At 41.4% G+C, this 72,089-nt stretch overlaps 1 long non-coding RNA gene across 1 annotated transcript; it reads right to left on the reverse strand.

Annotated features, from left to right (window-relative positions):
* Positions 1-6,243: 6,243 nt before the first annotated feature.
* On the reverse strand, positions 6,244-40,380 carry LOC122455855. The gene is made up of 5 exons (XR_006274358.1): positions 40,324-40,380; positions 25,119-25,249; positions 24,043-24,309; positions 11,907-11,995; positions 6,244-6,804 (listed from the first exon to the last, which is right to left on the reverse strand). It is a non-coding gene; the product is annotated as an uncharacterized LOC122455855 (long non-coding RNA).
* Positions 40,381-72,089: the final 31,709 nt, after the last annotated feature.

Here is a 72,089-nt window from a genome sequence, read left to right on the forward strand (position 1 = left end):
GTTCAAAGGTGATTTCTTTGGAGATTTAGCAGATGCAGGAAAGCAGCTGAACACAAAGTGTGGCAAACTAATAGAGAATCAAGAGGTAAAGGGATAACAGAGGATTATTTTGTCTTGGAAAAGATCATTGCGAAAGCATATTAAAATGCACAAAAACAGTAGAGAACAGCCATAAAATACCTAAAGACAAAGCTGTTCATATTCAGTGTCAAGCTGAACATACACTTAACGAGAAGCAAGGGTGAAGGTCATATTTCCTATGAAGCTTGGTTTGGAGGAAAAATGATTGTTTTAATGTAAATGCTGACATTAACACAGAGTTGTACTAAACTGCTTAGAGCCGAGAATGATGTTTTTGGCCTGTGTTTCAAAAGTTAGATCTTCTTTGTTTTGAAAAAGGAATCTTCCATCAAAAAATGAAACAGATGAACCAAATGCAATATCTGAATTAAACATGTCATCAGTTTCTCATTTTCCTGAGAGAAGAGCACACTGGCAGAGAATGGTAAATATGATAGTATGAGCTTTTAGGTTACTGTTTGTTTGGGGTCTCCTCAAATGAGAAGACTCCCCTACCTTAAAACAGGAGGAACATTCCGAAGCATTTTAAGTGTATTTCCTCCATGAAGACTTGTGCAAAATTCTACCCAAGTTACCTGAAGCAAATAAGTGTGCAACAGATGCCAAAATACATACTGAACTGGGGAACAAAGGGTTTACCTGCAACTCGAATTGCAAACAGAAAACAAAGCATGTCGTACTGATTCAGCTGTCACTTCCATCAGTGTAAATCAGTGGTGTTTCCAGTGAAGTGAATGTAGTTACAACATTATGAAGCCAGCTTATATGAGGAAACCATCAGACCCTGTGATTCACTCAACTTTTAGGCCTTCTTCCCATTTCAGTTTTGCTTGAGTAAGGATAGCAGAATCTGGCCTTGTAATTCTTTCCTCATAGCTCAGGTTCTCTCCTGAAGGACAACTAGTGGTCAGAAAGCCGTGGCACACATTATTTTCTTTTATTTAATATTTCCTTTGTTTTTCATGCTAATACAGGGTATAAAATGAGGATGGCTGCAGCTACAGAATATTAACAGGTAGCAGATGATGTTAGGTACACAATTACACTCTGGAGACACTAGGCAAAGGCAATGTGTGATGTGATATGAATTAAAACTCCTTACACTTGCTCAAAGCTGTACACTCCCACTTAGCAATGTGTAGTGTAAGGAAGTCTAAATTAGTGTAACGTATATGCCAAAGAGCTGGAAGAAGACAAGAAATTGCCTAGTTTAATTTTCACATTCTCACAGGCTCCTGTTAGTTTATTTTGTTGTATTCCTCCCTTCCGGCCCCTTGGCTTGCAAGATGTTATTGACACCTCATATTTCACTTTATTAACAAAGGGCTAGATTTCACACCACTTAGCGCCGGTCTACACTAGGCGTTCAGGTCGAATTAAGCAGCATTAAATCGATGTAACCCTGCACCCGTCCACATGATGAAGCCCTTTTTTTAGACTTAATGGGCTCTTAAAATTGATTCCCTTACTCCACTCCCGACAAGGGGATTAGAGCTGAAATCGGTTTTGCTGGGTCGAATTTGGGCTACTGTGGACACAATTAGATGATATTGGCCTCCGGGAGCTATCCCAGAGTACTCCATTGTGATCGCTCTGGACAGCACTCTCAACTCAGATGCACTGACCAGGTAGACAGAAAATGCCAGCGAACTTTTGAATTTCAATTTCCTGTTTGGCCAGTGTGGCAAGCTGCAGGTGACCATGCAGAGCTCATCAGCAGAGGTGACCATGCAGAGCTCATCAGCAGAGGTGACCATGATGGAATCCCAGAATCGCAAAAGAGCTCCAGCATGGACCGAACAGGAGGTACGGGATCTGATCGCTGTATGGGGAGAGGAATCCGTGCTATCAGAAACTACTGTTTTCGAAATGCCAAAACATTTGTGAAAATCTCCCAGGGCATGAAGGACAGAGGCCATAACAGGGACCTGAAGCAGTGCCGAGTGAAACTTAAGGAGCTGAGGCAAGCCTACCAGAAAACCAGAGAGGCCAACAGTCGCTTTGGGTCAGAGCCCCAAACATGCTGCTTCTATGATGAGCTGCATGCCATTTTAGGGGGTTCAGCCATCACTACCCCAGCTGTGTTGTTTGACTCCTTCAATGGAGATGGAGGCAACATGGAAGCAGGTTTTGAGGACGAGGAAGACAATGATGAGGAGGCTATAGATAGCTCACAGCAAACAAGCGGAGAAACCGGTTTTCCCGACAGCCAGGAACTGTTTCTCACCCTAGACTTGGAGCCAGTACCCCCCAAACCCACCCAAGGCTGCCCCCCGGACCCACCAGGTGGAGAAGGGACTTCTGGTAAGTGTACCTTTTAAAATACTATACAAGGTTTAAAAGCCAGCATGTTTAATGATTAATTTGCCCTGGCATTCGTGGCTCTCCTGAATATACTCCCAAAGCCTTTGCAAAAGGTTTCTGGGGAGGGCAGCCTTATTCCATCCACCATGGTATGACACTTTACTACTCCAGGCCAGTAGCACGTACTCGGGAATCATTGTAGAACAAAGCATTGCAGTGTATGTTAGCTGGCATTCAAACAACATCCGTTCTTTATCTCTCTGTATTATCCTCAGGAGAGTGGTCATTCATGGTCACCTGATAGAAATAGGGTGCTTTTCTTAAGGGGACATTCAGAGGTGCCCGTTCCTGCTGGGCTGTTTTCCTATGGCTGAACAGAAATGTTCCCTGCTGTTAGCCATTGTGGGGGGGAGGCAAAATGCGATCTTGTAACGAAAGCACATGTGCTATGTATGTAATGTTAACAGCAAGGTTTACCGTGAAAGAGTGTACCCGTTGTTCTATAAAATGTGTCTTTTCAAATACAACTGTCCCTTTTTTTTTCCTCCACCAGCTGCATGTGTTTCAAGGATCACAGGATCTTCTCCTTCCCAGAGGCTAGCGAAGATTAGAAGGCGAAAAAAAGTTCTCTGAGCTCATGCTGTCCTCCCACACTGACAGAGCACAGATGAATGCATGGAGGCAGACAATGTCAGAGTGCAGGAAAGCACAAAATGACCGGGAGGAGAGGTGGCGGGCTGAAGAGAGGGCTGAAGCTGAAAGGTGATGGCAGCGTGATGAGAAGAGGCAGGATTCAATGCTGAGGCTGCTGGAGGATCAAACTAATATGCTCCAGCGTACGGTTGAGCTGCAGGAAAGACAGCAGGAGCACAGACCGCGGCTACAGCCTCTGTGTAACCAACCGCCCTGCTCCCCAAGTTCCACAGCCTCCTCACCCAGACACCCAAGAACGCGATGGGGCGGCCTCCGGCCACCCAGCCACTCCACCCCAGAGGATTGCCCAAGTAACAGAAGGCTGGCATTCAATAAGTTTTAAACTTTTAAAGTGCTGTGTGGCCTTGTCCTTCCCTCCTCCACCACCCCTCCTGGGCTACCTTGGTAATTATCCCCCTATTTGTGTGATGAATTAATAAAGAATGCATGAATGTGAAGCAACAATGACTTTATTGCCTCTGCAAGCGGTGATCGAAGGGAGGTGGGGAGGATGGTTAGCTTACAGGGAAGTAGGGGCGGGGGATTTCATCAAGAAGAAACAAACAGAACTTTCACACCGTAGCCCGGCCAGTCATGAAACTGGTTTTCAAAGCTTCTCTGATGCGCACCGCACCCTCCTGTGCTCTTCTAACCGCCCTGGTGTCTGGCTGTGCGTAACCAGCAGCCAGGCGATTTGCCTCAACCTCCCACCCCACCATAAACGTCTCCCCCTTACTCTCACAGATATTGTGGAGCACACAGCAAGTAGTAATAATAGTGGGAATATTGGTTTTGCTGAGATCTAACCGAGTCAGTAAACTGCGCCAGTGCGCTTTTAAACGTCCAAATGCACATTCTACCACCATTCTGCACTTGCTCAGCCTGTAGTTGAACAGCTCCTGACTATTCTCCAGGCTGCCTATGTATGGCTTCATGAGCCCTGGCATTAAGGGGTAGGCTGGGTCCCCAAGGATAATTATAGGCATTTCAACCATTCCCCAATGGTTATTTTCTGGTTTGGGAAGAAAGTCCCTTCCTGCAGCTTTTGAAACAGACCAGAGTTCCTGAAGATGTGAGCGTCATGTACCTTTCCCGGCCGTCCCACGTTGATGTTGGTGAAACCTCCCTTGTGATCCACCAGTGCTTGCAGCACTATTGAAAAGTACCCCTTGTGGTTTATGTACTCGCTGGCTTGGTGCTCCGGTGCCAAGATAGGGATATGGGTTCCGTCTATGGCCCCACTACAGTTAGGGAATCCCATTGCAGCAAAGCCATCTACTATGACCTGCACATTTCCCAGGGTCACTACCCTTGATATCAGCAGATCTTTGATTGTGTTGGCTACTTGCATCACAGCAGCCCCCACAATAGATTTGCCCACTCCAAATTGATTCCCGACTGACCGGTAGCTGTCTGGCGTTGCAAGCTTCCACAGGGCTATTGCCACTCGCTTCTCAACTGTGAGGGCTGCTCTCATCTTGGTATTCTTGCGCCTCAGGGCAGGGGAAAGCAAGTCACAAAGTTCCATGAAAGTGCCCTTATGCATGCGAAAGTTTCGCAGCCACTGGGAATTGTCCCAGACCTGCAACATTATGCGGTCCCACCAGTCTGTGCTTGTTTCCCGAGCCCAGAATCGGCGTTCCACCGCATGAACCTGCCCATTAGCACCATGATGGCCACATTGGCAGGGCAGGGCTTTGAGAGAAGTCTGTGTCCATGTCCTCATCACTCTCGTCACCGTGCTGATGTCGCCTACTCACCCGGTTTTGCTTTGCCAGGTTCTGGTGCTGTATATACTGCTGGATAATGCGTGTGGTGTTTAATGTGCTCCTAATTGCCAAACTGATCTGAGCGCGCTCCATGCTTGCCGTGGTATGGCGTCTGCACAGAAAAAAGGCGCGGAACGATTGTCTGCTGTTGCCCTGACGGAGGGAGGGGCGACTGACAACATGGCTTACAGGGTTGGCTTACAGGGAATTAAAATCAACAAAGGGGGTGGGCTTTGCAAGAAACTGAATGGCCGCCTCAAGGAAAGAACTCAAAACCTCAAGGATAGAACTCAAAACTGGGTTTAGCAGGCCGTCGATTTCACAGAAGGAGGGAGGGAGGGAGGAGAAAATGAATACAAAACAAATCTGGTCTATTTCTTGTTTTGAGCCACTTCATCTATCTTTATACATCATGCTGGCAGCAGACCGTGCAGTACGACCGCTAGCCATTGTCACCTCCTGGGTGCTGGGCAGAAGACGGTGCAGTATGACTGCTGGCCATCATCTTCTGCTGGCTGCAAATTAAAAGACAGTGCACTGCCGGTAGGACTCAATCGCCATGAGACGAAACAAAGGAAATGACCTGGCTGAGTCACTCCCATGTTTGCCCAGGCGCCCAGTTAAAAGAGCACCCAGGACTACGTCGACGATGGCTACCAGTCATACTGCACTGTCTGCTGCCAAAAGGCAATAAACTGCTGCTGTGTAGCAATGCAGTACCATGTCCGCCAGAACCCAGGAGACATACGGTGACGGTTAGCTGAGTGGGCTCCATGCTTGCCGTGGTATGGCGTCTGCACAGGTAACTCAAGAAAAAAGGTGCAAAACAATTGTCTGCCTTGCTTTTAAGGAGGGAAGGAGGGAGGGAACGAGGGCCTGACGATATGTACCCAGAACCACCCGCAACAATGTTTAGCCCCATCAGGCACTGGGATTTCTACCCAGAATTCAAATGGGCGGTGGAGACTGCGGGAACTATGGGATAGCTACCCACAGTGCAAAGCTCCGGAAGTCGACTGTTGCCTCGGTACTGTGGACACAGTCCGCTGACTACATCCACTTAGAGCATTTGTGTGGGACACACACACTCGACTGTATAAAAATGCTTTCTACAAAACCGACTTCTATAAATTCGACCTAATTTCGTAGTGTAGACATACCCTTATACTGAGTACCATTCTGAGAATTCACATTAAAGTCTATTCAGTGCAAGCATAGGCTCCAGAACAAGGCCCAGAATAATACAGTATGCAGCTGCTATGGGTAATGGTGGCAATGGTGCATTATAATGCTGGCTTTTATTACTACAGTAGCAAGCTGAAGAAACTTGTACAATATTTTCAGTTCTGTTATTTCGTTTTGATCATCAGAGATTTTGCACCAGAGTTACTCTGCTGTGGCATTAATACTTTACAATAGCTGTTTTCATCCTTTCAAACAGTGACAGTAACCCCGACTACATAATTAGCCATTACTCAGAATGTTGTGACGAGAGGGCATTTAGATTTATATACATACCAGCAGAAAATTTTACACAGAGGTTGGCAATATGTGTGTTTTGAAGCCAAATCTATTTAAACATAGTTTTTAACAATACTGTATTTCACAACCATTTTGTATAAAGTTTCAGCATATTATATAGGGTTAAATGTTCACAGGAACTATGGAAGAAAACCCAAAACATTTTATGGAGCAAACAACCCACCTTCATGAACACAAACTGCGTAATTACACAGACACACAAAAGGACCAAGGTACAATAGCATGTTTTCCTTGTGTAAATGCTCATTTTTGCAGGTTACTGTGGATGAATTAGTGGAGTGCTAAACACTTGACCCACAGTGTCCCATGGATAAGGGTTCTGTGAGCCAGTGGGCCAACTCACCAGCCAGGCCATGAAATGAATCTCGCATCAGCAGCAGAAATTCAGTTTCTTTCTTCAGGGATAGGTTGATTTCTGACAATCAAAACAGTCCAACATTAGTCAAACAAATAAACCAGCTCCTGCTACCTGGCAATTTTCCAGGTCCTTTCTCCTAACCCAGCTTTCTTTAAAAAACACTCTCTCCCACCCCCCACCTCAGCCCTCCACACACAGCTGCTTGCTGGTATATTATCTGAGGATCAAGTGACCTGAAGATTATCACCCAATTCCTGGCCCCAAACCCATCACTTGGGAGGCAGCTAATCAGTTACAGGTGGGGTTAAGACTACATCCCTTAGAGGGCCATCACATCTTGTGCACATCAGTGCAGGTGTAGCACTGGTAGCAGCCGTGCAGATTCTAAATTATCTGACATGGTCATCTCAGCATTTCAGGAAGATTTGGGAAGTTTTATCTTTGTGTTTGAAGTTTAGTCTGTAAATTTCTGACCTGGGTTCCTCTCACTCCCGTCTAGCTGTACAAAACCTTGATTATAGTCTCTCTGCTCTTGTTATGTAATAGTCATGTGGGTAGCAATAAAAGATTAAACCTAGGTGGTAGCTAAGCCTAACCTAAAAGGCCATCCAAGCTGGGACAGGTTCAAATCCCCAGCTGGTATAAGTCAATGTCGCCCCACTGACTCCTATGGAGCTATGCTGATTTACAGCAGTTGATGATGTAGCCAAGAAGATCTTTTGACTAGAGTTAGCCAAGAAACAGATTTTCAGGTCCAGGAAAATATTTCAAGCTTTTAGAATCTTTTTGCCCCAAATTGAGACAAAAATCCAATATTTCAGAATGTTCAGAGACATGGAAATCCACAGTATTTAATTTTGGAAACGGGCAAACATTCCCACCATAAGAATGTGTATCCAAAACAAAATAAAGCTCATGAGTCCCCAAGCTTCTGGACTCCATGGAAGCCCACCCGGCAGGCTGCTGGGGAGCCGAGGCTTCTCAGTTCTGTAGGCTGACAATGAGCCAGGTAGGCAGGGACATGAACTGACAGGAAACCTGGCAGGTTTCTGATGGGAACCTTCATGGTTTCCATTGAAAGATTCATCAAAATCATCACATTCCCACTGAACATTTCTGTTTTGATGAATTGGCATTTTCCAGTGAAAAGCCGTTCAGCTTGAAAATTTCCAACCAGTTCTACTTTTGACATGCTAGAATGTTCAGTGAAAAGGTCAGTCTAGCGCTGGTTTTCAGCAATACTTTGTTAAGGACTACACAACATAGCTGCTTTCCAGGGTGCAAGAGAGATGAGTTTTTCATATTTACTATTTTTGTGCATAATCCCAGCACAGTGCTTCAGAAACTCAATTTCTATTGACAAGAGAGTACATTTTATTTTGATATATGCGGCTACATGGTATCAGCTTTGATTTAAGTGCAGGCACTTGTACAGGAAATCAACTTGTCTCAGCCTTAGAACAGTTGATTAATTGACATTTCCTTTGCTGAATTTTTAGCCCCTCAATTCTGTGGGATTTTTCTTTCCTTGCATAATGGCTTTAATGTTTCAGTTTGGAGCAGTTGGAAGGGTGGACCATTAACATGTATCCTTCTCATGAGCTTTTAAAACATTACTTTTATAGGTGTCCATTCAAATAATGATCCACACGCTTCATTAAGAACAGAACTTAACAGTAAAATTGTGCATCCCAAGCAGCTAACCCTTTGCCCGTGTAATTATCAGCTACATTTTTCAAATTTCTCTAAAAAAAATGGAGATCCAGAAGTTAACAGCTGTTTCAGCTACAAAAGTATTACACATATTGAGAATCTGTTTACACAAAGCTATTATGATGTTTGTATATACAAAAATCTGGTTGCTTAATTAGCTCTGAGAGGCATGTACAGCAGACTAGATGTTGCCTGGCTAGTATTCAGAAGATTGCAGGTTTCCAATGTTTTTTTCCTAAGGAAATGCTCTTTAAGAAATGAATCCCCATATATTAGAATAACTACTTTACATGTGGCTCATCAAAGCATCTCAACAGTGAAATGTTCCATTTACCATTCTGCTTAATTAAAATCCAGCTTTGAAATATCTAATTCCACAAGACTTGCATTTGGTGTTAATTAGCTAACAGACAAACTAAAAAATATTTATAGAAACCAACGCAAGCAAGTGAAGAATCACTAATCTCTTGGGATTTAGTAAAAAAAGACCCACTGAAAACTTTAATTATGGATTAACACCAAGTATAGCTACGGATTTTTCTACTGACATAAATTCAGGTGCTAATATCTCATGAAAATAAATAAGGTTGGGACAATCCAAATAGATCATTGTTTTCCAGAAATATTTGGGTGCTCCCATTCTCTGAAAACAGGGTATGGAGATAGACTGACACTGACAGTGGCCAGAGTTTGTGGGTACCAATAACATACCATCAACTAATACAGGAAACACAGGATTTGCTATACCAGATCAGAACATTGATCTATCTAGGCTAGTATCCTTCCTTCAGCAGTGTCCAGTCTCTGACAGAGGCATATTAAACCCCCACTCAACTCAAATGCGTGGGAAAATTCCTTCCAGACCCAAAACTCTTTGCTCACCCAAAGATTGCAGGTTGGATGGTCAGTATCTCAGGTAAGTGCCTAAAAATGAGTCTTTGGTTTCATTAAGTCTCCTTCTCATTGGCATTCAGCACCATTGTTGTAGCATAATGGAGAGGATCAGAAACACAGATATCAGAAGAAGGAAAGATGAATGTAGACCAAAGACAGAAAGACATCTTTCTCAACTGTGCTGTGGAGACAGAGGCAGGCGCTAATGGCATTGGTTTTTGTTTATAGGAACATCTATCCAGCCATGTGTAGTAGCTGTAACTGGAGGAAATATGAAATCATTGGTAGTTTCTGTGTTATGGTAATACATAAGCAAGTCACTAATGAGCAGGTTTAAGCCATACAAAAGCTCAGTATTGTCTACATAGTGCCACTAGCCTCTAATGCATATACTATAATTATTGTACTGTGCTGGAAATATTGTCTGCTACAGTGTTTGTAGAGATGTGGACTTATAATGAATTCTCTACTGAAGTCTTAGTCCTACCTAATTAAGCAAGCTCATATGTAGTATAGATTACAGATGTATCAGCATCAGGCACATGGAGTAGGTAAAAACAACTGCAGGTCTAGCACACAAAGATTTCATTTTATCTAGCCAACAACAGTTATATTTTTTTGTGGAGAAGGGGGAGAATTTCCTGTGTTCTTGAACTGAGAAAGAATTGTCCAGATTGAGTGCTGTTAGGTTTTGATGAAATACCATCTCATATGGTGTTTCCATACACAGGTACTTTCAATCTATATGAGTTTTTCTTTAAAGAAAATGAATCTCTAGGAAAGAGCGAAAGTAGAATATTATTGTGTTTATTAAGGTAGTCCCTAGGGACCAACTGAGAATGGGCCCTCGTTGTACTAGACCAGTGGTTCTCAACCTGCGGCCCACTTGCAGCCCAATCATCACACAGCTGTAGCCCATGAGACATTTTCAGGATCATACAGGTAGTATATATATTGTTATATATTGTGTGGATGTGGACCACATAACACAGAGAGCTGCATATGTAGCCCACAATGGTAAATAGGTTAAAAACCACTGTGCTAGACACTGTAAAACAATGGTCTCCAATCTTTTTACGCACAAGATCACTTTTTGAATTCAAGTGCAACCCAGGATCTACCCCGGCCCTCCCCACTCACTCCATCCCCCATCCCTCCATCGCTCGCTTTCCCCCACCCTCATTCACTTTCACCAGGCCAGGGCAGAGAGTTGGGATGCAGGAGCGGGTGAGAGGTGCAAGCTGTGGGAGGGAGTTTGGGTGCAGGAGGGGGCTCTGGGCTGGGGCAGAGTGTTGGGGTGCAGAGTGCTGGCTCTAGGAGGAGGCTCGGTGTGAGGTAGGGGTGCGGGGTGCAGGAGGGGTGCAGGGTGCTGGCTCTGGGAGGAGGCTCAGGGCTGGGGCAGGGACTTGGGGGGCAGAGGGGATGTGGGGTGCTGGCTCCGGGAGGGGACTCAGAGCTGGGCATTGGAGTGCAGCCTGCCACTAGGTGGCACTTACTTTGGACGGCTCCCAGTCAGTGCTGCAGCGAGGCTAAGGCAGGCTCCCTGCCTGCCCCAGCCCCACGCCGCTACCGGAACATACTTATATACAGCCAGCACGCCCCTGCAGCCCTTGGCGGGGGCACATGGCTCTGCACGCTGCCCCTCCCTGCAGGCACACACAAACCCCCACAACTCCCATTGGCCGCAGTTCCCCATTCCTGGCCAATGGGAGCTGTGGGGGCAGTTCTTGCAGGCAGGAGCAGGGCACAGAGACCTCTACCACCGCCCTCCACCCCCATCCCCCGGGGCTACAGTACAGGGGTGTGCTGCCCACTTCTGGGAGCGGCATGGGGCTAAGGCAGGCAGGAAGCCTGCCTTAGCTCCGCTGCCCCATTGGACTTTTAGCGACTGGAGATTGCGATCGACTAGCAGAGCTCTAGGATCGACCATTCGATCACAATCTATCGGTTGGTGACCATTGTTGTAAAACAATAGATTAAGAGAGAGTCCCTCCTTCTAAAGAGTTTACATCTAAATAATCAAGACAGACACAGAGAAGAGGAAAGGGATAGAACACAAAAGCAGAGTGAACAATGTGAGGGTGGTCTATATCATGTTAGTTCTACAGTTTTTTGATACATTTTTGTTGTTATTTATATCCTTTCAGTGGTTTATGTAGGAGGGGATTAGCTAGATGGAAAGATGGAGGGAGGGGTTAGAGACAGTGAAGAAGGGGGGGGAAGGGTTGAAGCACACGGCCAGTTAGCACAGGGCAGAACATGTTCAGAGCAAAATGGCAGAAAACAGTCTAATGACATCAGCAGCATCCCCTGGTCCCGGCTTGAACTGCTGTCTGCAGCTGCTCTATCAATTTCAGTCTCTGGCTTGCTTCTCTCTGAAGCTTCTTTTCCAGAGGCTGAAGGGTGGGTATCATGCCAGGGGGTCCTAGAGTTTTGGGAAGGGGAAATCTCTCCTGCACTGTTCTGTATTTGGAAGGTGCTGACTGAGAGCAGTGACCCCAACTGGGCTCCATTTTACTTTTTCCATCCCATCAGTGTGCAGCGGTACCTACTTGAATATGTCCTCCTCAGTCACAATCATCTTGAAAGTAATCACAGTTCAGTCCCCTAGCAGGCAGGCAAACTCTTGTGTTTAAAGATGCTGTAAACATAAAACAGAATCATAGTGATATACACCTCAAACGCCAGTAATTATAATCATCTTACACCATAAAAGGCTCAGTGTTACTTTCTGTAAATTCATTCCCTATGCCTATCAGATCCTGGGAAAACAATTGAAGGTACAGAGGATCTCTTTGCATAGTTGTAAGTGAGACCATAATTCAGCAAAGCATTTAATCATGGTAGAAGTACCTAAAGAAAATAGAGCGGAAGTTAAGATATTGATAAGGGTGGCCAAATCACATAATGCTTCAAGGGATACACTGATTACCTATGAGGATCAGATGACTGCCTAGATGAGCTACAAAGGCTTTTCGCCTTTTACTGAAGAATCAAGTATAGGCCAATGCCAGAGGTCCCACTTTAAGAAAACACTTAAGCACATACTTCATATTAAGTGTCTTAGTTGAAGTCAACAGAAACACTCACATGTTTATAGTTAAGCATATACTTACATATTTTGCTGTATCACAGCCTAGCTCAAGGGGATATTTTGTGAACCGGGACATGAGATATACTAGGTGGGCGAGTGGTCCTATTAAGAACAGTCAGACATGTTTATTAAAATAACTATTAATCTTTTATTAGCCCTTTATAAAATATTTATAAATGAAACTTTATATTAAAGTGAAGCTGAGAATACTAAAGAAAATCAGATGTGTCTAAACTTTTCCAAACAGGTTTGATACATCTCTCATAACTATTACTTTAAAATTAATTTTCTCAGTCTATTTTTACAAAATACATCACTATGATATAGTTATAGTCATTTGTATTGATAAATTAGTCATCATTTTGCATATGAATTGATATCATCATCTGAATGCTTTCCTATCAATAACTTAAGTCCCAAATGCTACACAAACACCTGAGATCTCTAGAGGAAAATATATAAAAATTCCTTTATCTTTGCTCTCTCTCAGTTAAAAAATTTAAAATGTGAAATGAAGAGTTAGAAGCTAAAATGTAATACATGTATCAATGTTGAGGGAAAAGCAGAGTAAACTGATGCAAAATACTTACACTGATACTAAAGAAAAGGCTTACATTTACAAACTTGTATAAATTTATTTACTTTGGCCCCAGCCCTGCAAACACTTATGATGTGCCAAACTTCAAGCACATGAATAATCCCATGAACTAAAGTTAAGCATGTGTAAATGCAGGATTGGGGCCGATAGCACCAGTGCTCGATTGGATCTCTGAAGATGAATCCTTAGGCCTTTACAGAATCTCTGGGTGAAATCAGCATTGCTGAGTTTTCATCTGCTCTCAGTCATCTGCTCCCTGCCCTCTCTTCACTTTCTTCCATTAGTATGGTTGTTGATTCTTGTCTCCATTTCCATGCTTCTTCTGCAGCCTTGACTGTGTGTCCCTCTCTCCAATTGTTAGGTCGTTTGCCCTGCCACCCCCCAGCCCAGTTCACCTCCCACAATCTGCTTCCTCTGCTCGTGTTCTTCTGATGCGAAGCATCTCTGGTGGAAATCTTTTGACCCTTAGGCTGATTTCCCTCCACTAAAAATATTTCTCGTTGTCCTTATATTCTGCCTCTTCCTAGCTACACAACTCTATTCCAATTTAATTGTATCCCACCTGCCTTTTCACTACCTTTGATTCTCTCCTCAAACCCGCCCCTCCTCCGCGTCTCTCTCTGCACAGGATCTCACTGATCTCTTCCAAGAGAAAACTCACAAAATATGACAATCTTTCCCTTGCCCCAACTTGCCTTCCCTTCCCCTCCTACAACTCTCTCCCACTTCCCCATGGTCACAGACACAGAAGTTTCTCATCTGTTCTCCTCTAATCACTCTACTTGCCCAGTAACCCAATTACAACCCATCTCTGATCTCCCTCATATCCACTCTCATTCATTTCCTTACTCTTCTTAACCTCTTGCTCTCCTCTGGGTCTTTCGCCACACAATACAAGAATGCTTTAGCCTTTCCCATTTCAAAACCGCACTTGCCTGTCTACCTACCATCCCATTCTACCTTCTCTATTTCACCTCTTAGCTCATTAAATGCACAGTCTACAATCGCTGTCTGGAGTTCCTCTCCTCCAATTCTATTCTAGACCCTCTTCAATCCAGCTTCTGCTTCTTGCACTCCACTAAAACTGTGTCACCAAAGTCTCTAATGACCACGTCTAATGCTCCATCCTCATTATCCTTGATCTATCAGCCACCTATGACACAGCTGACTGTGCCCCTTTTCTTGAAATCTTGTCCTCCCTTGGCTTTGTGAGGCTATCCTCTCCTAGTTCCCTTCCTACTTTGCTAATTGCTCATGCAGTGTATTGTTGGGAGGATATTCCCCATTCCCCCCCCCCCATCAAATTATTATGGAGGTTCCACAGAGTTCTGTCCTTGGTTCCCTTCTCCTCTCCCTCTACACCTGATCTCTGGGTAATCTCGTCTCCAAACATAAATTCAGCTACCATCTCTTGCTGCAACTGACAGACCTACCTCTCCACTCCAGACCTTTCTCCTCTTCAAACTGAAATCTCAGACTGTCTTTCTGACATCTCCTTGTGCATGTCTAGCCAGCAGCTCAAGCTCAACGTAACTAAAATAGAGCTCTTAATATTCATCCCAAGCCATCCCTACTACTTCCTTTCTAGTTCATTATGGACAACACTACCATCGTACCTGTCACTCACACCTATAACCTGGGTGTCATCTTCGACATGAAAATCTGTACAGATCCTCACATCCAAGTTATAGCTAAATCTTTGCTATCCATCCACACTCTCATCCAGGCTCTCCTTACTTTGTGTCTTGATTACCACATCTTCCTTTTCTCTGGGTTTAGCAAAGGTAATCTTCCACTATCCATATCCGTTCAGAAGTCTGCTGCAAAGATCATTTTCCAACCTCATTACATTGACCATGTCACCCCACTGTTTGCATTCCTCCACTGGCTCCCCCTTCTCTATCACATCAACCAATCTACTTGTCTTCACTTTCAGTGCCCTTCACAGCCTATCATCTCTCATTCACTATCGACATATTAACTCCTACCTTCAGGTGGCCCATGGTGCCAACCTCCAACACTTACTTGTTACATTTTCAAACAAGTTCCTGTGCCTGTCAGGCTTGGGAAAAAGCTCCCTGAAAACATCCACAAAGCTACCTCGTTGTCCTCCTTTACAATCCTCCCTTTTCTGCAATGCCTACAAAAAATACGGCTATGGTGCTGATGCTCTGAGGCTATTGCCTGTCATCCTGACCCATATTATCTCCCTATTTCCTTGTACTCTCCCATCTGTCTGTGTCCATGTGTTGTATCTTGTCTTATATTATAAACTCTCTGGGACCTGACCCATCTTTGTTGTTCTTTGTTTCTACAGCACTTAGGACAATGGGGTCCTGATCCATATGTAGGTCTCCTAGCCACTCTAGTAATAAAAATAAATAAATTAAATAAATCCTGGCTTCCTTGAAATCTTTGGGATTCAACAGGGCCATAATTTTATCCCCAGTCTTTACCCTCTGCTCCCACTCTACTCATTTGCCATGCATGGATCCCCAGATCTAGAGAGAGCTCTCTGTAGGTTCAGCTACAGGTGCTGCAGAGGCCGGTGACCCTCTTAGCCCAACTTCCAAGCAGGATCTGATGCACATGGAAGAGACTCCACAAGGACTTCCCAGTGGCCAGAGTATTACCTTAGGACTTTGGCAGCTTGAATTCAAGTCCCTGTTCTGACAAGTCTACCTGTGTGACCTTATGCAAGCCACTTAGTCTCTCTGTGCCTCTGTCCCCCATCTACAAAATGGGGATAATAGCATTCAGGAGTTTTGTGAGGAATACATTAAAGTTCATGAGAAACTCAGATACTATGGTAATGGGAACCATATAAGTATCTAAGATGCAGACCCTGGAAGTGCAATGTCCCCACGTATACTGCTAGTAAAAATCACATATGCTGGTCAAACTGGATAGAAGGAATATTGGAGCCCAAGCAACAGTCTGATGGAGGACAAGTCAAAACATTTGTGGCTTTCCAAGTCCAGTCTGAGTTTAAGCATGGAGAATTCTGTCACTATTCACAACAAACTTTGTATCCAGGCATAGATAGCTCTAATCCTCAACCCTAAAAAACATTTATGACTGCAAGGAAGGTTTAATACCTGTCAGGCATCTACATTAGTTCTTGAAACATGAATTGTGTCACTCAAAGGAGCATATATATACTCTATGAGAAATGGACTTTGATCAGAGTTGAGGAATGGGTTCATAATCTCTGATGGACTGGGTTAAAGAAAGAAGTTTATTGGCAGTCAAAGGATGCAAATGAATGTAGTTCAAGCTATTAAATAAATTAGAGTGGGCAGTCCTTAATGCTGACATTCAACACAGTGTGCTGAGCTAAGGTATCACCATACACTGGATGAATTAAGTACAAAATTAAAGGCAGAGTGCCACAACTACCCAAGAAATGGAGATGCATCCCTGTCCAATTTACACACTTGAACACCTTGCAGTGGTGATGTCCATCCCTGGTCACAGGACCAGTACAGGATGCACGTGCCACTGAAATACCACTTCAAAAGAAGTCGTAAATGGAATCGGAGTCATAGGCATAGGCCTTGCACTGCTCCTTTTCAAAGGAGTGAATTTCACCATTTATGAATATTATATTTTTAAATATAATATGCAACTATATTCAATAATTAGCACTTTTTTAAAATATGTCACACAAAATCCTTTTCCTTAGACACATATTCAGGGCGAAACGGTGGGCGACAGTTTTAAAATGATAAATTCTAAGTGGTACTGCATTACATCTGAGCAGAATTCCCCTGAGGACTCAGCTCCTCCTACCCCTTCGATTTGTTCTAAGTCTAGATGAATCAAGAAAACTACACACATTCCACTTTCATTTTTGTATGCATAGTGCTCCCTCCCTGTGAAAGAATGGAGATGGCAGTACAGTCTGTGACTCAATAAAGTGGAGGCCTTGGAGAGGCTAGCCAGAACAGAATCAGGCAAGACAGCAAGACAAAGTTCTTTAAACAATGTTAATGTTATTTTGAATATTTTTAATTAATCCCTTTTTCTTTTGCTGTGGCCAGAATTTTCAGAAATGGCCACTGCAGTTGGGTACCTCCATGTTTGAGCATCTCTCTTGAGATCCCTCAGATGTTAAAGTTGGCTGGATATCCAGAAAATGAGGCACACAAAACTAGATGCCATTTTTCAAATGTGGGCCCAAATTTTCCACTGGTTGGTTTGCTTCTCTTTTGCAGAAACAAAAATGTGTGCCTATTTTATTTGTATCCACATTTCCTGGTCATTCCTGTGTTAAGGGGCCGGGTTTTCCATTACCCACCTTCCACCAAAGTAGGTAGGGGCTGTATCTCTTTCACCTACCAGAAACAAATTGCTGGAGGAAAAGGACCCATAGCCTCCCTGCTGCCTCACAGTCCCATAGGCCTCATCAAAGAACCCACCAATCTCCCTCAAGTGAGGATTTCCACATCATGCATATTGGGCACTCATCAGACTAGGCACACAGAGTTCACTGCAGGCACAATGTGGGCCAAATTTTGTGGGTACCAGTTAAACCAACTCTCATGGGAACTCCCTCCTACAATATATATATGTATATATATTTTTGGCCAGCATTTTGCAGGCCAAAAAGAAAGCAAGGCCTGGGTGTGGCTGAAAAGTACCCTTCAGTGTGTGTGTGCATTATACTTGCATGCATACATACATAACAAAGAGGAGAAACAGTGGAGTATGGGCTGTGGCTGAGTTTTACTGGCATGAGTTCTAGGGATGAAATCCTGGGCTTACCAAAATCAATGGCACAACTCCCATTGACTTCAGTAGGAACAGGATTTCAACCTAGGAGACCATATTACTCACAAATGGCAAAACCACCAATCAGTTATTCAAGTCACCCCAAATAACTGCAAACAACACCTTTATATTTCACCATGCCATCATGTATTTTTATTGCTGTATGCCACATATCGTAGATAAATTGGATTAGAAACACTTTTTAAAAGGTTTTCGTCCACGTTTTTGTTGCCCTCCAACTATAAAACCTACTGTCTTGGTTACTGATGACCAACTGTACAGAACTCAGAGGAAAACATAATGAATGCATTTTAGAATATATTAAAAACTAACTAAAATATTTTTCCTACACAGAACAATATCACAATTGTAAGGATATCTTCACATCTTCCATGGCTAGAAGTGAATGAGATGGTGGGGGGAAAGTGCATGAGCATAAGCAAATCTTGGATTTGATTAGTCAAAATGAGAACGTGACAGACTGTACTCCCATGTCCACACCCTATTCACCCTAATAATCTGTGTACAATGTATGCCTTTTGAGATATTGTCTGAAAAATCATAATTTGTGGATCAATATTGTCTTGATAAAATATGTGTGGGAACATTGTATGTGAAGTTATCATATTTCCATGTATAATGGTATTAACACATGTTCGAAACCACAGAAACAGATCTGTCTCAAACAAAGGAATTCATGCTCTGCTTCATTTGCAGTTAAACAGTAAAGGTAGATAATGAAACCTCTAACAGGTGAGGAAAAGCAGTAGAGACCATCCTTCTCTATAGACTTTTTGTCTCCAGAATCTCAGCTGGAAATATTTTCCAAGAGGAGGACTGACACTATAAAAAGGAGGGACAAAGACTCTGAAGCACCTCTCCTCTTTCTCTGTCCTTTGATTCACTGCACCAGAAGGGACAACGGAAGCAGCCATTGAACTGTAGAAGGGGTCTTGGCCTAAGAAGTTTTGTCAATAAGACTGCTGAGAGCGTGTGGTAAGACAACCTTGCTTTAAATTTAACATGGTTTGTTAAGTTAGGCATTAGTTGTATTTTATCTTTATTTTTCTTGTAACCATTTCTGACTTTTATGCCTCATTACTTGTACTCACTTAAAATCTCTCTCTTCGTAGTTAATAAATTTGTTTTATTGTGTTATCTAATCCAATGTGTTTAAATGGAAGTGTCTGTGAAACTCCATTTGGGGTAACAAGGTGTGTGCATACTATTTCTATTAAAGAAATACTGATTTTATATGAATTTGTATTGTCCGGAGAGGTCTGTGCAATACAAGACAGATATATTTCTGGGGGGAAATCTGAGACTAGGAGTGTGTTGGGGTCACCCTGTAGTATAAGCAAGGTTGGTAAGAGTCAAGATGTGGCTGGCTGCCTGCAACACATACAGAGACATAGCTCGGAGTGACTTGCATGCTGAAGCTGTTTGTGAGCAGTTCCGACTGGAGGCTACAGCAGCAAAGCATTGTAAAGGGCACTCCAGGTTAGCAGACAGGGGCAACACATCTACTCAGTCTGAATTGCACCTGGGATATGTCACAGAGTGCACCTAGATTTTGTTTGTGAGGTGGCTCAGTAAAGTAAGTGCAGTTTCATCCCATACTTATTAATCAGTCAGAATACTGGGCTTTCTAATATCATTTCATTACTTAAAATACTTTAGGACTGTGACTTATGAATTCCACTTGCTGGAACAAATGTCCAACCTTCAAGATCTTTTTATACAGTTACTAAATGGATTAACATAAGTGACATTGCAGTGCTAACAGAATCACATCATATAAGCAAAGAGATGGCAAAGCCTTGAGAAGTGAAATGAATTAACAAGATGGCAGAATCAGCTGCATATGAAGAAACCAGATATATAAACTACAAAATATAAGGTAATAGAGGAGATTTCCTTTAAAAAAAAATCTTCAAGTTTCTGTTTGAAAAAACTCCACCATCAGACATCCAAATTATCAGCTAACCTATGAATACTTTATGCACCATGAGGAACCGAAAGTGACTACCTTTTACTACAAAAACACAGGACCCTACCCCTCGAACAAAAAGAGACTCTCCACAAGCAATGACAGTATTGAGACTTTTATGGGCCTGCTCCTGAAAGCAAAGCTCACTCAGGCAAGAAGTCCAAGGTCAGCAGGACTAGTCATGTGAGCAAAGCTACTCATGCAAATAAGACTCTGCAAGACTGGATCCTACGTCCCTCTATTGCCAAGTCACTAGAGAGCAACATAATCACACACGCTTCAGCAGACCTTGTACAGAGAAAGGTAATTCAATGGACACACTTAAAAAATTCTATCATTTTGGGAAAATTCCACCAATTTGAGAACTATTCATTATACCTGAAATAGTGAATACAACTGGGACTGGGAGCATCAGGCAGATGAAATGTTGTTTTGTGACCACTGTGACTAACCAGTCTATTACACGATGTTAATCCTAAAACACCCCAGACTATACAGCCTTGTTTTCACTGGAAATGGGTGTCAGCAACAGGTGCAGTGTTGAACGCAGCTGGACTGCAAGGATAACCAAGGACAAATTGTGTTCAGCACCATTTCAGTTACCGTAACCACAGACAAGGCTTATGACACAGCAGGATTCCAAGGTCTATAACTACTTCCATGAAACTGAAAGCTGGTAATGAAATTGCTGTCTCTGCCAACGAAAACTTTGCAAGGCCAAGTTTGTCTCTGCCTGCTGTGTTTGAAAGTGTCACAACTTTAGCCAAACTGGGCATTTTAAAACAAACTAATGTTTGAAGGAGGGGAAAGAACATGCGGTTTCTCCCTCAAGTTCAGCCTTTGACTTTGAAAGGGTAAAAGATGCTTTATTTTGAATAATGGCTTGATAAAAGCCCATTTCTGACTAAGTTGTGTCAGTTTCACATGCAATAGACTGAGCTTCCCAGTGTGTCAGTTACAAAGGCTCTGCAGGCAGAGTAAGAGAAAGCTGATGCTTCTTTCTTAAAAGCATCTACAGAAAATGCTAGACCACATGGCACAATGCTGAAGCAGAGCATACAATTATGCAGCGTCCAATGGGAGAAAGAAAGCGTAAAGAACTGCAGTATAGCATCGTTCTCACATGTGCTATCTTCCTTACATTTCATTACATCCAATTTTCTTTTCAAGGCTTTATAACTTGACTTTCTAAATTACATCAGGCTCAAAGCTGGCATGTGGCTTGTCAGACTGGATGCACTTTGGTTTTCCTTTAAAAAATGATTTAACTCTCAAAGACACAGATTAAATTTTAAATACTGAATTATCACTGTTCTTTAGGGATCTATACACATTTTGTTTTTATTTGTATTTCCAGGGGTGGATTTTTGGTTTGGTTTGGGGTTTGCTTGGGGTTTTTTGTTTGTTTGTCCAAGAGGGAAGGAGGAGGATGGGATTTGGCTTCTTATAAAATGGATGAGTTTCAACTGTGAAAAGTGGCTACTGCATATGGATATACGCTATTTCCTCTTGAGGTTTTTGAGAATGACAGAATTAACATATGATGGTTGCATAAGTATTTGAATGGTATCATACCAGGCTTAGAGTAAATGTAGACAGCAAAAGATTTCAGTGGAAGTGCCCAATGCTTACTACCATTATCATCATATCTTGATGGCAGGACCCAGAGAAGACTGGAAGTGTGTTTCACTCTGGGTAATAACATATAAATCACTAAGAGCTCTATTGGATCCAAAGGAGCTGAGCATCTATTGTGATGTCAGTAGAAGAGGTTTATATCACAGGGAGAATCTCATCTTTCACAATGACACTGTAATGACAATAAATGCAAGTGTCTCTACCATGTCAATGGAAAATATTTTTCCCCAAATAGGATTTTTAAAGTTGCTGCTGGAATCTGTTTAATTATATTTTAATTTTAGCAGAAATTTACAAATGAATGGAAAAAACGTTAAAAATATAAGATATAACTTAAAACTCCACAGAAAAGGATACTTAAAGCTCCAAGACTAATTCTCGAGGACATGCTCCTATGCTTGGATATATCTAACACCATTTAGCACCTCAACTGCTAGAAGAGGGCCTCATCCTCCCTGATTGAACTAACCTCATTATCCGATTCTTGCTTGCATATTTATACCTGCCTCTGGAAATTTCCACTACATGCATCTGAAGAAGTGGGTATTCACCCACGAAAGCTTATGCTCCAATACATCTGTTAGTCTATAAAGGTGCTACAGGACTCTTTGCCACTTTTACAGATCCAGACTAACACGGCTACCCCTCTGATACTTAACACTTAGCATGCCAACAGCACTTCTCATTAGGAGAAATTCCAAGTGTTTTACAAATGTTAACCAATCAGATCCTATATGAAGAAGTTCCATAACAAGTATTATTTCACTCCCAGAATGACGGGAGTAGTATAGCATCAATGAATCAAGATGTAAAGACAATGAGAATTGAAACAGGCCCTTACAAAAGAGCAAGAGACACCATCTGGACATATAGTGGAACAGGAAGGAAGATATTCCATGCTGATAAGGCCTCAACTGGAGTATTGTGTCCAGCTTTGCTTGCCACATTCCAGGAAAGATGTGGACAAATAGAAGAAAGTCCAGAGGAGAGGAAAAAAATGATCAGAGGTCTAGAAAATATGACCTATGAAGAAAGATTGAAAAAAAATTGGGTTTGTTTAGTCTGGAGTAGAAACGACTAATTGGGTGCATGATAACAGTTTTCAAGTACATAAAAGGTTGTTACAAAGAGGAGGGTGAAAGTTGTTCTCTTTTACCTCTGAGGATAGGACAAGAAACAATGGGCTTAAATTGCAGTAAGGGAGCTTCAGGTTGGACGTTAGGAAAAACTTCCATACTGTCAGGGTAGTTAAGTGCCGGAACAAATTGCCTAGAGAGGTTATGGAATCTCCATCACTGGAGGTTTTTAAGAACAGGTTAGATAAACACTTCTCAGGAATGGTCTAGTTAGATATTTAGTCCTGCCTAGAGTGCAGGGGACTGGACTAGATGACCTATTGAGGTCCCTTCCACTCCTACACTTCTATGATTCTATGTTTCTGTACCAACACAGTCCAGTGTTTGGTGTGTACCTTTATGTTTGATCTTCACAAATGCACCTGCACCATGTCTTTCAGCATTCATATATCCATGCATCTACTGATTGGAAATAGCCACTATTCACTATTAATTCGCTATTAATACATTTTGGGGGATAGTACAACCTATTCTATGGTTTTAAACTTAAATGCCAAAATACTTAAATACTTAGCTCAAAGATATCTGATTTACCCAAACCTTTAACATGCTCACAGAAGTTTTCCTGAGGGCCATTTCAGCAACAGTTTTTCAACAGTTCATCTGTGGTATTAAATCTTTCCAAAGATTAATTTTGCAGTGCATTTCATTAAGATGTTGAGGGAACTATTAATCATAAGACTAAGAGACTCTTAACCAATTGATGGTTTTATGGTTATAGTTATTATTAATCAAGTTTTATTTTGCTTTATTCTTTATAATAAAACACTTCATTTTTTTCTGCAAATCCTTCACACCTAGTCCATCATATTCCCAATTCTACTGCTTCCCTATTTAATACAAAACATTTTTAAAAGAGATTCATAAGCAGGTAATTAACAACTTTCTGAATTCGAGTGCTAATTTTACAAGGAAAAATGTGAACATGGGCAATAGATGGGGATTTAACAGCATGCGAGCTGAGGTTCAAAATAAATTTCAGCATCAAGAAAAAGCCCCTTCTATGAAGGCTTACTTGCTCAGTAAGAATTTCTGTGGCTGCTCTGATTATGCTATATTCCCACAGAATACCAAATTGGTAGCATCAAAGAGATGTTAGATCTCTCTCGGAGCCAATTGGCTTTATATCCTGGATCGGGCTGTTAGGTGCATAAACTCCACTACCTCAGGAGTAGCCCAAGTTCCAGGTGGCAAGTAGGCACAGGGCCGCAAGCCCCTGTACCAACTGCAGAACAGATGCTGATCTTGGTACCGATAGCAATCTGAGGGCAATTTCTGGTGCTATCCAATGAGGAGGGGGAAAATAACTCCAACCTGGATCTTGAGGAATCCTGAAGGTTCTGTAACAACAACAACGGGGGAGCCAATCAACCAATCAGACTCATTTGAAGCCTAATAAGAGGTAGCATCGATGCCAAAGACGAATGGGGAATTGGCACTGAATGAAACACACGCGTACCTGGAACTTGGAGAGGCACTGGCAGATGCCAGTACTGAACATGAAGATAGGCTCTGCTGCCAAGACAAAATAGCGCCACAGAATGCCCCAGCTCTGAGGGGGGCTTCAGTTCCAGGCCTGGCCTCTACTCCACAGTTTGTGGGCCAGATGGTACAAGCAGTGGTGCTGATGGACTCAGTAGCTTTGTGACACAGCCGGAACGTCCCAGGACGAAGGACAAGTTGGTAGTATTCATAGCACCGGAGAACTCCTGAACCAGCAGAGTGTCTGGGATTGAATATGACATTTTCAATAAATCACTAGAGATTTCTTTAAATATGCTGTGCTAACTACTTATATTAAAATATCTGTTTCCTCTTATATTTAGCTGACACCCTAAGTACCTTTCCCAGACCTAAGGAAGAACTCTGTGTAGCTCACTTCATCGGATCACGAAAGCTTATGCTCTAATAAATTTGTTAGTCTCTAAGGTGCCACAAGTACTCCTTTTCTTTTTGCAAATACAGACTAACACGGCTGCTACTCTGAAATCTGTGTAGCTCAAAAGCTTGTCTCTCTCAACAACAGGAGATTTGTCCAATAGAAGATATTACCTCACCCACTTTGTTTGACAAAAGTTACAGTTTTCACCCTTCCACCTCACAGGATCCCAGAACCTGAGTTCCAACCTGAACCCAAACATCTACACAGCAATTTTATAGCCCTGCAGCCCAAGCCCTGGGAGCAGCTGACCCAAGCCAGTTGCAGGTGTTTAATTGCTGTGTAGACATACCCTAAGAAACCAAACTGTGTTCATACATCAGTGCAAGTCCAGAGTAACTCATTTGTCTTCAGCAATATTATTCAGCACTTACTTCGGTATGAGAGCAGAACTGACCCTTAGTGTTTTCAGTTCTCTCACCCTACTCCATTCTACTAAAATCCTGGTAATATTGCTCCAGTGAACTGGAGCCATTAATTGTGACTCAAACATCAGTAAATTGTGTGCAGGCTATTTAAAAATGTTATTTTCAAAGGTTTATTTGCTGTGATGAAGCAATTTATTGCAATGCTGAAACCAGGCTATTTCCACTAACCTGTGTTCATCATCGGCTCATGGCCTCAGACTGCAACTGCAGATGATCTGTGTCTGAATGGTGGCACTACACTGCACCAGCCCGTCTGCTGAACCATCATCATTGATAGTTCCATACCTTTCAGGAGAGGCCTACATGGAAAAAAAAACATCAAGGCAATTTTTATTTTCTTTAGCTGCACTCTGTGAGAATTAAGCCCTATATGTTTTCCTGCCATTTTACAAAAAGTGGCTTAGCTTCCAGATCAGCACTTTTAATATAGCTCAAATTAGTTTAGCTATAGCCCAAAAACACTTCATTGTTTCAGGTTGTTAACCACAATGTCTTATAAAATGAAGCATGTTTACTGTCATTTTGAAAAAGTCATTTCTTCCTTTATCAATTTGGCAATGAAGAATTTAAAAGATACCAGTATGGGATTGTTATCATGCACAAGCCAAAGCTGTCAGGCCTCATTACTTCCAAGACAAAAATTACAGAATAATGTATTAAATGCTCGAATAAAAACACACAGTGCACCATCTCAATACTGTGGTAATGGGATGACACCACCAGCCTGTACTCTGAACTGCATCTGCCTCGCCTCCCCCTTTACACTGCAGCAAACAGAACTCTGGAGATTATAAACATTGAAGTCAAAATCGAACAGCTGTATTTATTACAGCAGCACCCAACAGAGTTGCTATTGGTACAAGCTTATTTCAGCCATTATAACAACTCTTCTTTGTGAAGGTGGAAGGGGGAGGTTATAACTTGGCAGTTTTACTTCTCACCTGGCTAAAATAATAGCAGATGGTTCTCAGGCCAAAATAATTTCTCCTTATTCCCTTTTCTTCTTTAATAAATAAATGTCTTTGTTTTAATAGCATATACAAATTTGCTTTCAAGCTGCAGCTTGATTTTTAGAAACAATATTTGACAGTCTTCTCATCCTGGTTAGAATTTGGTGCCTGCCTCTTTATTTTAAGTTGGTTTGTTTTTTCCCTCCTTAAACAGGGGAGTTCTTGGACTTCCATGAGCAGCTGGTGAATGTGTGAAGCAGCTGCATTCCATAAACAATTCATCTCAGGACAGCCCTACTCCTCCTCATCACAGCCAGAGTTAGGAAGTTAAATGGCTGCAGTCCAGACCTGCCTATGCTGGTGCACTAAAACACCAGAGGAAAGTGTGCAGACAGTATGCACAGAAACTACATAACATCCCAAAGTGAGTGCCTCATTATAAACTCCCCAAACCCATCAGCCTTCCTTGTTGGTTCCACTGATTTTTTCCCACTCCCCAAATTTTCCCCATCAATTCTAACCCACCCCACATTCCATTAATTATCTGTCCCTACACTTAGTTATTCCCATCCCAGCCTAACACCACCCGTTCTCTCCAGGCCAACCTCTTCTCCCTCATCCCCCACACATCGGCTCAGCTCTCCCACTCAGCTGCTGCTGCTTCTCTCTCCTTCTCTCTTTCATAGATTCATAGACACTATGGTCAGAAGGGACCATTCTGATCATCTAGTCCGACCTCCTGCACAGCGCAGGCCACAGAACGTCACCCACCCACTCCTATGAAAAACCTCACCCATGTCTGAGCTATTGAAGTCCTTAAATCATGGTTCAAAACTTCAAGGAGAAGAGAAGCCTCCCTCCAGTCAACCATGCCCCATGCTACAGAGGAAGGCAAAAAAACCTCCAGGGCCTCTCCAATCTGCCCTGGAGGAAAATTCCTTCCCGACCCCAAATATGGCAATCAGCTAAACCCTGAGCACATGGGCAAGATTCACCAGCCAGATACCCAGGAAAGAATTTTCTATAGTAAATCAGATCCCATCCATCTAATATCCCATCTCAGGGGATTTGGCCTATTTACCCTGAATATTTAAAGATCAATTACTTACCAAAATCCCATTATCCCATCATACCATCTCCTCCATAAACTTATCGAGTAGAATCTTAAAACCAGATAGATCTTTTGCCCCCACTGCTTCCCTTGGAAGGTTATTCCAAAACTTCACTCCTCTGATGGTTAAAAACCTTCGTCTGATTTCAAGTCTAAACTTCCTGGTGGCCAGTTTATACCCATTTGTTCTTGTGTCCACATTGGTGCTGAGCTTAAATAATTCCTCTCCCTCTCCTATATTTATCCCTCTGATATATTTATAGAGAGCAATCATATCTCCCCTCAACCTTCTTTTAGTTAGGCTAAACAAGCCAAGCTCCTTAAGTCTCCTTTCATAAGACAAGTTTTCCATTCCTCGGATCATCCTAGTAGCCCTTCTCTGTACCTGCTCCAGTTTGAATTCATCCTTTTTAAACATGGGAGACCAGAACTGCACACAGTATTATAGGTGAGGTCTCACCAGTGCCTTGTATAACGGTACTAAAACCTCCTTATCCCTACTGGAAATGCCTCTCCTGATGCATCCCAAAACCACATTAGCTTTTTTCACAGCCATATCACATTGGCAGCTCATAGTCATCCTATGATCAACCAATACTCCAAGGTCCTTCTCCTCTTCCGTTACTTCTAATTGATGCGTCCCCAACTTATAACTAAAATTCTTGTTATTAATCCCTAAATGCATAATCTTACACTTCTCACTATTAAATTTCATCTTATTACTATTACTCCAGTTTACAAGGTCATCCAGATCCTCCTGTATAATATCCCGATCCTTCTCCGAATTGGCAATACCTCCCAGCTTTGTATCATCTGCAAACTTTATTAGCACACTCCCACTTCTTGTGCCAAGGTCAGTAATAAAAAGATTAAATAAGATTGGTCCCAAAACCGATCCCTGAGGAACTCCACTGGTAACCTCCCTCCAACCTGACAGTTCGCCTTTCAGTAGGACCCGTTGCAGTCTCCCCTTTAACCAATTCCTTATCCACCTTTTGATGTTCATATTGATCCCCATCTTCTCCAATTTAACTAATAATTCCCCATGTGGCACGGTATCAAACGCCTTACTGAAATCTAGGTAAATTAGATCCACTGCATTTCCTTTATCTAAAAAATCTGTTACTTTTTCAAAAAAAGAGATTAGGTTGGTTTGGCACGATCTACCTTTTGTAAAATCATGTTGTATTTTGTCCCATTTACCATTGACTTCAATGTCCTTAACTAATTTCTCCTTCAAAATTTTTTCCAGGACCTTGCATACTACAGATGTCAAACTGGCCTGTAGTTACCCGGATCACTTTTTTTTCCTTTCTTAAAAATAGGAACTATATTAGCAATTCTCCAATCATTCGGTACTATTCCTGAGTTTACAGATGCATTAAAAATTCTTGCTAATGGGCTTGCAATTTCAGGTGCCAATTCCTTTAATATTCTTGGATGAAGATTATCTGGGCCCCCCGATTTAGTCCCATTAAGCTGTTTCAGTTTCGCTTCTACCTCTGATATGGTAATATCTACCTCTATATCCTCCTTCCCATTTGTCATGCTACCATTATCCCCAAGATCCTCTTTAGCCTTATTAAAGACTGAGGCAAAGTATTTGTTTAGATATTGGGCCATGCCTAGATTATCTTTAACCTCCGCTCCATCCTCAGTGTTAAGCGGCCCCACTTCTTCCTTCTTAGTTTTCTTCTTATTTATATGGCTATAGAACCTTTTACTATTGGTTTTAATTCCCTTTGCAAGGTCCAACTCTACTCGACTTTTAGCCTCTCTCACTTTATCCCTACATCTTCTGACCTCAATTAGGTAGCTTTCCTTGCTGATTCCTCCCATCTTCCACTCCCTGTATGCTTTCTGCTTCTTCATAATAACCTCTCTAAGATGCTTGCTCATCCAGCTTGGTCTACAACTCCTTCCTATGAATTTTTTCCCCTTTCTTGGGATACAGGCTTCCGATAGCTTCTGCAGTTTTGATTTAAAGTAATCCCAGGCCTCCTCTACCTTTAGATCCATAAGTTCTTCAGTCCAATCCACTTCCCTAACTAATTTCCTTAATTTTTGAAAGTCAGCCCTTTTGAAATCAAAAACCCTAGTTGCAGATTTATTTTTGTTAATCCTTCCATTTAGTTTGAACTGAATTAGCTCATGATCACTTGAGCCAAGATTGTCCCCTACAATCATTTCTTCTATGAGGTCCTCGCTACTCACCAAAATTAAATCTAAAATGGCATCCCCTCTAGTCGGTTCAGCAACTACTTGATGAAGGAATCTATCAGCTATCGCATCTAGGAAAATCTGAGCCCTATTATTATTACTAGCACTGGTCCTCCAGTCTATATCTGGGAAGTTAAAGTCTCCCATGATCACGCAGTTTCCATTAGTATTTACTTTATTAAAGACATTAAAAAGGGCTCTATCCATATCCAAATTAGATCCCGGAGGCCTATAACACACCCCAAGCACTATCGTAGGAGAGGCTTTACTAGTTTTCTTCCCCAATGTAATTTTTGCCCAGACGGACTCTGTCTTATCCATTGCATCGCTTCTTATTTCTTTACATTCTACCTCATCATTGATATACAATGCTACTCCACCACCTTTACCTTTGTTTCTGTCTTTCCTAAACAGCACATACCCTTCAATACCTGTAGTCCAGTCATGACTACTATTCCACCATGTTTCTGTTACCCCTATAATATCTGGTTTCACTTCCTGCACCAGTAGCTCTAGTTCCTCCATTTTGTTACCTAGACTCCTCGCATTGGTGTACAAACATCTTAATTTTTGCTGTTTGGACTCGCTCACATTTTGTACCCTATTAGGCACAGTCATTCTACAGCCAGTATAACCTATTAGACTAGTATCCACACCGCCCTCGCTCCTTATATACATTCTCCTACCCATGGCTGTATCCTTTCTTACTTCATCTTCTTCCCTCTCAATGCTAAAATCTGGCGTGGAGATTTTCTGGACATCTCCCATCCATCTCCCCCCAATTCCTAGTTTAAAGCTCTCTTTATCAGTTGTGCCAGCCTCCATCCTAGAAGTCTATTTCCTTCCCTACTCAGATGAAGTCCATCCCGAGAGAACTGACCTCTGTCCGTGAATGCCTCCCAGTGGCCATACATCCCAAAGCCCTCCTTATAGCACCACTGCCTAAGCCATCTGTTGACAGTCATAATCTTATCAGACCTTTGTTGCCCTTCTCTAGGAACAGGAAGGATCCCGCTAAAGATCACCTGAGCCTCAATTTCCTTAAGTGTCTTCCCCAGCCTAGCATAGTCTCCCTTGATACTTTCCAGCGAGAATCTGGCTGTATCATTTGTTCCCACATGAAGGATAATTAGGGGATTCTTTCCCGCTCCCTTTAGGATCCTTTTCAACCTCAGGTCTACATCCCGTATCTTAGCACCCGGAAGACAGCACACCCTTCTATTCTCAGGATCAGCTCTAGTTACAGGCCTGTCTATTCTTCTCAATAAAGAGTCCCCGATCACATAGACCTGCCTTTTCCTGGTGACAGTGCTATTCTCCAGTCTCTCCCCTGTTCCCTCTGGCTGCAAGTTCTTTCCATTCCTATTTTCCCTTACAATCCTCTTCAACCCATCCTGTATCCTCCTGGGGCTCATATTTGGTGTAGTCTCCCTTGACTCTTCCCCTTTTTCTATAGGACTAGCCTCTCTTCTCTTCTTCCTTACCCTTCCACCTTCAACAAGTACCTGCTTTCCCAGGGCACTTGATCAACACACCATCCCCCAGCTCCTGCCATGTCTCTCCGTAGAGAAGGATGAGGAGCTGGTGGCAGAGAGAGTGCAGATTGGCTGTCAGAGTCAGTTACAGGAAGAAGTCTAAGCCCCTGGCCACGCCCACTCTGACAGCTACCAAAAGCCCTGCTGAGAGGCTAAAGAGATGGAGTTGGATCCTGAATTAAACCTCTATACAATATATACCTGTTTTTGTATATATCCAATTAACAAATTATATGTCAGAAGTGATATTTCTCTCTCAACAGCATATTCACCCAGGATGAAATTTACCCATACATAGGGAACACTTGCAAGGCACTTAAACCCAATTTAAGCATTATTTTGATGGTTTAAATGGAATTTAGATAGCCATAGGGCTTTTGTGTGCTCTCTTCACTGGGATGAATTTCACCCTCTTTGCACTTCAAAGTCTATGGCCTCCGATACAGCTTTTCTTGGAGAGCATATCCTTGGTTTCGTAATGCTTAGCTCATCCTTTTAGAATTACATTCTGATATCTAGTAGCGCTGTATTAACATAATTTGACCAAATAAGATCAATAAATAAATGTGTGGGAACTCTACATGTGGATCAGAAACTAATCTCTTTCACTATAAGTATGTGATATGACATGGTGCCATATAAATAACAGAATCCAGGAAGTTGTACCATTGTGGAATAGAACCTTGAAAGCATCGTATATTTTAAAGGGGGTGGGAAAGGAGCTATAAATTCAGCTTGAGTGACTGATATTATTGCTGGGAAAAAGGTAGTACCTATTTATTCCTGAACATGAAAACAAAGGCATTGCTACACAAAAAACTGAAAAAGAGGGTAATTTTAAAAAGCCTTTTGGAAGTAACTCTAATTTAAATTAGAACTATTATTTCCAGGAGAATGGATTAAAAATCATTTTGACTTAGATGTGAGCACACACCTGGAACAGGCCTCTGAGAGCTTCCAAAACAGTATATGTGATGATCCAGGGTGCTAAAACAAACATATTTGAATTCATAGCATTAAGCTGTTAAAACATACAACAGGAGCTTGACTATCAATAAGTTTGCACACACTTACTTGTCATTGTTTTTTATTTCAAAGTGAAAATTGTCATAGTTAGAACCAGATTTTCGAAAGTGCCCATCACCCAGCTGCTCCCATTGTGACACTTTATGGCCAGATTTTCAAACAGAGCTTGGCACTTTGTGCTTGTTTAAGAAACTGGCCACTTATTTCGGTGCATAAATGGGAGCTGAGCTCTTTTAAAAATCTGATCCCAAATGTTCATAAGAAGTATCTTTGAGACGGGCTGTTCACAGCATCAGTTTGCAGACAGACAGGTCTCCAATAGAAATTAAGGTCTTCCAAGGGCAGTGGCTCATGCTATGTTTACCTACTAGTGCCAGCACTAATGGGGCACTGGGGGATGAGGATAGAGATAGTTTTTCTCCATTCAGATAAAGTATTGGAAGTTCTGCTGCCCCTGCTTCTTGTTGTGATTCTCTGGCGGGCCCTGCTATATGAGTGGCTCCCCTTCCCGCTATTGACTGTTGTGTTTGAATTAAGCACACCACCATGTTGTGCATTATAAAGTGACTCAGAACATTCTTCACAACACATAGCATGGTAGTCTGATCAATTAAAACACAAGAGACAACAAAGGGCAGCCATGGCCAGCACCCATCCCCACCTGAATCCCTGCTCCTGACTCCTAGTCCTGGTCTTCTCAGGTGTTGAGGTCCTCCAGATGGTTCTACAGAACTAAGTTCTCCTTGGTCCTAGATCCCCTATGAGCCAGAATCCAGATCTATAATTCAGTGGCATCTGTATTTAATCTACCTCTATTTAGAGAGTGTCTTATGGAGCCTACAAGTCCTGGGACCACTTAGCAAATAGTCCATGTGGTTGTTTACCAGTAGGTTAGTCCAAGCTTGTTTATCCACAAAGCAGAAACATCTCAACAAGTGGCAATGCCAACTCCTCCTTCCCACTGTCTCCAACCTGGCCTGGAGGAACCACCTTTGGAGATGAAGGGAAATAAAACATATCTGCCTATCCAATCCTTACCCTTGCTATTCAAACTATCAGTAAGGTGTTGGTAAGTTCCATACGTACTAGTATTGTTTTGTGTGATGTGGACACCTGCCCACCGGGAGCTGCTGACATCAAGTTCATTTCACACAGACCACCAGACAAAGGTGGTAACAACTTTCAGTCACTACTTGACTGCGCTAGTGGGTTTGCATTTTAAGCAGAAGTGTGTAAAAAAAAGTGTCAAAAAATGAAACTGATAAAATTACTCTTTATGCCAGGTTTTCTAGACATCACTAGGTACAGCATAAAGAGCAATGGGGTGGGTTGATAGACGCCTTTGTGCGTTCATGAGTAGTTGTGATTTTTCATCCCCATAGTAGAAAGATTATATTGTTCAAGGATCATTCTGCTTAATTGTTACTCATTGAAGGTTTTCTGGCTTATTTCAGTTTGCACTGATTGCATCCACTATCTACAACTTTGTAACCACGGTTCATTTAAGAGTACTGCTGACAACCAGATTGTGTCTGCCACATTGACTTGCTGATTCCAAAAGCCACACTTCTCACTCAGAAAGAGGCATAACATTGACCCGTGGGAAGCAACTCTCATAGATATCCATAAGAGGAAACACTGTGCAGTGGAACAACAAATATACGCATAGAGACAAGGTGGGTGAAGTAATATCTTTTTTTGGACCCGCTTCTGTTAGTGAGAGAGACAAGTTTTGAGCTTCAGACCTGAAGAAGAATTCTGTGGGAGCTTGAAAGCTTGTCTCTCTCACCAATAGAAGTGACTTCATCCACATTCTCTCTCTACTATCCTGGGTTACATGGTTACAACAACACTGCATACAAATATAGCCATAGGCAGAAATCAGGAGAGTGGAGAAGCAATTGCAAAAAAGAAAAGGAAGAAAATAGTAGGAATATTTTTTCTAAAAGGGGGGGGGGGGTGAAAGAAACTGATAAAGAAGAGAACATAAAGAGGGAGTGAGAATTCAGGAGGATGGAGCTGGGAAAAGACAAACTAAACATAAGCCAGCAGATTTTCAGAAGTGCTCAGCATCCTCAAATGGAACTAGCTATTCAGGACAGCACAGCTCCCTTATAGGTACCTAAATGAAGTACCTAGATTTCCAAGAGTGATCAGAACCCAGCAATTCTCATTGTTCTCAAACTGAAAACTTACCCCATTGTAAATACTGACTAGCGCTTACAACGTTCCCATTGCTATACCTTCCTTCTTAACTTGCATGCTGCTTGGCCACTTCTCTGGACCTGGTTGTATACCATCCTGACCTGGTTGCACACATAAGAGCATACAAGGAGAAAAGCTGCAGAGGTCTTGTGCTGGCCTTTTGCACATGGGTGAACTTGACCCCTGAGGCCTGTGCATCTTTTGAATCTAGGAGACTTTCACACTGCGCCTCTTAAATGTGCAAGTGGATGGCTAGATCCAAGGTTTAGCTCCAGTCTGTACATAGACAGCCAGGGCCGGCTCTACCGTTTTTGCCTCCCCAAGCAGTGAAAATACCTGTAGCTACTGAATTGCCCGGAACAGAGAAGCTGCTGCTGAATTGCCGCAGCCGTGGAAACTCCGCTGCCCCTTTCTGACTGCTGCCCCAAGCAGCTGCTTGGAACACTGGTGCCTGGAGCTGGCCCTGTAGACAGCCACAGTTTCCTGGTACCTGGATGAGCCTCAGACACACTAAATCTCCCTTTCTCTATCTCTAGCCCTGGATGTTAGAAGTGCCCCTGAGAATACACAGCTAATTTGCTGTCTGTTAACACACTCTTTTAGCACCTGTTTCATCTGTCCATTCTGCTGATGTAGCTTCTATAATTTATTATCTGAGCAGCATTGAAGTAAATTCAAAATTTTAAATGTTTAAATAAAAGGGAAAGTTAAAGATTAAAAAAAAAACCTTCATTTTTTTCTAGCTGAGTGTTTAAAAAACTGCTCTGCATGTTGCAAGCTCTTAGTAGAAATCCAGACAAGTGTCAGCTCTTTACAAGCATGGTTACAGGCAACCAAACACAAAGGGAATCAAGTTGTTCACGGCATGAAGTTAACATAATTGCTTTCACATTTTTATAGCGCCAAGGAAAGTCTTGACCCTACCAAGCAAACTGGCAGGAAAATATGTATCCTTAAACCAGACTGACCTTCAAGAACTCCTCCTCATAGCAACTTTCTTTAATCTTAGACAGATTCACCCACAGTGGTTGATAAGTGTAAGAAAATGAATTTGTCAAGAAAAGTGACAGGGCTGAAATTACAGACAGCAGAATCATTTGTTAATTTGTCTAGTATCTAGTTGTTGAGGGCTTATAAAGTGAACATTTGACCCAGGGGATGAAGCACTTGACCCTGATCACCCAAATTTTCTTGGTCAGGAGAGAGGTTTCTAGTGGTTAAAACATAGGCCTCAAAGCCTGTAATTCAAGACCCTATGAATGTCTCTGCCACTGACTTGTTGTGTAACCTTGGACAAGTCATGTGAACCAAACTGAGCCTCAATTTATCTTTTCAGAAAAATGAGTAGAATTCCCAACTCTTAGAGGTTAATGTTAATGTGTGTGAAGCACTTTTAAATCCTTGGAAGAACAGTGCCATAGAAGTAAACCTGGCAGAATTCAGTTGTGTGGGGTTTTTTTATAATTTCAACAGATATCATCGATGTTCATTTTTAACCATTTTTTCTCCATTTTTGTTTATTTAAATTTTCACAAGTGCACAAAATTATTAATTTAAGTATTTTTAGATTTGTATCAATTTAAATTTTCACAGTTATGGGATACTATGCGGGGCTCGGTCAGACCATAATTATTTAATGACAGTAGATGTTGAGATTGAAAAACTCCATAACCTTTAAAATGCAAATTGTTAACATCACAGACTCGTAGACATTAAGGTCAGAAGGGACCATTACAATCATCTAGTTTGACCTTCTGCACAATGCAGACCACAGAGTCTCACCACCCACTCCTGCAATAAACCTCTCACCTCTGTCTGAGCTATTGAAGTCCTCAAATCATGGTTTAAAGACTTCAAGGTGCAGAGAATCCTCCAGCAAGTGACCCAGGCCCCATGCTGCAGAGGAAGGTGAAAAACCCCCAGGTCCTCTTCCAATCTGCCCTGGAGGAAAATTCCTTCCCGACCCCAAATATGGCGATCAGCTGAACCCTGAGCACGTGGGCAAGATTCACCAGCTAGATACCCAGGAAAGAATTCTCTATCGTAACTCAGATCCCACCCCATCTAACATCCCATTTTGCCTATTTACCATGAATAGTGAAAGATCAATTAATTGCCAAAATCATGTTATCCCATCATACCATCTCTTCCATAAACTTATCGAACTTAATCTTGAAGCCAGATACATCTTTTGCCCCCACTGCTTCCCTTGGAAAATATGTCAAAATATACTAAATAAATATTCTTAAATCATACTCTAGTAAGTTCTCAAGCAGAATTTTCCTTACTTTGCCTATCTGTAAGTTTTAATTATCAATGGATATATTTTTTTCCTCAGTTTGTGTCTGTACAGGAAAATCAACATTTACCAATAAAAATCTAATCCGTCCAACCCTACATACAAGTGCAAGGTTTTGTCTCTATTATGCAGTTTCCATCCTGTCTGTGCTGCTTAACTCCCCGTAATAACAATTTCAATGAGATTTAAATGCAAGTAGCGAATAAAGAATAGACCCTGTTATCAGCATAAAGCCTTTCTTCATTGTGTTACTCACACAGTGCTCTATCATGCTGCATGATGTATGGTGACTTTGAACCAGTGAGCTATCAAAGCAATAGTAAGCAGAAATTATAATAATGTGTTTCAATTATGACTAAACACTCAGGGCCAATTCTGCTCTCATAGATGTCTGCAATTCCTTTGCATTTAACAGACATTGCACACATGTATCCGGGGGTGCAATTTAGTACTGAGTTTGAACAAATGCCTGTTGGTGCTAGAAGTGAGTAAAAAGAAAGTACTATTAATTGGTATAGAATTGGTTTGAAACTTCTATTTTTATGCAGTGAAATTAATGAATCATCCAGGGTTCATGATTTGAAGCTGGCTGTCCCACTCTTATGGTATGTCTACACTACAGAAACTTTTGCTGGCACATGTTACGTCACCATAAGCCATCGCAGTTAGTATATTACTTATGCGCATGCATAGTTGGCTCCTTGCATCGGTACTGCACATACTCACCAGGAATGCTTGTGTCAATGTAATGCGGTGCACCACAGATCGGTATCCCAATGTGCAACTCATCACCATTCAGCACACTATCTTCCAGGATGTTTGGCAGTGAATGGTGGAACAGAAACAAGTCATGCAGTGGTGATTGGGAGCAAGGAGTCAACTTCCCAGCTTGAAACTTTCTACATCCCATAACGTCATTTATATCCCATAATTTTTGCACTTTTTTTAAAAAAATCCCTCCAATCTGGTCAGCCTTCCTTGCTCTCTGCCATCTCTGACAGAAGCATGGAGCCTGCACAGCTCTGCACTACTTTTATGAGCATTACAAGCAGAGAACGTATGATCCTCCGGTATTTGAGGAACCACAAGAAGAACTGTATCAGTGGGGAACATGACTATTTCATGGAGGATAGACTGTTGTGGGACATAGCAAGAACCAATTCAAGGCTGTTGGTGGTGTTCAAGGAGCAGCTGTAGATGGTGAAGCACTGCTTCTGATCCTGAAAAATGAGCAGTGACTGGTGGGATCGCATCGTAATGCAGGGTTGGGATGACGAACAATGGCTAAGGAATTTTCAGATGCACAAGGCCACATTCCCAGATCTTTGTGTCAAGCTTGCACCCCCACTCCAGTGCAGGGACACCAGAATGAGAGCTGCACTGACAGTGGAGAAGTGAGCGGCTTAGGAAGCTGAACACTCACCACCTCGACAGCACCAAAGAAAGATTCAACTACTGGCTCAGCAGGTGTAGAACGACAGTTGAATGTGCTTTTGGAAGATTGAAGGAATGCTGGCATTGTTTACTCACAAGATTAGATCTCATCAGAAAAAAACATCCCAATGGTTATAGCCGCCTGCTGTGTCCTGCATAATATATGGGAAGCAAAGGGGAAAAGTTGCTGCCAGGGAGCAGGTGGAGCAGCTGTCTGCTGAGTTTGAGCAACCAGACTCAAGGGCTATTAGAAGAGCTCTATGCAGAGCTATACAGATCAGGGAGGCTTTGAAAGAGCACTTCAACAGTGAGCCACGGTAATGTGTTGTTGTGTACTGTGCTCTACATCACCTTGCTGCTTTGGATTTGCCAGGAATTGTATGGTACTGGGTGCACATCTATGAATAGAACACCATCAGTGTACCTATTAATTTGTGGTGCTTGCTGTACATTTATGATTATTACACTGTGCTGTGTTCTTTTCTCTGATCCTATGAGTTATATCACACTGTACAGTAACAAGTAAGTGACTACTTTCAGTACCGCTAGGCATTCTGCAGCATATGTTTGGGACTAATAAAGATGAATTATTTGCTAAACAATAGAATTTTATTGAGTAACAAAAACACCAAAAAAATTTTGTGCAAGTTCAGAGCAAATACATTACAAATTTAATAAATTTATGGACTAGAACTTAAGAAGGGGAAAGAACATTCATGTCCATTTTATGTAGGCAATCAGAAACCGTGGTTCTCACAGGTCAGTATATGTGAAACTGTGGTTGTCCTTCATTTCCCCTGTGGTGGAGTGACAGGAGCAGGGATGTGGCCCCTGATACCACGTGAAATGTTGAGAGAGGGTGTAGGAAGGTGCTGTATGGACTGCAAAGGAAGGCCAGCCCATGATTATCCACAAGAATATGTAGTATTTGTGTTTGCTACCAGAAAAACCCCATTATGTCTGGAGTATCTCCCTCTCTTTTTTCTGCTGGGATTCCTGGGCCTCTCCCCTGTTTGCCCTTTCCTTCTTCAGATGGTTTTCAATATTCACCCTGCAGGCACTCTGCTCATGGTCTGATACAGAACTGGCTTGCAATATCTCACTGAACAGGTCAACCCAAGTCCTCTTCTTTCTCCTCCTTATCCAGCTCAGGCATTCCACAGGTGTGCCATCAATACATCTTTATACTGGGAAACACATTTACACACTTACCCAAGGTTTACACACTTACCTAAGGAATGGTGTCCCTAGCCTCTGTCTGTCAGAGGGTGGAGATGGATGGCAGGAGAGAGATCACTGATCACTACCTGTTAGGTTCACTCCCTCTGGGGCACCTGGCATTGGCCACTGTCGGTAGACAGGATACTGGGCTGGATGGACCTTTGGTCTGACCCAGTGTGGTCATTCTTATGTTCTTATGTAAGGTTCCTTCCCTTGCACGGGCTCACCTGTGCTTGACTTTCTGGACTGCAGTGGAGTCTCAAATAGATTAGGAGTCCTTGTGACACCTTAGAGACTAACAAATTTAATTGGGCATAAGCTTTCATGGGCTAGAATCTGATAAAGGGGGTTCTAGCCCATGAAAGCTTATGCCCAAATAAATTTGTTAGTCTCTAAGGTGCCACAAGGACTCCTCATTGTTTTTGCAGATACAGACCAACACGGCTACCACTCCGAAACCTGTCAAATAGATTGTGGTTTGTGGCATAAATGGACTCCCTGGTCACATGTCCCCCATCCTCCTCCTCCTCTTCCTTGCTATTCATGGTAGGGGCATGTGACTATGGCTCATCAGAGGTATCCACAATGGTCCACAGGGTGGTGGTAGGGTTTCCTTCACGCAGCTCTTTATAAGAGCAGCAAGTCTGTGGCTTGGCCCTGGATTGACTGTTGACCTCTCTGGTCTTCTGATATACCTGATGCAAGTTTCTTTGCTTTCACATGTCACTGCTGCTGATCCCTGTCATACCCCTTCTCCGGCATCCCCGTGCCATCTGCTCATAGATGTCCACTTTTCTATGGCTGGTCCATAGCTGTGTTTGCACAGCCTCTTCTTCCCACAGGCCCAGAAGATCTTTAATCTCCTATCTATTCCATGTCTTAAGCATGTAGCCAGCATGTTCAGCTGGCAGTCACTCACGCAACAATGGAGAACTGCTAGGTGTGCTCACCAAGCTGGTGAATCAGGAAAAGGGATTTCAAAAATTTGTGGGGTTTTAAGGTGAGGAGAGGAAGGGTTTCCAGTCTCCATGACTCCTGTGAACCATCAGAGTCGGGCATCGTGGGTCAGTTACTGGAGGACTATTATGATTGACATAGGTAAACGCAGTGTCTACACTAACACTGCATTGACCTCAGTACACTAACCATGGTTTAACACCGCTGAAGGAGGTGGTATTTTTGTGTCACTGTAATGGAGTCCCTACAGTGGGAGAAAAATTTAAGTATGGACACGAACAACTAGGTCGATGCAAGGCAACTTATGTTGATCTAGCTGTATACTGTAAACCAGGTCTTAGAACAGTGAAGCCATGAAAAGCCATCAGAAAGAAATAGCTTATTTTATTTCCTACTGGAACAGGGTAGCACTCACCTCATGCGAGCACCCCTTTGCTCAGGTGTGTCTGCAGCTCTCTTGATTTATCAGTGATTTCTCAGGCAGTTTTGGTGACTCAGCCCTCCAGCCAAGTGTCTCACACACTGTGGCCTTTCAACACTTCCAGGATAAACAGTCCAACAGAGGCCTATCACAATACCTCTCAATCTTTAAGCAGTCTCAGAGTCTTCACATAGTCCTGGCCCTGGTATCAGGCCATACCCCAAGGGCTTCCTCCCTGGACCAATGGTTTCATTCGCTCAGCGTCTTTCTAGCCCCAGCTCTCCAGTGGGGCCACTAACAGTTGAGGTCAGCAGCGGCCCGCCTCTTCCAGCAGCTCCCATTTGCCGGGAATGGCGAACCATGGCCAATGGGAGCTGTGGAGGGCTGTGCCTGAGGACGGTCAACATCAGCAAAATGTCTCGTAGCCTGCAATCAGATTGCCCACCACTGATCTACACTCCTCTGGCTCTGCAGCTTCTTTTATATGGCCCTCCTGATTGGATGTTTCCCTGCAGCCACTCTAGGCCACTTGGAGGACTCAGCTCCTCTGCTCCTTCTTGGGATAGGGTGTGGTAGGACCCCGAGGCCTCCCTCAGGAAGCCTCTGAGCCTGGTATACCCAGTCACACCTACTCTTTAATTTAAAATCAAATAAATACAAAATCTAAACAACAATACTGGCTTCAGGATCCCAAACACATCTCATGGCACCAGCAGTTTTTAACCCCAGCCTTCCAACTGATCGGATGAATTCCAACCGAATTGGTTAGCTGATGATCAAATGTTGACAACAGAATGTGACTGTTTAGAAGAAGTACATGAAACTTCTGCAACAAAATAAAAAGCCACTCAAAACGGAAGAGTGTCATCTTCTCCCAAATGGGTCCATTTTCACAAGTAGTAAAATCAGGTTTATTTTCTAGACAGAATGGGACCAGCTTCCATGGAAAACTGAGCTAGTTTCTGAACGAGCAAGGGTAAATTGTCTAAAACAGAGATGGCTTTTACATCACTGACATGAAATAAAATCAAATAACATTTTTGCACATTTTAAAGCAAAATTGATGGTGAGGCGTGCAAATGCAAAATTGTCCCAAGTAAAACAACAAAAATGTTCACACCAAACTCTGCAAAACAAAAAAGAATTTTGCTTAACTCTTGCTTAATTTTGCTTTAGTATCCTCTGTCAGATGGGCTAGTGGCCTGAGTCCAGCTCCTCAGAGACAGGTCCACATCCCCAGCCCAAAATAATAATTTTAATTCGCAGCATTCTAGGCAGTGTCAGGAGAGAGACCCAGGACCGAAGAGGCACAAACAATGAACTACCTTTTACCTTTGGATTAATTCCTACAGGTCAGGTTGAGCCATGTTGGTAGGAAAGCATAATGAACTTGTACCGTTGCTGTATCCACAGTACTTGCTTTGAGGATAAACAGAGAAATAAATTCTTCAGGCCTGTCAGTCTAATATATTTCACAAGCATTAAAGTTACTCAAATAAATGGACAGTGCTTAAAACTATCCATAAGTATTACAGACAGCAAACTATCAGTGTTAACAACATGTTTTATTGCTGAAGGTATGCTGTTAATTTGATACAGTAGCCATTAACCTGCACTCAAGACCATAGAAGAAAGTCCATGGATTGTTTGAAGAAAGCTGTACATAAGTAGCTATGCAGAGATGTTTCAGCTTCAGCTACAGAATTTCATCTCATCAGTGGAAAGCCCAACGTGACATTAACAAAATACATCAGGCTTCTTTTGCCAATATTATGCTAGTAGTTCAATGTCAGTTCAAGTTTTTACCACTGCAGAAGAGCTACATTTATCTTACATAAAATTAGGAAATAAAGAAAAAAGGGCCATCTGTGTCTGATCTGATTTTAAACAATCACACTCAAAAATTATTCAAATCCTTTCAGATTCATAGCATTTGGAATAGTCGTATCCTCATTTACAATCCCAGGCAGTAGCCATATGAATAGGAGAGTTTTAAATCACATTTTCATGACAATGCTGTTTGAAAGGATCAGTCATTTGAACAGCTTTTGTCACGATTTTACTAGCTGTCTTTCTGGTTTACTTTTAAGAAGTCTATATGTGAACTCTCAGCTTCACTGACTGTTGAAACATTGTAGGTTTCACTGACCTCTGCTGATGTAAGAGGATGCAAATTACACCATGCACTGCTATACCTTAGCAGGGCAGCTGCACCTGAGTGGGGATTCACAACTAGGGAAGAACAGATCATGTGTGCTCCATCACTCTCCACTGAGGTTTCTCTAGGGATATTATATTGAAAGAGCCATCATGGCTCCACAGGAATCCTCAACTCCCAGAGAAGACTGTGTAAGAGACATACTGAACTTTAGTCATGTCCCCTCCCTTGACAATGCCACTTCCATAGCTGTACAGGCAAGCTGCTGGTCTCTAGTGGAAAAGGGCATATTTCACTACAATCCTCCTCCAGATATACATCCTATTGCTAAAGGCCTTGTGTTTTCATTGTGTAAACCAGTATAAACCAAGGGGAAAAAATCAATCTAATTTTATATTTGTAAGTAAATGTAAAGTTTACGCAAGGTGCTTGAATAAGATGGGAGCAGAGCGGGAACTGGGACCAGGGGTTGGATACAGATCACAGGAGACAGCAAGAGCAGGATTCAATACAGCGTCAACAAAACTCTTTGTGGTTGCTCAGACAGCCCACCCAGGTCACCTGCTCGCTTAAATGGTGGATGCAAGTCAAACAGGCAACCGCATGCCTTTGGCATTCCAACAGGAAGTCCTATGGGGCCTGACCTTCCAGGATTGGTGTAGTGCTGCTTCATCTGTCTCCCTTGGTGACAACAGAGGAGTGTCAGAGACCCAATAGCCCCAGGTTCTAGACTCACTGAAAGGAAGGACCTGCATCCTTGGAACCTTACACCCTAATTTCCTTCCCCACAAAAGTATTGCACTTTCCTGGCTGCCTGCCTTGCCCATGTAACCTCCCATTGCCAAATCCCTCTGACTAATCTTAAAACTGTGCACACTTCCATGGATACAAGCTCTGTGAGTCCATGGACCCACCCTCCCTGTCCAGGGCCTAGATCAACAGACTCCTGGCAATAGGAACATAGTCCACCCTGTATATTAACTCCCAGATATCTATTTGGAAGAGATACTGTGCACTGCTATAGATACTTTACTGCAGCAAATGGTCACACTTTTAAAGATTTCTGCACCAGTCCTCAACTTTTCAAAAGAGCCAATGGCTGACAGCCACCAAAAGCCACTGTTACTGCCACCCCAGATTTTCATAAGTGAGAAAATATATTTTCCTGTCTCTTGCCTCTTCTCACCTCACTCTCCAGTTGTCCATTTTTCATCCCCACCTGAAATGGCATCCTCAGCAGGATCAATCAGATCAGTGGTAATGCAGGAAGAAGAGCTAAAATAAGGAGGAAATTCTGCATATTCATAGCGAACCTAGTTAGAAGAAAATGAGGCTCAGCATATGTCTACACATCAGCCAGTATGGTGCTACCTAGTGTGGACAGACAGACATGTACTAGCTCTCCTGAGGCTAGCACACTAAAGATAGTGGCATGCCTACAGTGGCACAAGTGGCTACCCTACCCTCTGGGGACATTCTTGGGCAGGTAGCCTGAGCCACTACAGCCACACTTCTATTTTTAGCACAGAGCTCGTAGGTTTGTCTACCTGTACTTGGAAACACCCTTCCAGCTACTGTGTTGTAGACATACTCTTAAAGTCCACTTCTGCAGAGGTACCTCACAGGTGAGTATGGTCCCTAGCTTTAACCAACATATTGTAAGAAAGAGATGACAAACAAGGCAAGTTTTCAACTATACACAGTATTATTATAGTATTTCATGACATTCAAGTGCTAACAAACCAATACAAATTAAAGTCTGAGTAGAGGTTAATAAAATCAAAGAACATCCACTTCATTGCAGTGGAGCAGAGCTCTGCTATATTTAAGGTTGAATTTCACTCACTGTTTAGCAGACAGTTCTAGTAGATATTTGGAGGGCATACCTGAAATGTGTATACATCTATGCATGAGCGCATGTGAATACATTAATAAGCAATGTGGTGGTGACAATGAGTTAACAAATGCCTTCCATCTCCATTTCCTTATGTGATGTTTGCAAAAAGAAAAGGAGTGCTTGTGGCACCTTAGATACTAACAAATTTATTTGAGCATAAGCTTTCGTGATGAAGTGAGCTGTAGCTCATGAAAGCTTATGCTCAAATAAATCTGTTAGTCTCTAAGGTGCCACAAGTACTCCTTTTCTTTTTGTGAATACAGACTAACACGGCTGCTACTCTGAAACCTGTCATTATGTGATTTTGTTTATGTCTCCGTTTTGTAGCTCTCAGTGATCCCCGTAATTATGCTGGAGATAATAGAGTTAGATCAGGAATAAATCTGGCCCATTATCATTTACATTTGAAAAATGTGATTTTATTTCTTTATAATATAGGTTAAACTTGAAATTCACTTTGGTAAATTGCTAATTAAAATCATCAATGTAGCAACTTCTAAACTGTTTAACAAATAAGACTTCAAATGTAATGTTTATTAGAAATTAAATGTACAGTAAGGTCAGATTTATTTATTTTCTGTTCACAGCAGTATCTTAATAGGCACAGTGGCTTTGTATCATAAAATCCACAGGTTTAAAATAATAGCAATAATAATTTACATCAGGCTAACTGAATTTTTTTTTACATCTGCAGATTAACTAAACAATAGCAGTTAGTGTAATTTATTTATCTGAATAGCAACTGTGAACAGTATCAAGGCATTTCCCATAATATAGTACACAATAATCCTCAGAGTAATTCTGTGTTGTGAGCGGCATAGACCCAATAAGTATTTTTTTTCTTCCACGTGCACTGTTGCCAACTCATGATTTTATAGTGAGCCTCAAGATTTGGATGTTTTTCTTAAAGCCCCAGCTCCTGGGAGATATGGGATTATGTAAGAATTTCAGCTTTCATTTAAAAAATGTTTCTAGTTCTCATTGTTAGGAGAAAAGCATAGAAACATAAACCCTATAGGTGAAAAACCAGAAGGCAATACTGTACAAGAAGAACTCAAAGTGCATATTTTAATTACATGTTTTTAAACCAATCTCATGATTTTGGGGCACCAGATTCTGGATTTTGAAACTCTTGGGTTTGGCAATATTGCATCCACTATCTAAAATCCTATGACAAGATGAGGCAGATGATATATAATACTATACTCTGACCTTGGTTTCAAAAGGGTTTCAACCTGGCTTCTGACCCATCAATAAAAATAGTTGCATATTACAGATATTTTACTATCCAATCTGTGGGTACAATTAGATATCCAAGTGCGATAAAGCGTGTCAGCAAAATTACAGTCAACCACCTTGAAACTAATTTTATTTCAGGTCCTCATCTGAACAAGCAAATGCAAGCTAACGGAAATGCCAGTGCTATTTTAAATGGTGAGGAAGATAAGCAGACTCAAAGGTTCTAATTAGCACCAAGGTTTACTGCAATAGATGTAATTGTATAAATTACACAGGCAACTTGTTTTCTTACAGTCCACAAAGGAAGAACTCTCTGGACCTTTTCCTAGAACATCTTAGGACAAGATAATCATTACCACATTTGTAAAGGATTACTGACCTCTAGTGTGCCCTCCCAGTAAAACTTTAATCCAATAAAAACTGCATTATCTTTCTCCTGAGTTATCCTATGTCTAACCCAGGGGGACCCAGTCTTTAAGAGCCAAAGAATCACAGAGCTGCTGCTCAAAGTAACCATAGACATATAGGTATTACAGAGGCATTAGCCGACCATCTCCTCTCTTCCTGACCATATTTTCTTTGACTTATTTATTGTAAGTGATTTTGAGCATAGATTCCCTAATGCATTCCAAAAGAGATTCTTCCTCTGCATAAAACATGAAATTGTCAAGCAGAAAGGCCTATACAGTTCACTGCAGCCAGTAGAAGTCACTGATTCCTGCATTTATTTCCTCTATATTTAAAATCTATTTCTCATGCTGCTTGTCTCGCAGGGTTGACATGTGTCAAAAGATGCCATTATACACTGTGAAAATGCACAACCATCAAGCACCATCTAAAAGAGAATTATATATTTAAAATACTCCTCTGCATATTTGCTTGTGTTGTTTGATGTGGCCTCATAATTGCCAAGAGTCAACAGTCATAGAAATAGTTCATCAGAGGATACAAAATTGCTGCTCCATCAAAGTGAAAGAAAAATTAAATAGGTAAAGCACGCACCGCAGGAATAATAAATCTCCATAGCTCACTTTACACATCAGCCTTTTTAATGCATAATTTATTTGCATTTATTTACTAAAAATGGAAAGTCTACTAGAAAAATGCAGTCCATGATACATCACTGGCAGAAAGAATTTTCTAAAATATGGCTTAGTGTCTTTCAATAGTGAGAGCACAGATCAGAGAGTCAGGACTTCTGGGTACTATTTCTGGCTCTGCCACTGACACACTGCATGATCTTGAGCACTGTCCTATGTCTCAGTTTACCCACTACTGCTTACTTATCTCTCAAGAGTGCTATGAGATTTTACTAATAATGTGTTTCAGGATCCTGGAGGAAAAGATGCTATATAATAACTTCATTCAAATCATACTCTGTCATGGGTAGGTTGATATATTTTTGAACAGCAAGAATGTTTGTGTCACCCCAGCGGCTGAATGAACAGCACATTGTTGTTGTTTGTATTCACTCTGATACATTTGGGCTTAGATAACAGCATTTCCTATTTCAGCATGCTGGCTCTGCAGTGAAGCAAACCTGTGCTTGAATCCTGATTCAGATTCTGCCATTATAGCTTTGTTAGCTGCTGAATTTTGTGAAATTCACTCAGATTCCATTTATTTGGGCTGCAGAATCAGATTGTGAAGCACTGGCAGACTGTCACTCTCAGTATGACTTAGCACTGGAAGTAACTAATGCTAAACAAAATGTGTTAGCTAAAAAAGCCCATTTTCACTATGTTTATTTTGTACTTATTTGTAGAATGAAACATTTATGTGGTGGATTTACAGTCAAATATTGTATCCCATCAATATTCCAGTATTAGTATACACGTGCATAAAATACTGAGTGGAAACAAAGTTCAGGGGATGCAGTATTCATGCTGTGACTGCAAAGCAGATTTGTAAACAATGCCTTTGTTACTGCATCTTCATTACAAGATACCTCTTCTCTTTTCTATGGAAACTGTAAGGTTATAAAAATCAGCATCTTGCGCAGGCCTCAGTTCCGCAATAATCACTTAGATGGTACTCATCCTCATTGCACCTGAGTGCTTCACAATCATTAACGTGTTTTATTCTCATGACATCTCTGTGAGGTAGAGAAGTATTATCCCAATTTTACACACAGGGAACTGCCACAAGGGGCAGATTAAGTGACTTGCCCAGGGTCACACACAAACTCTGTCTGAACTGAGAATTGAACCCAGGTATCCTGAATCCTAACACTGGTGCCCTAACTACCACATCCTTCCTTCTGTACAGGCAGACCCCATCAACTTCACACAGGTCTGGGGTCCCACACCTGTTGAACTCACTACAGGACTGGGGCTCGATGTGGAAAGGAGTCACACCAGAAAACACATTTTAATGGTTTCATCAAAGAAAGCTTGATTAAAGCCTGTTCCTTTCCTTTTTATTTTCTCCTTAATTTTTATTAATTCCCATGCATCCTCCTTTGTTTCATTTTTAGTCTAATATAAAATATTTTCTAGGGGAAGACAGAGAAATAGAGAGCCATGTGATTGCAATTTTCTTTAATATCAATTCCTGACAATAAAACCGCAATAAACTCTAAGTATTGTCTTCCACCCTCCCCCCTTTAATGCAGTACTGATTTGGGATGCTTCCATTATAGCCTCCCCCTACATACTGCTACTCCAGGTCATTCCCTAGAGGTACTGAGGAGGTCTATAATATCCAGTAGAATAGATGAAGCAAGGATCTGAGTCTTCAAGGTGCTGAGCACCTCAAAACCCCATTGACTTGTGATTCTTGTGACAGATAGGGTCAGACCCAGGTGTCAACAAGTTCCATTCTCTTCCAACTAAAGCTGGACAAGAAAGGCTTTTCCCGTCCTCAGAAAATTGTCAAGATTTTGAAAAATTTTCCTGTTCTGAATAATGATAAAAATGCAAAATCTTGAAAATTTTTGCAAACTAAAACTCAAAAAAAGTTTTCAGTTCATTCGAAACATTTTGTTTCAGTAATTTCTAAATGTCATTGAGATTTCAACTAGTTTTTTTATTCTAATTAGCTTAAGTTTTGATACAAAATAATCTCAAACTAGAAAACTTCTGTTGGTGGAATTTACAAGCTTTTGAAGCAGTGTCTCTGAGCTAAATATTCCTTCCCCAGACCTGAGCTCTCTGTAGCACAAAAGCTTGTATCTTCCACCAAGAGAAGTTGGTCCAATAAAAGATAATAGCTCACCTACCTTGTCTCTTTCATATCCTGGGATCAACATGTCAACACCACCACTTCAAATAGCTCTTATGCAGCTCTTGGGGGCATAAACATGTGTTGTTGTTGTTGTTGTTATGCATCTCAGTATTGATTTGGGCCCAAAATATCACTGAAAATGTACTTTATACCACCCCATGATTGAGCTTTAATCCTGATCTGGAAGAACTACTTCATGGGTCAAAGTAAATTCAGACTTCCTACCCCTGCCAGAGGTTAGCAGTGTACCTACGACAGGCTCAACAACGTCCTTCTGGACTAACTAACTCACTGAATAATTGGGAAGCCGTTCATTTATCAGGAAAGCACCTGGGCATGATAAAAAGAAGTACAAGGGAGCTAGGGGAACGGAGGCTTCTGAGGGAAAGGAACAGTTCCCAGAACTTTAGACAGAAAAAGCTCCTATGAAAAAGGCCTCTCAGGAGGACCTGATGACGGGGGCTTAGCAGCAAAGGAAACCGAGGAAGAATGCTCCTGAGTGCAAGAGTTTCCAGAAGGAAGGGACTATGAATGTTGAGTCTCACAGAAACTTGAATCTCGTGGAAGACTTCCCCAGGCAACAGGAGAAGCCCTGGAAAAGGGGAATTATGCTGTCCTGAGGAAGAATCATCACAGTTTGGCCTCTAAGCAAAGCTTGACTAAAGAGGAGAGACCCTCCTCCAGCCAGAGACGAGATACACTTGACACCAGAAAGGAGTTCCAGGTCATAAAGGCCTCACTGGTAAGGGACCTTGAACATAACTGGAGTTGCCAAACTAATGTTGACTCAGCTCCTTCCCACTCCTGCTAGAGATGTGGAGGGGGAGGTCTATTATGTGATGTTCTGCATTTGGGGTTAAATAAACTAGACACCTGAAAGAGCATTATTCTATGTACAAGCCTCATTGGGCTTATTAAAACCCTCACTCAGGGAAACTAAGGCAGTGACACAACGGTGGTGCTGTATTGGGTTGCTGGGGGCATTCTAGGGGTTAAGACTCCCAAGACATACCCATTCAGTATATGTATAGGGTTATAAAGAGCACAGGACAGGGCTACTTTTATTGTACATAGTGTGAAATGATAAAGGCTACAAATGGTATAAAATAGAAGTGGACAAAGTGAAAGAAGAGAAGTAAAGTACCTATGTACAGACAGCCCGCATATCAATGATCCTTTCAATCTACAAGTTTCAGGATGGATTTATTCATTGATTGCTATCTAGAAAAAGCTTCTATCTAAGCCTTAATTGCACATCTGATACTCACCAAATCTCCATAGAAGTCAATAAGCATTTTCCGTGTACAAAGAATGCAGATAAATCCTGAATGTGATATTTCTTAACACTGTCCTGTAATCTGAAGACAACCCATTTATATGAAGCTAAGTTGAAAAGAGAACCAAAGCTTTAGAAGTCCTAATCCTTCATAAATAATGGCTCTTGTAATGACAAAAGGGTCAGGGACATTTTGACCCCTCTTGTGCTATCTTGTTAACTTTTCTGTCAAAAGAAGTTCACTTAACTAAATTATTCCTAAAAGTACTTGTAAAAATAACTATTACAGAGGCACAAGTGCACCTTGTAATGAATATATTATAGACAGAGACCTGTGGGCATGCTGCTTGCTATATCTCATTTTCATTGGCTTGTGTGCTCCAGCTTTGGGTACAGTAGTCCTTGCTCCAGTGGGAGGGCCATATTTTTAAACATTTCCATTCTCTGTGACAGTTAGTTTCATCAGCTGTTGGCCTCTTCTTTAACCCTGACAGCATGAAGACCTCTCTTTCCTTGACATTTCAAAGCCTTCAGTAACAATGTAAAAACCAGGACAGTTTGTGACAAGTGTATTGGGTCACAAATTTGAACAAAATTTATAAATGAATTTTTAAAGAAACGAGTTGGCAAGCCAGTTGACTCCTCTAGGTGCTATGACTTCTTTACACAATGCAGTGCAGTGCATCTTTTTAAATTCCCTCCCTGCCCAAAAACAACAACAAGGTAGACACTGCACAACATTAGAGGTGGACCAAGCAGGCCAAGATTGGGTGTTTACTGCAAAACTGCATCAGGATGGTTCAAATCCAAGTTCCATTTCATGTCATCTCCCTAAGATTTCCAGGAGTTAGATAAAAGGTTTTAGATCATTTCAACATTTCAAATTACTGACCAACAGCTTATTTATGACTATTAATTATTTACAGTACATTACAATAGTACATAGATGCCCAACCAAAATCAAGGACTCATTGTGCTAGACATTGTACAAATACATAGTAAGAGAGAATCCCACTCCCTCCTACAAAGAATTTACTATCTAAATAAACAAGACAGACAAAGGATAGGAAAAAGGAAGTATCACCATTCATTGAACAGGTAATGAATATGTGGGCCATATTTTTTGCTACTGTTAATTAGCGTAAGTCCGTTCTAGTCAATGGATCTGCAACAATCTACATCAGCAGACTTACCCAAGCTCTACCAGGAAGCTTGCGACAGTCCGGAATTGAAGTGAAGTCACCTGAATGCCAGCCAGAGGTTTAGCCACAGGACTATCTTTCCTGTATTTTTTGTCCATGTGTTTTTACAAATATTAAATTTTGGTGCATACATAGCTCCCACATATTTCAGAGAGACTGAATGTAAGTGTCCAGCAGAAGGACAAAAATTGTCTTGCTTTGTCTACAGAAGATGAGGCATCAAAGAAAGAGAAAAAAGAATAATTTCACCTGCTTTTCTCATATCAAATTCTTTAAAAACACTTAAGAGCACTGCGAACTCTTAGAACAATAGGTTTCATTGCAGAAAATTCTTTGCAGTGTTTGTTTTAAATACCATTCTTCAGGACCATAGGTTTTGCTGACCAGACTTAAAAGGGAATTTACTGATTAACTGAAATATTAAAATCAAACTTATTTTATTTCTGTATCAGAGCATCATCTTTCGAAGTGAAGTTCCTCATTAACACAGCAGTTTTTGTTTACAATGTGGTATTTTAGTTGCTATGTGAAAAGAGCAAAGGTTTCATTATCATATGGGCAGAGATTTAGCTATTTGTAATTTGTAAAAAGCTGCATGAAGACATGGAAAAGAGGGCGAGATTTCTGGAAAAACTGCATTGTTCAGAACTTGTTGGAATGTCTGATATCAGTTTATTTTTTCCCTGTCATTTGCATAACACCTGGTTTTTAATGCTGGAGAGATGCTCTGTTCACCTTACATCATTCTGACGGTAACAAATTTTCCTTCAATTCTCTTCTACAAAGCATTATTGCCTGCCCAGGAGTGCAGAATTTGCAGCGCCATCAGAAGTTATTTTTACTGGCATTCCATCTGACCAGAAGCCAAGGGGCCACAAGGTGTCTCAGTATGCAATCTACTTCCTAAATGCTAGTGCATAAGGGCACTTAAATGATGCACGGGCCTTGAATTTCACCCAAGATGAACAAATGTATCTATGTCCAATCTAAATGTGCGAAGTGGGGATTTCTACACATATGTACACTAATACATAAATAAGTATTTTCACAGATAAAACAAGTGTGCCCAAACGTACATGCATAACTCTCGATATCTAGTCCATACATTATCAGTCTGATCAATACAAGCAAAAAGAATAAAACACACCTGCAAAATTACAATGATACATACAATTTGCATACCTCTCAGAAGCACTGTGACGCTTAATTAATGCTTGAGGTCCTCAGATGCAAGGCACTATATGCAAAGCCATATTGTATTGCCTAACACGGTAACTAATAAAGAAATGGTTATGTTCTCTATCAAAGCAATTATAAAATTGATCCATAAATCAATCAGTGCACCAGGTTCAAAAGCTAGGCTGTGTTATATGCCATTTAAAAGATCAAGGGCCAAATCTTAAGTCTAGCACTGAGCTCAAGAACTGATCTATAATGCTGGGGATTTCCATGGGGGCCTGTCAAGGTTCCTTCCCCACTATGAACTCTAGGGTACAGATGTGGGGACCCTTATGAAAAAACCCCTATGTTTATTTTTACCAGCTTAGGTTAAAACTTCCCCAAGGTACAAACTATTTTACCTTTTGTCCCTGGACTTTATTGCTGCCACCACCAAGCATCTAACAAAAATAACAGGGAAAGAGCCCACTTGGAAACATCTTTCCTCCCAAAATCCCCCCAAGCCCTACACCCCCTTTCCTGGGGAAGGCTTGATAAAAATCCTCACCAATTTGCATAGGTGAACACAGATCCAAACCCCTTGGATCTTAAGCACAATGAAAAAGCAATCAGGTTCTTAAAAGAAGAATTTTAATTAAAGAAAAAGTAAAAGAATCACCTCTGTAAAATCAGGATGGTAAATACCTTACAGGGTAATCAGATTCAAAACATAGAGAATCCCTCTAGGCTAAACCTTAAGTTACAAAAAGACACAAAAAAGGGAATATACATTCCATTCAGCACAACTTATTTTAACAGCCATTTAAACAAAACAGAATCTAATGCATATCTAACTAGATTGCTTATTAACCCTTTACAGGATTTCTGACCTGCATTCCTGCTCTGCTCCCAGCAAAAGCAACACACAGACAGAGAGAACCCTTTGTTTCCCCCCGCCCCACCTCCAGCTTTGAAAGTATCTTGTCTCCTCATTGGTCAACTTCTTAACCCTTTACAGGTGAAAGGGTTTTTCCTCTGGCCAGGAGGGATTTAAAGGTGTTTACCCTTCCCTTTATATTTATGACAGGGCCTGAATAGAAGTAGTCTTCCAAACCCCATGCTGAAGAACTATAGCATCTTTTAAGCTACGGCTTCTGTACCCCACCTTTCTGGAGTCCACCAGGTCCACTTTGTTTATCCCATTGCCTACCCTGCATGCTGGTGTGCATATTCCTGCAGAACAAAAAGGTATGCAACCTCTATAGGGTCCCAGCATCCTGCACTTTCTGCAAATAGCAAATCACACTCCTTCCACTTTGGTCTGGGCCCTCTACACTGGAAGAGGGGTCACAGGGGTGGGACAGGACTAATTCCAAACATTAGAATAAATATTCTCCATTTTTAAAAAAAATTCTTGGTTCACACAAACTGAAGCATGCTGTATTATATGTAAATTAACACCAACAAAACCCAGCTCTCAAACAAATACCTCTCATTGTTTATGTCTAGGGTGGAAAAAACTCTGTCCCTCGAACAACTGTAGTAAAGGAGACTTAGATCAATATCTGAGGGAGTGCTTTCTTAAAAAAACATGCTTCACCTTGGAAGCATCTTTTGAGGCTTAGTTAACATAATCTGACACACTTACATGTAGAAATATTTTCTAAGCACTTAGTAGTGAGCATTTCAAAAACAAAAACTCCATCAGCCTCTGTTGTGGAAAGTAGGAGAATGACACTTGAATTATATTAAAATGTGCTCAGGGGTTAAGGCTGCCCTCAGGCATCTTTCACTTGCATGACCGGCATTTATACAGCCAATAAGCCAAGCTGACATTGACCTTGAGAAGACTATGGGAGTAGTTTTTACATGATGATGATCTAGCCTTGAAAATCATCTCCAGTGCTCTAGTATCAAACAGACTTTTCTTCAGTATCGGGTATTCATGCCTTGTTCCATCCGCTGTCTATTTCTAATCATACACATGTCACTATGCAAAGAGGAGCTCTTCAAATACACCTTTAATGGAAATTACAGATTTAATTCCCTTAAAATGCTTTGAACAATCTCAGCCTTACCATCTAAGAGCCCAATCCTGCTCTGCTGAAGTCCGTGACAAAATCCCCACTGACATCAATTGTGCAGGATCATGACCCTGAGTAGAGCTGGTTGAAATGTTTCAAAATTTTTAAAACATGAAATTCATGAACATTTTTGCCCTACCTATTCCTCAGAGACACTGAGTGCTCTTAACTACCATTAAAAGCACTTTGCAAGATTAATGATGGTATTGCTCACACACACACAAGTATGCAAATATAACATATATGGTATAAAGACTAATACGTAAAAATCTTCCTAAATTGGGGAGGAAAGGACTTCCCTCTCTGATGGTATTTCAGGATATTTCCTGCTGTCTAAACTATATGGTCTTTTTTGCATATGGCCAGGATTTGGTCCTAGGATGGCAAACATGAATGATCATAGACAGGCTAATCAGTTTGAAATGCTTTTCTTTTTTCCCCATTTTTCCTTTTCTTTTTCTTTTTTTTAGGGGGGGGAGGGCTGGGGGAATGTTCACTTTGTTTCTAGCCTATGTTTCATTTAAGCTTCATTTGATAAAGCCCATTCTTCTACCCCATTTCAGCAGAGAAGATCCATTATTGTGTGACATGTCAGACTGCATCAGTCAAGTGGCTTAATTTCTATCATAAAAAATTCAGTGTACATTTATAAATAACTCAGAACAATTTTATAAACTAAGCTAAATAAATCATAATGATTTTGTAATGAGGAATGCTGTGCGATATAGTTGTGGATGTATGCCTTTTACAACCTGAGGGTCAGACCGTGTAATTACTTACTCCCAAAAGTAACTTTACCAATGTGGGTAGTGCCATTGAAGTCAATGTCATTTAGGGCAGTCCCATTTGGGTATCAGTTATTCATACACCAAGCCATCCAGTCTCTAAATACATACACACAAGCACACTTAATACAATGGAACCCCAATCCTGATTGTCATAGAACCCAAGAACCCCAATGTGAACATTAAATAATAATAATAATAAAGTCTCATTCCCCAACCCTATAGCAGTGCACAGAAGTTTAGGCTTCCATTTTCTAAATCCAGCCCTTTGTGATACTGGAGTATTTTACTGGTGGGAAAGGCACTTCCTATTCTGTGTTATTTTACCAGGCATCTGACTGAAAAGCATGGCACACCTCATCAACTGCTGCAGGCTCCTCTCCACTCACATGCTGCCATGAGCAGCTTCCACTCTAAAACATACTCCCACACTGGGAGCTCTGAAAGAGTTAAAGAATAATTCTACTTTATGTTAATATAATAGTTTGGATTGATTTACTAGGAGCAGTTATTAAGGGCTTGTTCCATTCCTCATGGAAGTCAGTGGGAATCATTCTACTAACTTCAATTGGCACTAGATCAGGCCCTGGCCCCTAAATTATTATTAGCTATCGAGATATTCTATCAGTCAGAGATTTAAAAAGCTGCCACCTGTACTCGATGAATGAATGAATGAATGCAATGTATTAGCTGGCTTTTGAATCTAAAATTCCCTAGCGAATTCACAAATGCACGTGTTGTCCCCGAGTCCTGGTCTTTGCATTTGAATAGCTGAAAACTCTGTAAACTCATATGTCTCAGACAGCAGACTATTCACTATGAGTATTCATCAGAGGAAACATGTGCTGTTTATTCCAGTAAGCATTTGGAATACATTGTGTTCCTGATAAACTTGTGACAGGAATCTGTGGCTAACAGATGCAGAGAACTAACAGTTCCTTCTTTTAGTCAAACAAAACCCCTAAGATCTTCAGACACAGATATAGTTGACATGTGTATATGACCTAATGTGCTTTGGAAAGCACAGCAGTATCTCAGTACAATTACTATGATCCACGGATGCTGAGACCCCCTTTTTGGCATTATGCACATTCACATTACAGATCTGAATGAAGACCTCCAGGCTGTCGAGAGGGGAAAATGGAGGATAATTGTACTGGGGCTCAAGCATAAGGGGGCCCCCAAAACATCTAACACCTGTGTAAATAAAGTGAAAGGGGATGGGGTGAGGCCAGAGCCAACACAAGGTACGGGGGCCCAAAATTCTCTCAATGCACTTGCTCAAAGGTATTTCTATGCCATTCCTCTCCCTCCTGATAACAGTGTGATCACAAGTCCTACTCACAAGCCCTTTTTACACTCCCTGGTATCCAAGAATATATTCTATGTCATATAATACAGCTGAGAAATTATGGAGAGAGAGAGATCAGCTTGTCTTCTTGGGATATATCATTGAGAACATCATTCTAGCAAACTAAACTGGCTTTAAGCAAAACTGAGATGAGGAAGCACAGGGAGATGTGTTTGCCTTAAGTGATACTTTTCCTACATCCAGCCACCCAAGACTAGATGGAGTCATTCAGCTCAGGTCCCATGTGTGGAGTGGTGCACTGTTGCACTACCCAGGAATAGCCCAGAGAAGGAATTATGAGAGGGAGCAGCACAAGTCCTCCAGGGCAGGAAAGGAGTATATATATATTTATATATATATTATATATATATATAATTTATTGCATCCTAGAAAAGGAAGCAGCTTTTTGATCCCTTTGTGCCCCATTAGCCAGTATGGCTGCAGAGCCAAATATCTATCCTCCATGCTCTATCCCAGCCTGCTCATGTGTTCAGAGGAGTGCAGCCAGACCACAGATACTCCTTAGGAGATCCAGTGCCGTACTGGAGGCAGCCCCAACTCAACCAGTGAAGGGAGCCTTACTCTACTTAACTCCAGTGCAGGGTCATGTTAGAACTAGTGGATAGGCACTGGATTGAGAGTCAGGAGACACGGTTTCTTGGTTTGACCACTGACCTGCTGTGTGTTCTTGGGCAAGTCACCTCTCCTCTCGGGGCCACTGTTTCTTTCCCACCTGTCTGCATTGTCTATTTAGATTGTAAACTCTTTGGAGTGGGGATTGTTTTTCACTATATGTTTTGTACAGTGGCTGGCACAATGAGGATCTTATCTCTGTTGGGGCCCCTAGGTGCTATTGTAATACTGATGATAATAGTGGCAGCACTCTGGAAGATGGGAAAAGATTCAAACACACCAAGAGATGCAAATATTCTCCCTGTTTTTCAGGATAATGATTTGATCGTCTTACTTAGCATCCATTGAAGCAGCTTTGTATGAGACAAAAAATGTCAGCACTGGACCACAGTGGCTTATTTGTGGTCAACAGCCATGTGGAGTATGAATATGACAAACTTAACTTTTACAAACAAATGGGAAGTGATGTTGGCCTAGATTTTTAAATACCCCATATTGTTAAGCAAGACCACCAAAAGCAGAACATACCATTGGACTCTGTACTGCTCTATTATAGATGTTCACTATTTCTTCCCTTTATGGATGCTTTATTCATACTGCTAAATGACAAATTTGGCACATGCAGTAAAATTGTCTCCTGTTTCATTGCCTTGCTGCATATGTATTTCAGCAAATACAACTGCAGTGGCTTCCACAATTAACTAGCCACTCATTGCCTAGTTACCTGATGATTAAAATAAGGTCTCTGCTGAAAACCAACCATAGAGGTGATACTGGCAAGAAAGGAGACCATACCCAATAACATCACTGAACCTCTGGCTCAATGTGATCCAACAATATGCACATGTTGCTAAGGATAATTGTTCCTCTGACAGCGTCTATAGCTTCTCGTAAACACTTTTTTCCCCATTCTTTTTACCTGAAAAAGCTATTGATTCACGACTGTGACTGAGGACAATTTGTATACACTAGCTTTGATATTTATTCATCAAGAGTCTGTTGACCCAAGAACCAATGAAACAGACAGCAAATATAACTGATTGCTTTTCCAAGACAGCCAGGATGTTGAAGATTATTGTTTGTGCCAAGCATTGCATATTGTGCAATATACCATCATTTACATTTGCCATGTTTTTGAAAAAACGCTCATTTGTATAATTGTCTATATTTGCTGCTCACACCCCAAAACTCCACAGCAAAATCCTACCCTTAAAATTAGGGAGGGATCCTCCCAACCCCCAGGGCATTTAGTTGCTATGGTGCTGTTTTGTGGATACTATTTCACCACCTTGCCCAGCATGGGGAGGACAGCAAGAGCCTTACAGGAGTCATCCACCCTCACCAATTCCACTGCACCATAGGCCACTAATGCCCTACCTCCTCTATTCTCTCTGTGCACTGTGGGTATATATGCACTGTTATAAAAAACCTGCATCACCAAGTCTCAGAGCCCGGGTCAACTGTCTCAGGCCCAGGCTGCAATGCTATTAAATTGCTGTGTAGATGTTCAAGCTTGGGCTAGAGCCTGGGTTTGAGACCCCACGAGGTAGGAGACATCCACTGAGTCCAGGCTCCAGGCCAAGCCCAAACATCCACACAGCAATTTTATAGCCTCACAGCCCAAGTCAGCTGACCCAGGCCAGTCATGCTGTGGGTCTTTTATTGCAGTGCAGACATATTCTATGAGGCTTACACAAAGCAGGATTCCGCAGCTAACTTCTGCACACATCCATCTCCACTTTCCAGTTCAGCTGCCCGAGAGACCTCAATCCCCTAAATTTAGTCCCAAGCACAAATCTGAGTTCCCAGCTATGGGTTATGAATGCTGAAGAACCCAAGTTAAACATGGGGCATGTGCACATCAAGAGGTGTAACTACAGATAGCTTTGGTCTGAAATGTGCAGTAGAGAAGGAATCCCTTAAATGGTTACAAGGAAAGTCCAATTCTCATTTGTCATTCTCGTGTTCTGTAGAAATGCCAGGAGCCCCAAATATATTATGCACATTGTATGCAGTGCATGTATGGGGGCAGGGAGGATCATAAGTTAAAATACATCTTCTACATCAACACAGGAAAAGGATATGTGTCCTGTAATCTCCTCTGAATTCTGAACTGCTTGGCAAGCATGCCATCTACAGGTAACAGTTACAATTTTTCCCCATCTAAATACATACAAAAAGAACAGGAGCATTTGTGGCATCTCTCTGGCCACTCAGTAAAAGATTTAAGGGTGGCAATTTTGCAACAGAAAAGCTTCAAAAACAGACTCCAACGAGAAACTGCTGAGCTTGACTTAATATGCAAACTAGATACCATTAACTTGGGTTTGAATAGAGAGTCTGGGAGTGGCTGGGTCATTACACATATTGAATCTATTTCCTTAAGTTAAGTATCCTCATACCTTCTTGTCACCTGTGTAAATGGGCCATCTTGATTATCGCTACAAAAGTTTTTTTCTCCTGCTGATAATAGCTCATCTTAACAAATTAGCCTCTCACAGTTTGTATGGTAACTTCCAACTTATCTGTATGTATATATATATATATAATCTTATTATATGTTCCATTCTATGCACCTGATGAAGTGGGCTGTAGCCCAAGAAAGCTTATGCTCTAATAAATTTGTTAGTCTCTAAGGTGCCACAAGTACTCCTGTTTTTTTGCGGATACAGACTTAGACGGCTGCTACTCTGAAACCTAAATATATACAGTCAGTGGAAACAAATATCAAATGAGCACTCAACATAGTATATTTTAATATTCCTTTCATATGCTAATTAAGTTCATTAAAATAAACAAATACAAAAGTAAAATACTTGGAACTCCTTTCAAAAAGAATCAAAGACTGCATACCAGAATATACTAAATCCTTCAGTGGAGTAACCTAGAGAGGATGATTATCATTACAGCACTGTGTTCTGCATACATATTTTATGAAGCAACTTTTTACACATACTTTAGAGGTTAGCAGTGCATTACATTTTGTCTGCTGCTTGATTTAACAGAATGCAATGCCCCCAAGGCATTTATTAAAATCAGACAAGGGAAAAAACCTATTACTATTAACCTCTGACAGTAATATATGCCTCTTTAGGAAAGGCCGTATTGCCATGCTTTTCAGTCATAAATGAAATATGGCCCTATTCATCATTTAGCATTTAAATATCGAGAGCAAATTAGCCTAAACAATGTAATGTAACTACTGTCTTTATATCACTCTTAAACAGAACTTCTGTACAGACAACTCTGGTTCTGATGAAATTTCATATCCTATAAATTAAAAGGCTGACATTCTCTAGAAAGAAATTTTAGTATAGCATTGATAGAAAGCAAATATCATGCACAAAATTAGCCCAATGTGAGAAACTCCAAAAAAAGAAAATTGAACATCTTTTCAACACAGGGCTTCAAAATAGTACGATATAAAATCCTGCAACCTCTGGGTGACATGATCTACACAGGTAGGCTTTAATGGATTTCTAGTTTGTAAATGTCAACATGTTCTCAAAATCCCATGAACCTGGGGAGAAATAGCCCACAAAAGACTAGAAATATAAAGCTAGTTTCAAGTTAGGTTGAGCCAGCTACGTCACTAAGGAGTGTGAAAAATCCATGCCCTTGAGCTACGTAGTTAAGCTGACCTGTATAGGCAGCAGTAGGTAGAGGGAAGAATTCTTCTGTCAACCTATCTACTGCTTCCTATGGAGGTGGATTACATATTTCAGAAAATAAGAGACCTTCACTCCTTGAACTGAAAGTATTTGCCCTGTCACCTACAGCCCTAGCATCCTTTGGGTCTCATACCACCCACTCACAAACCCAGCCTTCAATCTGCATCTCTACAGCAGCTACCTGCTTGGCGATTATTTCAGGCTCCCTTGCTATTTTAGGCTATATTTTCCTCTCTCTCCCCTAGACTATTTAAGGCCACATTGTTTCATACTCATATTTGTCCATTTTGTTATTCAGTTTATGTGGCTGTCAAACGATTGAATTCCCTTACTTCTATTTGGTTTTTGAAGTATGCATAAATTTTAATTCCTTCCATTGCATGCACAGTTTGTTTAATTTTATAAACAATGTTTTGTGATTATTCATGATCGTCACTTGGCAAACAAAACTGAATGGCAAATGTATTATTGGCACATAATTTACATATTTTTACCCACAGGATCTGGCCTTTATTCCCGTATGCAGAGTATTTTATTATATAAAGTGAATTTATGTTTTATGTATAACATGCTAAATATAACGTATGGAATTGTACGTAATAAATTAAATTATATATTATGTGTCATATATGCCTGGACTCATCCCTGCTCCCCGTGAACCACACTGGAGCTGTAACAAGAAATAATTCCTTCCACCCTGGCTAGCCAGGAAACGTTGTCTACTTCTTTTGATCAAAGATCTAGCAACCACGATTCAGATGTTTGTCACCTCAAAACTTGACTCTAGTACCTGTGTATTTCCCTCTAACTAGAGTTATTAGACAAGACTAAAAAGGAAGTCCAGTTTGTACAACACACCCAGCCATCCTCTTCAAAGGGACTGGCCACACAGAAAATTGCAGCAGGACTTCTCAACTGATGGGGAAAACTCAGCTGCTGGATTCTAAGGGAGCAACTGCTACAATCTACTCCACTGGTAGAGAGAAGGGGGGAAGCAAATCTTGCCATCTGTAGGACTTGAGAAGGTGCAGCTCTCTCAGTCCCTTCTCACTACTCTCTGCTCACCCAGTATTCCACTGTGAGGGAAACAGGCCTTCAGGATGCTTAGGAGCCAATGCCAGTGCCTCTTGAAGTAAAGCTCTGGAGCTGAGCACTGAATGAACTGGGAAGGGACTGACAAGTCCTATCCCACAAGCAACCCCACCCTAACAACCAGCACCCATCTCTTTGCAGCCCATCAATCTAGCCGTCAAAGGCCCGATAACATCTAATGCCTGGAAGCTGAAGCTAGACAAATTCAGACTGGAAATAAAAAAAATTAGGACAATTAACTATCTGCAAAACTTACCTTTTTCTTTGACCTTTGGCTGATCTCATGTGCAGACAGGTGGTTCGAACGCTCTCACCCAGGAGGTGAGGGTAGCCCAGAAAAGTGCATTCTATCGGTTCCATTCTATTGACAAATTTCTTCTTGGTGGTAAATGAAATGTTCTTTACGTTTGCCAAATTCATGGCTACTGGGGAAAAAATTAATTTCTTTGTCAAGGTTAAGGAAATGCTAAGGAAAACAAGTAGTCAAAACTACAGGTGAAGCAGGAGGTTCCAGATCACTGGAGCTCAATTTATTATTATATAGTCTTGTAACTCCTGAAACAGCAAGATGATGTGGATGAATTTAGCTAAGACAGACCATCCTGACCTCTACACATTGCAAATTGATAATGATGGTTCCATTTTGAAGAGTCTTCTCAATACGAAGAGTGGACAAATGTTTCAAAGATACTATTGCAAATGACGCTTTTTTTAAAAAACAAACAAATATGCTCCTATATTGAAATAGTGCTAGATACTGCTGTAGAACTAGAAAATCTGAGGGGAGATCCTGCAATGGGACCACATATGTGAATAAAGATTCTCAGAGTCAGAACAGAGCTGATCTCATTTTTACATGCAAGAATTGTCCAGGGGGAGGTGATAGTTCCATTGTTTATTTATCTTGCCCTAAATCAACCCTTCCAATACACACAACCAGAACCAGTCCACTCTCCTTCATACATACTACTTACCCCTGCTCTCTCTCTCTCACACACACACACACACACACACACACACACACACACACACACACTAGCCTGTGCCAACCACCCCTTCCAAGGCTCCTATCAAACCCGCTTACACCCAAGAGCAGAGATCTACTGTTGGGTGTAGTTGGAGCAGAGGAGGGTATCTTCTCTTCCCTGAGGCTCCTAAGTACGAGCTGGACAGAGCCACCATTCAAGGAAGATCTCTACTTTCCTGCCTCAAGTTCTGGCAAGGGGGAGCCTCAAGAGTCATTTCATCAGGGGGTTCATCAATCACCCTCTGAAAGATCCTGATAAGGGGGTGATGTTGGGCTTGGAGGATCTTCACTCCTCGCTCCTGAAGCCTGAAGCTCCATAGAGCCTCTGGGGAGTTATGGTCTCCACTTCTCCGTTCCCTGCCCCCTCTTAGCAGCTGTATGAGCATCATAGCACAAGATGCTCTTCAGTCCCTATCCCCGCTCCAGGTGAGGCATTCATTCACAATGTCTCTGTGACACTTCCTGCGGGTACCCAAGGCTGTGAGGCACCTCGCTACCACCTGCCCTCAGCCTATGGAAGCCTTGTCTCCACCTGCCATGGGTCAGTTCCCCACCACCACCAGCCTCTGGCAACACAAGCACTGCCTTCCAGGCCTCCCCAGGCCCTGCTCTGGCCTTACAGGTTAATGATAGGCACACCCTAATCCTTGAATCCTCCAAGGAGTGCCCAGCCACTGATCCACTGAACACTCACAGAATTCCCAGATCCTCTGCTCCCAAAGGAACAGTACACCACAGCTTAGCAGTTACACCTTAGGTTACAACACTGCTAAACACACAGCATTTACATCTGTGTATAGTAAAAAACAAGAAGTTTATTTAACAAATATGAGAGATTCAAAAAGAAACAAATAGAATTAATGGAAACAAATGGTTACATACAAGATAAAACCATAACACACTTTCTAGAGCCTAAAAGTAACTAAGACGACATTTCCCTGTCTCAAAGGCTTGCATATCGAAAGCTTCTCTCCCAATATCAAACAGCCTGACCACTTGTGATCCTCTGTTAATAAGACAAACCAGCCAGTAGCTGATCCCTTGGTGAACCATGCAGAGTGTGTCTCTATCCCTACGGTTATAATCCAAAAATCCATTGTCTTCACTTGCAAACAGGATACCCCCTGCTACTTGTGTTTTCCTGTCTAGAATCTCCCTTGGACACTTTGCAATCACTTGATTAGCATTTTGTTCAGATTGTAAATAGACATTCATTGAGGAGTATATAATACTCAGTTTTCATAGAGCCAACAGGCAGACAAGCATTTCTTGCCTGAAAGAAACTTTTTATCGCCTTCTGGTGACCAGAACCAACACACAGACCTTAACAGCATAACATTCAGGATATTATGCATACATACATTTCACAATGATTATGATGGTCTGTGTGACCCAAGCTTTCAGTGGGGACCTTACATGACATCCTTTAACAAATTAATATGTGGAGACCAGACCCAGGGGATCCCTGTAACCTTGTGCACCCCGGTGCCCTCAGGCAGTGGACACCAAGATGTACTTGGATCACAGCCTCTTAGGGCCTCCTTGAGGTGATGCAAACACATGGCTGGCTTTGGACGCATCACGTGACCACATGACTCTCACATCCCCAGGAGCTGTTCTGTTGTACGCACGAGTTCTTGCACAGAAATAAAAGAAGGAATTAAAATGCTATCACGGCCGTTTCTCCCTAGTTACTATCAGTTCATCTTGTCCATGGATTAACTCCATGACCATAATTGAAAACATTTGCATTTTTTGTAATGAATCTCATTAATTAATCCTTGTGTTAATTGATTATGAATGCTTATGCATTACAATTGAACTATTATGGGAAACTGAATGAGAGTGGATCATATTAAACTAGATCAGAAGCTCAAGTTAAATGCATAGTACAGCTGAGAGAATTCAACTCAGCCCAATGTCTGCACAAGACCTATGCACCAATTTAGTGCCACTTCAACCTTTGTACAAGGGTGGTTTTCACATGCCAAAGAGGTTTGTTTCTGTTTCTTTATTTATGGATCTAAGTTTCAGAAGAGCAGAAGTGTTTGCCTATTTGGTTCTACTGCTTATATGTTGCAACAAAATTTTAGGAACATAAGAACGTACAAATTGCCAGATTGGATCAGACCAGCTACCCATAGTATCCTCTCTGACAGTGGCCAGTATTGAGATTCTTCCATCTTCTTCTGAAGTAACTCTGAGTAGGTGGTTGGTGAAAAACTGCCCTCAAAGAAAGCTTCCTCCTAATCCCACAGGTTTTATAACCTCTTCCGAAATGTTTTTTAGTATTTACTGTTATAACACTAGATAGTCTTGGTGAGCCAGATTTTTTAAGGTATTCAGATGCTTAAAGATATTTTTAAAACATCTGGGTCACTATCCATATCAATTCTCTTTTGAAATCCTGCTAAGCTTGTGGCCTCAATGATGTATAGTCCCACAGGAGAACTTTGCATTGTTTGAAAAAGTATTTTCTTTTATCATTTTCCAGTTTGCCACCTTTCAGTTTCTTGCTACTATGAGACAGAATGAACAGAAGTTCCCAATCTATTTTCTTTGTAGATAGACCCCAAGACATGCTAGAGAGAGAGCGCATGCATGCACGCATTTTATAAATAGCTATTTTTGAGAATGGTCAGAAATTGTCATGTGTTATGATGCATTTCAATTAGTCATTTGTAATTCACAGATTCAGTGAAATATTTCTAAAAATATGACACCCAAATATTTGTAAACTAGTTAAATTTAACTATCTGGAATTGGGAGTGGATATCTTTATGACCAATTAGAAATTGGCAGTTACACATGCTAAGATAAAAGTAAACATGCTGTTCAGAATAGCTTGATCAATAAGGGTAGGGAAGACATTTTTCTCCCACGGTCAGTCTTGTACAATTGGCCTGGTGCAATAGAGGCATTTTCACCTTTCTCTGAAACGTCAGCTATTAGACTTGATGGACATTTGCCTGACCTGATCTGGAAAATCCTGTGTTTCTATTCAGACCATAGTGGGTCTTATTTTCTTGGTATTTGTATTCCAGTAGCACCACACACTGGACTAGGCACAGTCCAATCTTTTGGTAAAACAGCCCAGCCCCTATTTTAAAATAGTTTACAATTAAGTTAAGAAGGCAAGCAACATATAAAAGGTGCAGGAGAAGAGGAATGAAAAATACTCTGAATCTGATGCACTGCCCATTGAAGTCAATGGACAGAGCAGGCACTATTCAAGTTTTTTAAATTGTCAGCAATCCTCACCTGCTGCTTTAGCTAACCAAGATTAGTTGGCAAGTGGGTCTAGGGTAAGAATATGAAGGAGACGGTAGTGGTCCTGCAGATCCATTCAGGAGCAGTGTTTCATGCAGAATGACTGTCATGAAAGAATGTGTTTATGGGGAAAAGAAAAGGAGTACTTGTGGCACCTTAGAGACTAACAAATTTATTTGAGCATAAGCTTTCGTGAGCTACAGCTCAATTCATCGGATGCATTTGGTGGAAATAGCTCATGAAAGCTTATGCTCAAATAAATTTGTTAGTCTCTAGGGTGCCACAAGTACTCCTTTTCTTTTTGCGAATACAGACTAACATGGCTGCTACTCTGAAATCTGTCATTATGGGGAAAGTAATGAAATGTGGGATCAAGGGCTCACAATATGGGCAGAGCAGAGAATGCAGGAGTTGATTCCTTAGGAGACAAGACTAGAGCAGATAAGCAAGAAGGAGCAGATCTTTAATGGGCTTTAAAAGTGCGGCTTAGAAGTTTGAACTTGATGCTGCGGAAAAGGGAAATGCAATGGAGGAATTCAAAGGGGGTCAGTGATACAGTCAGAGCTATCACTGGGCAAAGAAGCTATTTTAGCAGCTATAATTTGTATGGATTGGAATGGGGTTTTAGGCATCAAAGACAAGGATAAGGTTGCAATCAGAAGTCAAGATGGAATATGACACAGTCCTGAAAGAAAATTTAGCTGTGTAGAAAGAGAGAAATGTTGCATATCTCTTAAAATGTTTTTGGAACAAAAAATAGCAAATTTTGGATTCAGCCTAGATGAGTGGGATGAGGAACACAAAGGAGTCAAAGATGATTCAGTTTACAGGCCTGAAAGACAGTGAGGACAATGGTGACAGAGAATAGTAGGTTAGAGGAAAGGTCGGGAGTTCAGTTTTGACCATGTTACGTTTAAGCTGATAGGCAGGACATCCAGAAGAAGATATTGGAGAGAGAGATTCCAGCATGGGATTAGTTATGGAAGACAGTTCATGTTGGAAAGGTAGATTTGTGAGTCAGAGTAAAGATGGTGTGCAGCTGTGATCACCTAGAAATAGGATATAAAGGGAGATGAGCCTGGAGACAAAATCAGAGCCCTGTGACATCTCTGGAGGCAGACACACAGAAAGACACATAAGAAGAAACCAGAGAGGAAGGAAGAGAACCAAGAAAGGAATGAGTCACAAAAGCCAAGAAACTGCAAGATTTCTACAATGAAGGTCTGACTAACAGTTTCAAAAGCAGAAGATTGGACTGGGAGCAGAACTTAGTGGAAGTTCTCATTTAATACCATCTCTGTGTTCCATTGGCTCTGAGTATGCATACATGAGAAAACCAAATATAGTTTATGTGTAGACATAGAATACAATCTGTAAGTGTTATCTGGAGTACAGCAAATTATGGCAATATTATCAAGACCCCAGATTCTCTCTGCTTCTGAATCATTTAAAAATAAAACTGCAGAAGCAAAAGAGAGAAAAACATTATTTTACTGGTAAACAGAGGCAGTTTAGCAACAACTGATGTTTTCTGCTAATGCTGTCTGCCATCCACTGTATACACTGAGCACATATGTTGTGCTTCATATAGCACTGCTATGAGCACTGCTCACTAGCACTTTTTCATTACCATAACATTCAGTAGTACTTAGAGGAACTAATTTCATCATTGGTATCTTTTCTAAAGAGAAAATAATATAGCAATAATCTGTGCCCTTTATTAACAAAAAAAGTAACATGAGAATAATAGAAATTAATTACCTACACTTGTAGCACCAATTTATAACCTGTCATGACTCATACTTGCATACCTTTTATCAAAAATAAAATGAAATAATGGCAGACGTTTGGCACCAGACACAGAGCACAACTGATATCATACTGCCTTTTAAAAAGTAACACAATGACTAATTCATCAAATCAGTACTTTTTCAAACCACATTCGACTATTCTATTGTGAATATTTTCCCATGTCAGAGGGACTTAATTATAGGAAGGGAACATAGAAATTGCCATATTGGATCAAACTAGTGGCCTATCTAGCCAGTATTCCAACACCAGCTGCTTCAGAAGAAGATGCAAGAAACTATTCTATTTGGGCATAAGCTTTCGTGGGATATAACCCACTTCCTCAGATGTATGGAGTGAAAAATACAGTAAGCAATATAAATATACAGCACATGAAAAGATGGAAGTTGCCTTATCAAGTGGGCGGTCAGTGCTAATGAGGCCAATTCAATTAGGGAGGATGTGGCCCATTCCCAACAGCTGACAAGAAAGGGTGAATATCAACAGATGGAAAATTATTTTTTAAGTGACCCAGCCACTCCCAGTTTTTATTCAGGCCTAATTTGATGGTGTTCAGTTTGCAAATTAATTCCAGTTCTGCAGTTTCTTGTTGAAGTCTGTTTTTGAAGTTTTTTTGTTGAAGAATGGCCACTTTTAAGTCTGTTATTGAGTGTTCAGGGAGATTGAAGTGCTCTCCTACTGATTTTTGAATGTTGCAATTCTTGATGTCCGATTTGTGTCCATTTATTCTTTTGCGTAGAGACTGTCCGATTTGGCCAATGTACATGGCAGAGGGGCATTGCTGGCACATGATGGCATATATCTCATTGGTAGTTGTGCAGGTGAATGAGCCCCTGATGGTGTGGCTGATGTGGTTAGGTCCTATGATGGTGTCCCTTGAAAAGATATGCAGACAGAGTTGGCAACGGGGTTTGTTGCAGAGATTGGTTCCTGGGTTAGTGTTTCTGCTGTGTGGTGTGTAGATGCTGGTGAGTATTTGCTTCAGGTTCGGGGGCGGTCTGTAAGCGAGGACTGGCCTGTCTCCCAAGGTCTGTGAGAGTGAGGGATTGTCCTTCAGGCTACGTTGTAGATCCTTGATGATGTGCTGGAGAGGTTTTAGTTGGGGGCTGTAGGTGATGGCTAGTGGTGTTCTGTTACTTTCTTTGTTGGGCCTGTCCTGTAATAGATGACTTCTGGGTACCCTTCTGGTTCTGTCAATCTGCTTCTTCACTTCCTCAGGTGGGTAATGTAGTTTTAAGAACACTTGATAGATAGCTGGAAGTGCTGGTAGCATAGGGCCTGAGGAGAGAGTCAACATAGCAAGACAATCCTGCTGTCAGGGTGCCAATGCCTGAGATGATGCAGCATCCAGGATTCCCAGGGTTATGGATCTTGGGTAGCAGATAGAATACCCCTGGTCAGGGCTCTATGGGGGTGTCTGTATAGATTTGTTCCTGTGCTTCTTCAGGGAGTCGTTTGAGCAGATGGTGCAGTTTCTTTTGGTAACCCTCAGTGTGTCAAGTCAGCGGCACTGCTATGGGTACTCACATGGCCCCACAGTATTTCCTCCCCTCTCCAACTTTTTAAAAATACATGTCAATATTTGTTATGTAAATATAACTATTTTTCCAGCCTGATTTAGGTCATAACAATAACCTGAAGATGATGTTATATGACTCAACACCTATGCATTCAAAGACCCTTCTGTCTTCTCTTCCTCCTTCTGAAATGTTAATGATTCAATAGATTTTTTCCGAGTCTTCCGGAACCAAAATAACCAAACTAACTAATAACTTTCTACAACCAAAAATAACATACACATGCATCTCCAAAAAAAATGATTTAATCAAAGGATTGAGGGCCCAAAATTACATTAATTGAATATCCAAATTATCTAGATAATGCAAAATCAGGACCTCATTGTTACATGACTATCTCTACTCATCTGCTCAGAAGTTCGTTACTCATAATTATGACCTGGAATTTCTCAAAAAAGGTTAAAGTTAAACAAAATGAATGTTTAATATTTTAGACAGTAACAAATATATGAGAATTCATTAACAAAATGTACTTGAGCTACAAGTTTCATCTTGCCAGAATTAGAATGGACATGGCCCTTGGTGAATCTTCATTTTACAATGGCTCTATAGGCCAGACTGGGGGAGCTGCTGGCACAGCTGTAAAGGGGTCTTTTTAAGAAGCCTGAGCTCTTTGCACCGCTATGCAACAGCCTCCTCACAATAAAAAACCATGATCTTCTTGCACTGCAGGGAGGCATATTCACTGTTATTCCTGCTGCATGATGGGGAGCAGATGATAGAAAAAGAAAAGGGATAGGCAGTCTTATGGCCCCTCATCCACTGTAAGATCCAGAGCGAGCCCAACACACTGGTGGGGGAAGCAACCTGTTCCATCTCTAGTGGAGCCACTTCATTATTTTCCTTAATACTCTCCATGATGTCTACAAAAACTTGACAACAGCTAGGCTGCTCCTGAATGAACTCCCTGGCTTATCATGCAGACCGAAATTGTTTTCTTATTTCCTTAAAACACCTATCTGTTTATCTGTATCCACCTGTTTCCTCTTGTCATATAGTGAGATTGCAAGTTCTTTGTTCTGTGTTTGTACAGTGCATAGCACAATGCTATCCTGGTCCACAAATGGGCTCCTAGGTGTCATGGTAGTATAAATAATCAGAGAAATGTAGATCTGCAAGGGACCTCAAGAGGTCAACAAGACCAGCCTCCTGCACTGAAGCAGGACTAAGTAACCCTAGGACATCCCTGACAGATGCTGTCCAACCTGTTCTTAAAAACCTCCATTGATGGGGATTCCACAACCTCCCTTGAAGGCTATTCCAGAATTTAACTAGTGTTACAGTTTGAAAGTTTTTCCTAATATCTAAGTTAAATCTCCTTGCCTCAGATTAAGCCCATTACTTCTTGTCCTGCCTTCAGTGAACTTGGAGAACAATTGCTCACTGTCCTTTTTATAGAAGTCCTTAACATATTTGAAGACTATTATCGGGTCCCTCCTGAGTTTTCTTTTCTGAAGACTAAACATGCCAAGTTTTTTTAATCTTTCCTCATGGGTCAGGTTTTATCATTTTTGTTCTCCTCCTCTAGACTCTCCAGTTTATCCACATCTTCCCTAGAATTGGACACAGTACTCCAGCCTCACCAGTGTTAAGTAGAGTGGGAGAATTACCTCCTGTGTCTTGCATATAATACTGCTGTTAATACACCCCAGAATCATATTTGCCTTTTTGCAAACCACATCATATTGTTGACTCGTATTCAATTTGTAATCTATTATAACCTCCAGATCATTTTCAACAGTACTCCCATCTAGCCAGTTATTCCTCATTATGTAATTGTGTATTTGATTTTTCCTCAAGTGAAGTACTTTGCACTCGTCTTTACTGAATTTGATCTTGTTGAATTCAGACCAATTCTCCAATTTGTCAAGGTCATTTTGAATTCTAATCCTGTCCTCCAAGGTGCTTTCAACCACCTTGGTGTCATTTGCAAATTTTATCAGCATACTCAGCACTCCATCATCCAAATTGTTAATGAAAATAGTACCAGACTCAGAAGTGACCCCAATGGGACCTCATTAGATATGCCCTGTCAGTCTGATAGCAAACTACCAAAGTACAGTGAGAATAATTTTGAATTCTAATCCTGTCCTCCAAGGTGCTTTCAACCAGCTGTACAGCTACCATATAGTAATTTCATCTAGATCACATTTTCCAGTTTGCTTATGAGAATGTCATGAGGGACTGTGTCAAAAGCCTTACTAAAATCAAGATATATTGTGTCTACTGATTCCCCCATCCAGCTGGCCAGAAACCCTGTGAAAAAAGGAAATTAGGTTTGTTTGGCATGACTTGTTCTTGACAAA

Source organism: Dermochelys coriacea, chromosome 9 (assembly GCF_009764565.3).
Source record: "Dermochelys coriacea isolate rDerCor1 chromosome 9, rDerCor1.pri.v4, whole genome shotgun sequence".
Classification (NCBI taxonomy): Eukaryota; Metazoa; Chordata; order Testudines; family Dermochelyidae; genus Dermochelys; species Dermochelys coriacea.